This window comes from Asparagus officinalis, chromosome 10 (genome assembly GCF_001876935.1).
Source record: "Asparagus officinalis chromosome 10, Aspof.V1, whole genome shotgun sequence".
Lineage (NCBI taxonomy): Eukaryota > Viridiplantae > Streptophyta > Magnoliopsida > Asparagales > Asparagaceae > Asparagus > Asparagus officinalis.
In genome coordinates, this window is record NC_033803.1 from 16,621,520 (window position 1) to 16,693,608 (window position 72,089).

The window sequence follows — 72,089 nt, forward strand, 5'->3', positions numbered from 1 at the left end:
TGTATAGATTGTATAAAACCATAGCAGAATAATCATTTTCATGCTAAAATTGTTGGAATCTTTATTTATTTGGTAAATAATAAAATTTTGTAATGATAAGTCAATTCTCTTCAGAGTTAGATTTGATCTTGGTGGTTACTATTCTAATTAATGGAAAAAACATTTGAAGAGCCTATCATGTAATGTAGCTAATGAATGATTAAATTTTTAAAAAATAAATAAAAATACGTTTTTTAACTATATATTTCTTCTTCTGTTTGTGAGATTGTAGATAAAGATTAGGTTCCAGAGATATATGTTTATAATACTTATGAATTTGCATCTATCTTTCATGCTTCAAGGCTCTGATTTTTATCCCGCCTTCTTAATTTGACTATTTTGAATATTTTCTCATTTTGAAAAAACTCCAGCAGGCTCCACCCTATTTCTAGCTGGAGATATAAATGACATTGATTCTTTAAGCTTTTAATTAATTCATAATTATCTTGCTTACCATTCCAACGAGAACTATCTATATAATCTATCATCTTGCAACAACTATTTTGTACTTTTTTTCCCCTCTTGATCTTCTTCTACTCATCAGAGGAAAATGCTTTTCAATAAGAAGTAAGCGCAAGCATGTAAATATTTCACTTATATTTTTCCTACAACGCTCATCTCTCCATCTTCTATTATTTACACGTATCCTTTAAAATTCAAATTCCTAATCATTTGTTCCCTTTTCTTATATGCAGTTTTTTTTGGCTTGCATATTTCATTATCAATAAGGGAGTTCCACCATCAAAAATTTCTCCATCATCCTCAAATACTTGTTGGGGAAAAAAAATCATTACATTCAAAGCTGGTGAGATCAATTACGAGATATGGGAGATGAATTATTTTTCCGAAAAATCCTTCTACCCAAATAGTCAACTTATGTTGAACATACAAAGTGACTTATTGATGAAACTCGAGCTAAGAGCTGTCTCATGTGTGGGATATTGATAAAAGGAATTATGAAGTACGGATTTGAGATTTCCACCTCCTTATCTTCATTATGTACGATGGAATATTCATGTCACTGTGAGGGGCAATCACTTCGTAAAATTCGATGGCTAGAAATTGAGATGCCTTTTTTTTATCATAAAAAGAGTCGGACCACATTGAAATGTTATGTTACACTTGAGATACTAATTTGCGAGTTGTGTTTATAAACAAAATATTAGAATCAGGTTCACATTTATGATTCTGGTAATTGTAATTTTGAATTTTACGTCTGATGTCAATTACGTGGGCCTATGTGGATTGAAATTAATGTTTTGTTTTTTTTTCTTCTTCTCGATATTAATTCCTTAAAATTTTCATACTTTGAGATTAGTATTTCAAATCATGAAATTTCTATTAGGTTGTTCTATTCTTAAGTAATTCTAAAATTAGCTTCTCAAATATAGAAATTGCTATTACATTCCCCAACCCTCATAAGTTTTTCAAATTAATCCCTTTAACTGACTCCCACTCTTGAATGAAGAGACTAATATAAGAATCGGATAACCTAATAGCAATTCAATAATTTATGGGACTTATTTCTAAAACATGAAAGATTCACGGGAGTAGTATCAAGGAGATCCGGTGGAGACGGTTCATGCCACTAAATGTGTACTCAAAAGGCCAACCGTTGGATCTGCGCATGAGTCTCAAAATCTAATGATCGAACGGTTAAAATTATTTATGTGCACACTTAACGGTATAGAGCCAAAAGCACTTGATAATTTTTCCTCGAAGAAATTTTCAAAACCGACCCAAATCATGTTTTTATTTTCAAAACCGACCCATTTTTTTTATTTATCAAAATCGACTCATTTTTTGTCACGTCAGCTTAATCTCATTTCCTAATTAGTCAGGGTTGCCAACCCCGACTATTTAGGACAGCAAAAATCGGGTTTAAGGCTTCTAATTGGGATTTAACAATCTCCTAAACAGTCGGGTTGCCAACCCCGACTGTTTAAGAATGTGATTAAGCTGACGTGCCAAAAAGTGGGTCGATTTTGATAAAAAAAATGGGTCGGTTTTGAAAATAAAAACATGGTTTGGATCGGTTTTGAAAATTTCTTCTTTTCCCTCAAATAAAGGGATTTTACACTGTCGTAATGCTATAGACCATGGACGCGTTCCACGGGATAGTTCCACGTGAGATCACACGACTCAGTTTTCGCGGTCCAGAAATCTAAAAACTCCCGCCAAAACCTGCGGCGGCAAAATTCTGTTTCCGATACGGAACAAATAGAAACCCGACCAAAATTTCATCAGATGTCCCAAAGTTCTAAGGAAATGGATGAGCCCGACTTCCCTGATCTCGATTACAAGGTACTAGCGACCCTCTTCCTCCTCATTAAATGTGTTCATACCAAAAAAAAAAAAAAATTCAATGCTTGATGTTTGTTCTCAAACACTAAAGATTCATCTCTTGTTCTTGCCCATTTCCAGATTCGTGCTGATTGCTCGTTTCCTCTCTCGCTTCCTTCTCGTTCGTATCAAATACCCAAGTTCTTTGTTTTTGAGTAATTCTTGAAACCGCTCTGTTTTATTTCGATTTCTATTCGCTGTGAGTTTATTTTCAGAGCCTCCGGACATCCGGGACTGGTTCTCGAGCTACCAGTACGAATCTCCCGACCCCTCCCATCCTTCTCACGATCTCGACGAAACCCAGGATCCATTGGGAGGTTTTGAGATTCAGCAGCAAGAAGGTCCTCCTAAATTTAATAAGGTAGCATCTAGCTACTTTCCTTTTCTTCTTCCTTGTCTAGATTCTTGGATAATGTTTTTGTAATTTTGCACTTGTGAGAGTACAGGACGAACCTCGTGTTAAAGATGATCGCGTTTTATCGGAAGACGGCCAAGATTTAGTAGCGACAACCAAGAGGAGTGACGATGAAGAGAACGGAAGTGCTCAGGAGGAGATTTTGAAAGTGCCCGTGGCAGGGTTGAAGCGGAAACAAGCGGTAAGGCGTGTGCTCGGAGAGACGTGCACGAATGACGATGGCCTCACCGCGAACGAAAACAGCAACAAATTGAAGGTTGGGGAGGGCACGTTGCAGAGAGAGCAATCGCCGAAGAGATGTCGTAGCGGAGAACTCGCTGCAAGTGCCTCAAAGGACGGTTTTATTTCCACAAAGAGAAGGGAAAGAAGTCGTCCGCCGACGGCCGTCTCCGTAAAAAATCAAGAGAATGTGGAAGCCACGAGCGGGGTGAAACGGGGAGGGAAATGTGAGCGTTTGATGAGAGAGGAACTGAAAGAGAAGAATGGGATTCTGGCAGATAAAACCAACGTTCAGGTTGAGGTTGAACAAGGGAATGCAGGAAAATGGCAGTGCCCGAGGAAGAGAAAGCCGTATGATGCGCCGCCACTGAAGCAGCTCAGGCTTGAACAATGGGTCCGTCGAGTGAATTAGCGCGAGCTATCTCTAGCCCCCACTGTTCGTCCACTTGGAAAATCATCAGAATTTTGTTACAAGTTTTCTCACTACTTGTATTAATATCAAAATTTTTCATTGTTTACATTTGACGCACTGGATAACAGTTTTTTTTTAACCGTATATCGACATTACTCACTAGAATTGGTATCTTTTCTGAGCTATCCTGTATGCAATTGTTACAGTTTCTTTTCTTTTCTTTTCATTCTGGTGATACAAAACATCAGTAGTTATCTCATAGTACTCATTGGTTATAGTAAGGCTGTAACAATTGCATACTGGCAAGATATATTATCATTATGGGCGCAGAATGAATGTACTCATGTTATACATTTATAACGTTAACAACAATACCAGCAATAAGCGGGTAGAAAAAGCATTTGATAAAAATGCTGAGTGCAAGAAAACAGATAAAGAGACATTAATAAGTGCCCTCGAGCTGATTGTTGCTACTATATATTAGTCCATCAACAACACCTGCAGACATGACACAGGACGTAATAATACAAGTAAGTGAACGAAGTGAAAGCTGGTAAACTACAGCCAATACGTTGATATCAGCATAGCATGGATTACTGCTGGATGATCAGCAAAGCAGGGATTACTGCTGGCTGACTACACAATACTCAAAAGGAGATGGACTTCACATTTGTTATTTCTTTACATTTTCCGAGGATGAATAAGTTGTCAACAAGCACTTAAAGTTACGAAAGGGCGACACAAGATAACGATTTTGAGATACAGCACTGAAGCAGGAAGGGAGAAGGATGGACGTGCATCAACTGTACAAAATTTCTATTCAATTAAATTCATCTATGCTGCAGAAAAGTCTGTCACTTTTGTACAGAAGCAAGTAGAGAAAAAGAAGAGAAACCTTTATCCCAATATTTGGGTGAGAAAAAGTTTGAATTTCATCATATGCACAAAAAGTTGGGAAAGATCAGAATTAGTTATGACTTCGGCTTGAAACTCTCAAGACTGAGCAGATGGGACTTCAGCATTGCATGTTCATGCCTCATTCTCTCCAGTTGAGTTTCTACCATGAACATTTCTTCCTTGAGATAGTCTACACGTTTCTCCATCCACTCTATGTTCTCTGCTCTGTATCCACTAATACCGCTAATTTGATTCCCGTGATTAATTACATGAACTTCAGGCACTCTCGTCAGTAGAATGATGATGCTCATCTGCGAGCAATGCAAAAGGAATATGAACTGTCAGAGACCATATCTGCAAAATGTGATATAAGTTTACTATAAAATGAAATGTATGAAAGAATGCGTGATATCCTTCTGGTTATACAATTTAAAGCTCATCAGAGCAAGAAGCAGCGGCACCTATTAAATTTTCTTAGTATAATGGGTAGGGGTGGGAGTTTATCTAACTATCAAACAGTTTAATTATTATTCGTCCAAATTCAATTATAGATATCACTTAAGAGAAATCAAATAATTTTAGTATTCGAATATTAAACAAATTAAATATGAACACTTGCATGTTCGATTTTATTCATAAAATTTGATCTCTTACAACTTGCACAATTTACATGATTTATGTTTTTTAATCTCCCATACGTTTTTAGTTTGAATTCTATACTAATTTTGAGATGACTAAACAGCCCGAAATTAGTTTTTACCCAAATATTCAAATTACAGATTTTTACATCATAGTTACAAAGAATCATTTTCAATTTTGGTTTTATGTTATTTAAAAAAATTCAAATTCTTTGAAAATTAAAGCATCTCTCTAACACAGAAATAAATATTTCTTTTAATTAAATAGTTCAGTATGCAAAAACTATAAAATGGTAATCAAATACATGTATTAAAGTATTCGTGTCCAAATTTCTATTCAGAGAAAGATATTTGAATGCAGATTCAAATTCGAAATATTTATTCAATTCATTTTCAGCCCTACTAACAGGAATAGAAGATAAGATGGTAAGTTTTCTATAGTGAATTATCTTCAACTATTATTTTAAGGAATTTCAGATAAACAGTAATTACTAACCAATCTTACTATCAGGAAAAAGACATATGAGGTGGAAAAAATAATCTTGAGCTTAATGTGACAGACCAAAAGTTAAAATTGCTCGTGAGAACTTTTCACTCATTCAACATGATATTTAAGCGAAGGTTTGCATGCATAAATAGTTTTTCTATATTAACGAAAAATAGAAGGAATAGAAAATCTCACGAGCTTTTCACTCATTCAACATGATATTTAAGCGAAGGTTTGCATGCATAAATAGTTTTTCTATATTAACGAAAAATAGAAGGAATAGAAAATCTAAGAGAACTTTCCTGCATTAGGATAAGAATGGCAACAACTGCCACTGCTAGATAAAGCGGAAACTGACTTCGAATTCTAGTATTTGACAGCAAAGTAGCCCATGATCCTTTAAAAAAGGAAACCACTGATGTAATTATCGAGTACTCTTGCACAGGACAGTTAATCCTTGAGCCACTATTCCCCAGAAGCACTGTCTGGGGGGCCACTGAAGGATTCACAGTTGGACGCAAGTTTTCTGCTGATCCTTCGTGTCCTGAAGAACTTCCAGCTCCTTCATTCTGATCCTGAATCATATCTGCATTCCGATCAGCAATCCCTGTATTATACATAATATTAGGAGCAACATTCACAATTTGTTACAATATATAATGTTAACAAAGATCCAACTTTAAGAGTCAAACCTTTCTGCTTCACCTCATTCTTTTGCTTCAATAGTTCATGGGCCTACACCAATTAATACTACACCATCAACTTTCACTTATGGGTAATTGAGAATATCAACACGAAAAGGGAAATAAAAATAAAAATGCAAATAAGAAAAGTTGATACATTGTTGATCCAAATTGCATGAACTTCCCGCAGCTCATCTTTTGTTGATTGCTCTATTTTACCTGTAAAAGTAGCAATACGCAACGCTCAAACCTGTGCATGAATAAAATAGTTGCATGCCACAAAATCAGAGGTTAAAAGTAGAACTTAAAATTCGTGCAGCTCAAGTTAGTTTACTGAAAACAGTAGTAATTAGAGCTTAAGATTAGTGCAGCTCCAGTTAGTTTACTGAAAAAGTAGTTAATTAGCCATTGACGAGTAAACACACACATTTCATAACACGCTTAATATGTTAGTATGTAATGAAATCAGAGGATTGGGTTCACTCGACAAACTTTGTAGCTGGACTTTTAACTTCCGTGTTTGGACTCAAAATCCTGAAGAACTTGAGCTGGATGGATAAGGCATAGACTAATTTTGGTAGCAGCTTCCAAAACCAAGCCCTTTAAGATCAGAAATTCAGAAAATTTACCAATCACGGTCGTTAGCACCCCCTCTACCAAACAGCATAAAAGCTGTGAGTTCCAAATTTTCTTTCTGGATTTTAACTCACACAATAACAAACAAGCACATATGTGAGAGACACGATTGCTCGAGTTATCCATAACAGAGGCAGTAGACTCAAAAAAAAAAAACCTGAAATTGATTTGTATGCTTCTGATAATTGCTGAAAATATGTCAAGATTTCAGAAGGCAAAAGTGCAACAATTCTAGGAGTGTCATGTTATGTAGTCTTTTATAGATTAAGCCAAAAGAATGTTAATGTCACTATATTTGTTGATAGTCCAGCATATGTAACAATAAGGACATCTGGCACTGATACTTTGAAACTTGATATATACCTGCATTAGATGCACATCAGTATTTGGATACATGTGATATCTTGAGGTATAAATTTGTACCCATACACTAGGACATTGACATGTGCAGTAGAAGTGCAAAATATTAAATTTTTGCCAAATTAATTCTCCATTAGACATACTAATAGTTCCATAACGATTTAATTATGTAATGTTATTATAGAGTTCGATGTAGAAAATGCATCCCAAACTGTCATTTAGCAATTAAATCAACAAAAATTCTTAACACAAATTTGTTGAAAAGTTTCCTTATTAAGGGTAATATAATAGGAGCAAGTGACTAAAAATATGGGGAGTATTCCAATTTAATTATGTGATTTTAATCTAATTGTGAGTTCAAATCATATTCTCATGTCATGAGTTTAGAATGTTCTCAAGATAAGGAATAAAAACATAAAGAGAAAAAAAATCTTTTCCAAAATTACAATTTTACCCCCACAATTACTATAGGAAGGAGGACGTCCCCCATTCATCAAAATTTTCACTACCGTCACTAAGTTTATTATATATTAGTATAGAATTATAGATATTCGAGATGAACCTGAGAATGAGAACTAAAAAAACAAATGTCTAAGCAATGAATTCACAATTCTGTTTGATTTGTTGATCCATTAAAGCTTGTAAAAAGGAATCTAATTTTTCACATAACTTTGGTATATATAAAGAAATATTTCATGACATCTGAAATAATTGCCCTTATAATTGTTCTAGCCTTACAAATCATGCTACGAGATAATGAAGGTTACAACACATTTGCACTCCATAACCACATTGTAACCGTATCTTGAACTTTTTCTGGAATCATTGCGTCTACAGAGTCAAGCATGTTGCTTTGTACCCTGTATCTGTCTCACACATCATAAGTAGCAGATTTTAATGATCATTAAAACTTATATAGATCACTATGTTTTTTGATAAGTTTCTCTTATGCGTTGCCCCTGGACAGAATATGAAGTTACAACGAGTTATCCTACCTTTTTCTTTTTCCACTTTTTTGTTTTATAAATCCCTTTCTTCTTTTTAATGTTTTCCCTTCTCTCTCAAAAGTTTCTTAACATTTTACCAATACATCCAAACTCTGAAAGGAACTAAGGTAAGTTTCCCTTGTTTTTAGTCACGCATCATGTCAGACCCTCGTATATATGACAACTGGCCAGGAAAATTAGGGCTGCAATCTTCATAAATCATAACCTTAAGCACTTAAGACTAAGAAAATCACGAAGTCCTTGTACCAACACTGCTTGTCAAGCATGAACCTCAGAGTGTTTTTTTTGTCACATATTAATGATAGCATACATTGTGTGTGCTTCCAAATAGGAAATTGACTATCTATGAAATGTAAATGAACTTACACATGATTTATTTTTTAAACATCATTGCAAATGAGTGGAAACATTATTAAATGGATAAGAAATTAACTAACATAAAAAGGGAACAATATAAATAAGGGTGCAGCCTATGAAGCACGGACACAGACACGGTGACACGGACACGACACGGACACGGCAAAACCCAAAAAAATCGGACACGGCGACACGGTTAGATTTTTTTAATATTATTATTATATATAGATCAATATTGAATTAAATTCCTATTACATTTTCATATCTTTTTGTTATGTAAAGTGGAGATTATAAATAAGAAACTAAAGGAAAATGTGTGTTGCAGGTGTGAATTAAGACGTCGGAATGACAATGATCTCTTGGAGAATTGAAGACAATAATGTTAAAGAAGACAAGAAAGAGAAGATGAATATATAGAAAAATAGATCAAAATTTTTATGCTATATTATTATGTAACATTGGCAAGGTTATCGATAGCGGATAGCATCGCGTAGCGGTGAGACATCGCTAAGGCTATTTCGGGCTATTACGGCAAAATAGTGGTAAAAAGCACAAAATCAAATAGCGGTCTAATTTAGATATGTATAAATATTAAATACTAAAAAAGAAAAATTTAAAAAAAATCTAAGAAATCTAAAAGTACATATTGGATAATTTAAAGAAATCCTAAACATGAAATAGACATGTAACCATCACGTAATACCGAAGAGGACTGGAGGAGTCAAAAAGTCGTTTTCGAGAAGAAGAGCTTAGCGGTGACAAGACTGCCCTAAGAGGAACTCACGGTGAAGGAGATAAGAGGAAGTATCAAGGTAGGTGTTAGAGGCTACGAGAGGTGGCGGGAGTATGCTGAAAATCACAGGAGACGATAAAATGCAATGGTCAAGGGTTGAGTTTAATTTTAAAAATTTAAGCCTCAAACCGCTTTTAAATAGCAGTCAAAAAGCAAAATTCGAATGCAATAGTTCACTATTTACCGTTATGACACACTATTGACCACTTTTGTGAACAGACATATTCTGTAATATGTCATTGCTATTGCGTGATAGCGTAACGGGCGATAGCGTCGCGGGAAGGGACCACTAACGCTATTAGCGCCGTTATTATAGGGCTATTTACCGCTATTTATAACAGTGAACATTGGCTTGTATAATCAATGACACATGTAAATTATGTAACTGATTTGAAGATAATACCAAATTTTAATTTTTATTACTTTCATCTTGAGCATATCAAAATACAAGAGAATAAAGTTCAATTTACAACTAGTTCCATGGCTACAAAATACTAAGTTACTAACATTGCAAAAATTATAACCAAAAGTGTATCTTAAAAATAAAGTTCTCAAATTAAAACATCAAAAGATCATTCTATGGTTTTAACTCCTTCATCCTCCTCAAACACAACGGTCTCCATCGTGGGCTCGTCAAGAGAAAGGGTGGCAACATCTAAAATACCGACCCTTGAAATGAGTCAAAGGCATCTCCACCAACATTTCACATTCTTGATTTCCTTTCCATATACTCTTCCGAACTTCGAGAAAGTAAGTGAAGGTTGGTGTGAACATAAACAAGATCCTCCGCACGTGCCGATGTTAGCTTGTTCCTCTTTAAGGAGTGAATGAAACCATACGTACTCCAATTCCGTTCACAACAAGAAGAGGAATAAGGTTAGCCTAGAAGTTTTATGGCCAATGATTGCAAATTTGGAATACTTGCACCATAAAGAAACCACTATGACTTAGGATCCATATGTGCTCTATCGGAAAGAGAATCCGGATCACTAAAAGCCTCCAAAGCCCCCACAAACTTAGCATATTCCAAGTTCACCGCCCATCGTTCATTGGGATTTGGATAGTATATTCTTAAGCACTTTGCTCTTTTTGTAGAGATCTCAAGATCTTGATTTGGAGCTTGCCGATTGACGTTCTCATTGAGCCATGTGGAATGATAGTACCTATGATCGTTAATAACATGAATTAGCCCACAAGGTATTAAGTAATAGAAATATTCGCTTAAAGAGTAAAATGTGAAATATTACCTTGGAACTAAAGAGTGTGCTAAGCACTAAAACGGGGTGTTGCTATTGTTCCATCGATCCACCAAGATCTTGTGAATCACCTCATAAAAAAGAGATTCCTCGTTATCCCTTTTACCCTCATGCCTATAAATAGCTTGCTTCACCTTCTCAATCATTGTATCTCACATATCATACACCAAATGAAGACATGGTGTATCGGTGTCGGTGATCCATCATTTCATAGATTGGGCCAGTGAAGTCAAGAATAAAATCTATCTTGTCCTATCACAAATCATCGAGGACTTTCTCTTTCACAAATTGAGCTTTTCCGACATCATCTTTTCTATACAAGCTCCATCGATCACTAAGGACCATATCTTGGAGACCTCTCTTGACGACTTTAAAAATCTTCAACATAATAACCCACGAGGCAAATCTTGTGTCGGCAATCGATAGGAGCTTCATCTTGGAATAATCATTAAACATGGAAAGCAAATCTTGTGTCGGCAATCGATAGGAGCTTCATCTTGGAATAATCATTAAACATGGAAAGCCGCATAGAGTGATTCATGATAAAATTCTTAATAATCATTAAACATGGAAAGCCGCATAGAGTGATTCATGATAAAATTCTTCATAAATAATGCATCATCAGAGATCTCTGTAATCTAATGTAATTGTGCATAAGCTATGGCATTTGCTTCCGTGTTCTTAGCCGCAAAAATATTCTTGATAGAAAGATTTAAGTGTATGGATTACACAAGGAGTCCAAAATATGTGAGGTCGGGTGCCCTCCACAAGCCCTCTCGCGGCCTTGCATGTCGAAGCATTATCGGTTATGATTTGGATGACATTTTTCGGTCTCATCTCTGTGATGCACTTTTCTAGTTGTGCTTGGATAAAATACTTATTCTTGACTTCTCCCTCGCTCACATACCGTTATAAAATTGATGATGGGTCTTCTTTGTGCATCCGCCTACCCATCACTACAAATGAAGACCCCATTCTGTTGCCATGTGTCCTTGATGGGATCCATCAACCTCTCTACGTGAGTTTTCTCACGTTGTAAGATAGTGGTCCTTATGAAATTATAACCGGGAGGCTTGTAGCTAGAGATTGGATTGCTTGCGGCATATGCAAAAGCCTTGGCATAATATAGATTCCTTGTCAAGTTGAAGGATAATTCCCCGGTGTAGAACATCCTACCAATCAATGCATTTAATTCCTCTCTTGCTCTCATATTAAATGCTTGTTCCACGCTATTAGGCCACCTCCTCCTCTTAGATTCACCTGCACCAATCGGCATGCTTGCACTTGCACCTATACCGGTCGTACTTGCAGTCGAAGATATAGGCAAAACTGGCATCTTAGGCTTAGAAGCCCTCAACCTCGCCTCCGCTTGATCCCACGTCCTTTGAAACTCCCTTAGGTTTTCGGAAATTGACTTAGAACACATCTTAATTCCAGTCCCGCTTATCCTCAAGAGGTGATTTTTAACTCTTGAGTGTGAACCGGTAAAATCCTCTCTGCAATAATTACATCTCCATCTCTAATTTTCTCCTGTCGTTCCCCTATTTTTCTCCAATTTGGTAATATATTTTCAAAGCGGACATTTGTCATCTTGTACTCCACTACCACTAGAACTCCCGTCTTGTTCTATTTCTGTAAAATACAATAGCAATAACAATAAATTAAAAAATTAATAATAGTAACACAGTAACTAAAATCATAATTAACAGTAAATTAAAAAATAAAACCCTAATTAATTAACTAATTAATTAACAGTAACAGTAACGGTATGAATCCTAGTTCTAATTTATATATTATTCTAACATTTTTATGTCATTCTCATATTTTTATACAGTAAAAACGCAAATAATAACAGAGAATTAAAATTAAAAACAATAACAGTAAAGAGAGAGAGAGAGAACCGGATCGGATCGAGAGCTAAAAGAGAGAATGAGAGAATGAGAGAGAGAATCAAAGAGAACAATAAGAGAGAGAGAGAGAGAGAGAATCAGAGAGAACGATAAAAGAGAGAGATCGATCGGAGAGAGAGAGAGAGAGAGAGCGATCGGGGAGAGAGAGCGCGATCGGGAGAGAGAGAGCAATCTGAGAGAGAGAGAGCGGAGAGACTGACCGTGTCTTGGAGATGATCGACGACGACAAATCGTTGACGGGGATGATCGACGACGACGAGACTGAGAGCTTGCGGCTGTTCACTTCTTTGCAAGAGCCCTTTCGACGAGAATTTGGGTAAGTTCTGACGACTAGGGTTAGGGTTTAGGTTTCTTCAAGTTTGAAATTGGGTTTTCGGGTTTGGGTTTCGTCGTGTCGCCCTCAACCTCGCCTTGTCCGGCCCGTGTCTGCGCGAGTCAATGGAGTTGACCGTGTCGGCGTCGTTGACGATGTGTCCGACACGTGTCGAACGCGTGTCCGTCTCCGACAAGCATCGGACACGGACTCGGGGATATTTGCAAGAGTCGATGCTTCATAGGGTGCAGCTAGTCAGGAGATGCCTTAATCCTTATAGAGCCTAGGAAGGTCAGATGACTCCTGCCTTACCACCACCATCATTTTATGGAGATGATGGCTCAAACAAATGAAATTTAACACCATTGTCTTTTTACACGGGTTATAAATAACGTCTGTGATAGCGACTTGTATTGTATATATGTGAATTAGTAAGATAAGCTGAATACTATGTTGCCTTGGTACGGGTACGGGTACTGGTACGGGTGCGGGTACGGGACACGGCAAATTTGTAAAAAGTAAGGTACGGGGACACGGCTGTATATATATAAAATAATTCACTTTAGATCAATATTGAATTAAATATCTATTAAATTTGTAAATATACCCTAAAATATGACAAGCATCACTCAAAATATTACAAGTATATTGTTTGAAGTTGCAAATATCCCTCCAAAAATTAGTTCTATATCCCAAAAAACCCAAACCCAAACCCCTCCCCATTTCAAAAGAAAAAAAAACAAACAAACAGGTGATTGAAAAAAACCCAACCCAAATCCGACCCCATTTCAACCAAAAAAAAAAGAAAAAAAGAAAACGGAGTTTGCCCAAACGGGTTATTGAAAAAAAAAACCCAAACCCAAACCCCTCCTCGTATAAAACCTCAGCCTCCGTCTTTAGGGTTCCGCTATTCGACGCCTCCTCTCATTTCTCCTCAAGCCTGGTTTCTGTCTTCGTCGCCTCCTCCCTTTCTTCTCGCCGCTATTCTCTAGGGTTTCCGCCTCCTCCCTTTCTTCTCGCCGCCATTCTTCGTCGCCTCCTCCTTTTCTTCTCGTCGCCTCCAGGAACGCAGATCTCGTTCGAGGGATCGTCAAGTTCTCCCGCTCGAGAATCCGCCCAAGTTTTACCTCGCTGACGACGTGAAGACTCCCACCCCCACCCGCCGCAAGCCCAAGCCCACCAAGCTCAGGTATGGATTCTAGGGCTCCTGGGTTTAGAATTTTGTGTTGATTTTTTTTCCTTCGTTAAATTGCCGTGTCCCTGCCGTTTGGGTGCGGATCCGTACCCAGTACGTACCCGACACGGGTACGGGACCAATTTCGCCGTGTCGGGGTAACATAAGCTGAATATGTAAAGTACATGTTCTTTTAGAAATGAAGAGTTCCAAACTAAAGTTAGTAAAGAGTTTTGATTACAATTAATATGGGAGTTTAGAAACCCAAAAGCCATAAAAAATCCCTATTTATATTAGAAGAGCTCTATCTCTCTCTCTGATTCTTACGCATAAAAGAAAAATGAAATGATATAGATGTTGGGATCAGAGAGGAGAAGTTGCAGCTAAAGATATGGCTTTTTCTTGATTTTCTAGTTTAAGTTTGATATAGTATAAAATAATAGTACTTTTCTGGTCACCGGCATCACTCCGGCGATGTTCGGTGACCTCCGGTTAAGTTGTGGTTAACGGTCTCGCTGGAGATGGTAACCCGGTCACCAAATCTTAATCAAACAATTTGGATTTTGGGGTAGACAAGAAACAGACTCAATGAAGAAGAAAAGCAATTTTTTTCCTAAGCCTTTGGAATTTTTTTGAATTAGTTTTAAGTCCAAAAACTATGAAGGAATATTTCTACATGAAATCTATTTAATGGAAAGATTTTCCTTTTGACCCACTAAACTAGAAAAGTTGTTGTTAGGTCCAAGGTCTGTAAAAAAATAGAAATATATTTCAGAACCCCCCTACAAACTAGAAATATTAGTTTTATACCCAAAATAGTTTAAGTATAGAATCTTTAGTTTTTATGCATCTTGTATGATTATAGGTTTGATCGACTAGGTTATTGGAGTATGAATCTCCAAATTGTTGCAAAATCTCTTGAGGTGAGGAGAATTCTTCTCATTGGTTATTTTCTATTATATATTATTTAAATGATAATTTTGTTTTCATATAGAGAAATGATGGATCAGACATGCTATTCTGTTCATTTATAGTAACTTTTAGCAAATGTGAATGTAATAGCTATTTATCTTTTACAAGATACATATTATTAGTATATGAGATTAATGAAAATATATCATTTCAAATTTACTATTCAAATGCATTTATGAAAGAGTTCTATTTGACAAAAATAAATTATCTATTCGTTTAGATTCATGAATATTCTATTTTCATGAAATTAATATTAGAAAAGTTTGCAAATGTATTTAAGCATTTATAATGCTTTTCGTATAAGTGAAAATTGTGAGCTACTTTGAGCAAAAAGAAAAGTGTTTTAAATGTTAAAAATCCTCAGAAGTCCACTATGGAGTGAAGTGATTTGTTTAAGCTTACCATATGGTATTGAATGTACCGACCAGTGTTAGAGTGGCTTTTTTGGCAAAAATGAAGTGACCTTCGGGTAACCTATGATAGTGCTAGGTAAATTCTGTCTCCGAGTTAACTTATAGTGATTTGATGTGCATTCCCATGCTACTGGGCTATAATTTTTGTAGCCTTAGTGTGATAACCGAGGAAGCATTGCAATTGTGAATTTATATCGATAATTACAGTTTTAAAAGTATTTAGTGTTCATTCGTATTGTTTCATAAATTGTGAAGTCTTTTATCATATATGACATCTATTCTTGAAAATTCCTCTTATTCGAAATATTATGTGTTTCTGAATCCTCTTTTTGATGATAGCTCATTTAAATTTTAGTATTGATTAATTCTTAAATTTGTCTAATCCGCTAATGATAAGTTTTCTGCTCATTGAGTGTAAACTCACCCCGTTGTTTTTTGATCTTTTTTAGATAAAAATTAGATAGCTTTATCAAACCTCAGAGCTTTGGAACCTAAGAAGAATCTTTTAGAGTGTTTGATATTGAAGTTATAGTTATTCTAGTTATGCTACTATGCAGATGTAATAAGAGTTTTTTGACTCATTAGAGTGAACTTGTGATAATGTAGTTTTGCTCTGAGACTTCTTTATTTGTCAATAAAACTTCTTTTAAAATAAAGTTTATTGTAATATGGAAGTGCACCGTAGGCTTAGCATGTGCTTTGTGCATGTGTTGCCATTGTCATGCATCTTAAAATCAGTTGCACATTTTGGGGGCGTGACAGAATATCTAGTACTTTTTTTGATACCATATAATATGGTAATTCTCAAGATTTTATTGATCAAAATTGTGATATTTAGTGCTGTTATTATTGATACCATGTGGGAATTCTCCAGATTTATTGTAATTGTGATATATAGTATCAGCACTATTGACTCATACAGGATTCTCAAGATGTTATCGATCATATGACCGTAAGTGAAAAATAATGACTTAGTGCATCATCAACAAACACGTGCTTCTTGGACATACTATGGATAGTACAGTTATGGATTTTGTTTGGTAGTTACAAGTGACATCAATATACATGTGGGCATTACCTACCCAGGTATTGGACGTCTCTTAAATGTTTACATAGAAATGCTTTTTGGCGTTGGCTACACATGAAGTCATATTGTCAAAATTGTTTCCTTATCTGCATAGTAATATATTAAAGCTTACACATGAATTCTTTTGCAACATTGGTTATAAACTGAAAATATTATTGAATTTAGCCGGCATAACAAAAGTACATTGTGGTGAATTTTTATATGAAATGAAGCCCCTTTAAAGTTGTGGTATCTCAAAATGTACTTAAGGAAGCGAATCATGTTAAAGTGAAACCTTTCACCTCCTTAATAAGGTTAAACTATAATGAGCAATGTTTCTCATATTACTTTATGTTACAAAATTTATATTAGAATATAAATGCAAAGATATCTATTCATGGACCTTGTAAATTCCTAAATAACACGAGGGGCTGATGCAGCCTTCATGGTCAATGTCTCTGAAATTGCATACAATGAAAATTGCCTGTACATAAACTCTCTTTATTAGTAACAATTATTGTATAACACACAATCACACACATGTAACATCGCCATGTCCTCATTTCCTCCTTTATTGAAGAATTGACATGCCCTGTATCCGTGCTATGCACGTGTTTTGAGTCTAGGGAATAGTACGAATGCATTGTAGCTATATTGGGGCTAGATATAAACAAAGTCGCCCGGACACTACCAATTTGACTTTTTTACGTATCAAATGGATACTTAAAAGCTTAAGGACATTTAGGGCACTAGAACAATGTATCAACAGATTCAGTCTTAGATAATACTGCCTCTCAATTTCAATCGTATAAAATATTCTAATAACAAGCAGATCAAGTAAAGGTCACAATCAAGCTCGGGACGGGTGAACTATATTGATTTTCTAGAGGATGCACACACTTGCATGTACACCTATACACTATATCTGTGTCAAAATTTTTTGCAAGATATGTGTGCAGTCTATAAATTTAAACTGAACATAGTAAAAAAAAGAATTGAAAGTAATAATCTTCTGAACATATGCAAGCATGAAAAAGGTCAAATATTCTACTGACCATGGTGCATTCCCTACAAAGCAACTAAAGCCGAAGTAAGATATATCTTTTAGCAAGAGCCTAAATAATAAAAATATTCAAAATATTCAACCAACCTAACAAACCCATCTGAGCTATAGTTAACTAAATGATTGCAACTCTAGTTCTAACAAAAGAGGCCATCTGCATTCATATTCACAAAAAAGCAATCCTTAGTATCCCCAACAACATATGCTTATATCAAATTAATGTCTTCCAGGGATTCAGATCAAAACTTAACTATAGTGGACATTCTTGATAAGCTACGCTGCTACAGTGCTCAGCGACGACATATTACAATCTCTGGAAGATGGAGATATTCACAATTAGAAAGTATATAGTCTCCTTTGCCATGTCACGTTCCCCAGCATATTAAAAAATAACAACGATTGAATCTCCAAATAAGACAGGTCTGAAATATTGCCAATACCATTTGGGGAAAATCTTTGTCAGATTTCCCCAGTTCAGTAGCATCATTCAGCTACCCCACATCATCACCTCTGCCGTATATCATTGCAACAACTTATCTACAGTAATACCTCTTAACATTGGCTTTCATCCACCAATTCGCACCCAGCATTATCTAACATACCCCATCACCCAATTTATGCTACTGGTACTCATGTTTCCATCTGCATTTAACAAGAAGGTTTCTGAATGTTATACGGTGAAGACTCTTTCCACTATTACCATCGTCATTGTTGCCAATGAAATTATGACTATCAATCTTTAATACCCTTATCTCCAATATCAAACACTCGCAGAGATGCTGAGAGAGATATACAAAATCCAGGTCTAACTACAAGGTTGGTAGCAATGTGATACAAGTATCCAGCAAAACAAATGGCTTTGGTGATGAGTATAAAGATCGAATTCAAAGTAAGAAGCAGACCATTTAATATGAAGGAATATAAGCACTTGAAAACAAGCAATGTGGCCTTGACACATCATATAACAAATATTAGAGTAAAAAAAAATCAGAAAGTGGAAGCGGATTGTTGATAACAGAAGAATAGAAAGATCTTGGGACCTACCCTTAAACATTGTCTTCTTTGAAAATGCCACATTGAAGTACACACGCATAATGCAACTATTCTCTTCTTCAGCAATCTTCTCAACATCCCATATCCTCTACACATTGAAACAAACAGAACAAGAATATATTTGTGAACATTATTTGCTTTCAGAACATTCAATTCAAATTAAATTTAGAACCTTATATAAGAAGATAGTATGTTACAGGTATGAGGGGGGTTATTCATTGGGGTAAATTTGGGGATATTGGGATAATTTTTGGGACAACACCTTTCGGTGTTTCTTTAGACCCCACCCTCAAATTTGGCCCAAACTGCTTGCTAGAACAAGATGGGATATTTATGTCCCAGATCCCATCGCGTTCTCCTGCGGTCCTCGTGATCTCCTCAACCTTTTTCCTTCTCCATCTTGTCTCACCGTCCTCCAACCTTACTCTTGTTCTTCCTCTATCTCTTTTCAACTCCCCTTCTCGAGCTTCAATTTCAACGAGCACTGTCTGCAACAGTCTCGGCCTCCTCTTTCAAATCCATCCCTACAGCCACCCTAGCAACCTCCGACTCCTCACTGCAGCCACATCTTGCTGGAATCTTTCATCGTCGAGGTATGCTTGATTAAATTTTGGGAGACTTGATTTTCTTTTTGTGGCTCTGATTTCTTATTATTTTGTGATTTTTTGGGTAATATTGGGTTTCTAGTTCTTTTTTATGTCTATTGAATTTGCCTCTAATTAATGTGGTAGCCCTATGTGTTAGGCTTTGAACTTGTTTAAGTATGGATTAGCCTTATTATCTGGGTCTGTTTTAGTTCCATTTTTTTAACATTTTCAAAAATACAAGTTGGGCTTTTGCTTGTGTGTGACATATGATAGAAGAAAAAATATGCATAGAAGAGATATTACATGTTAGGCATTGCTTACGGTAATTTAAGTATGGATTAGATATAAATATGTATAAAAGAAATAATAACTGTTAGCCATTGTTTATGTGTAACATATGATTTCATGAGGTACTGCAGATACTGCTAAATGTTTGAAAACATTGTTTGATATTGCTTGGTTTCTAATTGAATCGGTTTCCTATGATGTAACCAACTATGAAGTTTGGATAGATTGAAGAACTTGTAAAATTGTTGAGTATTGAGGTATGTAGCAGATCATTTGAGATATCTTATCATTATTGATATTTGTGTTGTACTATAAATATTGGTTCTGAAACTCAAAATATAAAAGAGTACTCCCAACAGTGGATCACTATTTATCAAAATCTTTTTTTGCATCCTTTGTAACCGAATGGGTTGATTTTCAGAAGGGTATTTCGGTTACTTTACATTTTGAAACGGCATTAGTGGGGTTTAGTGATGTAAGTGTGAAAGATTAGGGGAGTCTTGTGAGACCCCCTAGTTGAGGGGGGCTTTCTCTAGTTTTCAAAGTTGAGTGAGGTTATTTATAACATTGTTTTAAATATCCCCAACATGACCAGATATATCACCTGATATATGCTTTTACAAGACTTGCTACAACCGATATGGTCTCTAAATATTATTTACCATTTTCTTGCTATTTTGGGTGATATATCCGTGATATGGATGATATAACCCCGATATGGTTGATATATTAGCTGATATGTTGGCCGATATATTTTTTATATGGCTTATTGCAAACAAAATACCACGTTTGTCAATTTTGGGGTGAGATATCATGATTTTCCCATTATATCAAATGAAATTTTGGCCTTAAAAATTAGATGAAATGTTACAACGTTGATTTGTACTTTTGTTTCTTTTACAAGGTTGATTAGTGATCCTAAACATCTATTATGACATTCTGATATTTACCACATATCTCCGATATTCACAATCTGATATGAATTTTAGCCATCCGATATTTTCTCGATTTACGATATTCAAAACATTGATTTATAAAATTCTAAACTTATTCAAATACAAAATAGAATTCTCAGATGCATCATATTATAGTTGCATTAGTCAAAAATTGACTGGTCCTATAATTAACTTGAGAAGAGCTACGTACCTTCAGAAAAACCATCCTCGGGATTCTTAGAGAGCGTAGACTCAGGAAATACATCTCCAGGCAACTGGTCATCAATCTGGGGAGAGCCATACATGAAGTAGAGCATAGGAGTGTCCACAAGCAAGCCTTCCTCGTCAAAATCATCAGTCGAGAAATCTGACACAAGAGAATATAAGTACGAAAAGAGGATAAAGAGACTACGACCAATAGAAATGAGTTACCTCTTATGGGTGCGTCAGCCTCTCTATTCCCAAGATCCACGTTTGCCTCCTGCAAATTATCTAAAAGAGCAAGAAGCATATAGATAATTAGGGAATGCACAAATTCCAAATCATTCAACTCCTTTGTGTATTGTTAATGATAGATGTACCTGGATTCATCGAACCGGGTCCTACATTGACGGTCTCCCTAATGTCACCAGCTTCTGCAGGCCTTTCTACCTGGTGCGGTGAGTCGGGCTCGCCAGAAGATGTAAAATCATGGAAAACAGGATCAGGACTCATCTCTCGCTCCCCATGCACTCCTATGTAGAGAATAGAAAAGCATGAGTCAAAGTTCTGAATGTTCAAGAGGTTGGTCTATAGGGTAGATGTTACCTATTTCTGAGACATTCACTATAGTTGAGGGGGTTTTTCTACAATTAACCTAACATGATACATGCAAAATTATACATGTGTTAAATTATACTTAACGTTGATGAATTAGTCTTCCTCTTAAAATACTACAAATGAATTGGTCAAATTTTTTGCTATTCATTGATTTGATATCCTATTGTTACTCATTTCTATAAAGAGGGGTTATTGGTTCGCCTATATCATTTTAAAATATTAATAGACCACAAAACACTATAAAAGACATGACATGCAAATATCTATAAAATTAAAAACTTTACTATTACAAAATATTCTTTGCAATCCGTAAAAAATAAACAAATCATTTGCACAAATTACCCGAAATATGACCTCAAATTCTCCCTGCTTTATATGATTTTTTTTCTAATAATTAGATTGAAATTCTAATGGCTTCTTAAGATTATTTTAGAAATAAATATGTGGATTCTTAAGATTATTTTATGAATATTTTAAAATCATATACACTTCTCTAATTAAGTTAAAATTCTAATGCAAGCATTACAAGATTGAGGTTTAAGCGCGAGATTATTTTAGATAATATCAATATGTGGAGGCCTTACATCTCATCTACCAGTAACATTTTATTTTATTGCTTCACGTTGTAGAGTTTAACCCAATTTACCTTGCAGTTCATACTACATCTAAAAAGCTTTTTTATAATTAAAAGTCAACATAAGATGACCTTACCGGCTAGCAAAATATCCATAGTTCCTACATCAACTAGATATTTCTGATGTTGCGACCATACAAGGAGCATCAAATTTCTTTATATATTTTTTACTTTTAAATATTATTCAAAAGGAGGGATATTACAATGGAGAGTTTGATGGTTAAACTATCTAATTTTGAATTTGAAATTTTAAAATAAAACCTATCTATGCGCTCATTCGGCAAGCCAACTTTTTTCTTTTCTCTTTTTATCTTAGAATATATAAATAAAGAGGTAAATAATAAAAGTAGGCTGGTGATTAAATTATCTGATTCTGACTTTTAATTTTTAAAATAAAAGTTATCTACCCCCTTATTATAAATTTATTATAGATTCAAAGTTCAAACTTTTTGACTAAAAAACTCTAGCTCAGATTCTCTAATTTTCAACAATCCATATGCTATAAGTTATTAGTATAAGTCATTTGTATGCTCATATCCACAAAAATTGAGGATATATAAAAAAGTAGAAAAGAAAGCAACAGCTCAAAAAAACTGTTAAACTCAATTTAGAAGCACACTCATATAACTAAAGAAAATAGAAAAGAAACAACATTTTGAAAAAAATTTTGTTCAGTTCAATTTAGAAGCGTATGCATATGATTAAAGAAAAAACTCATATAAATCAGATATAAAAAAAGACGCCCTAGCCTTCAAAGCTAATAATGCGGGTTCAGGTCCCACTACGTGCTCCATATTATTTATTCTATATGTAAGACTCACTCGTGCAAGCATGGCAAAAATACTTGTAAAGATAAGATTGATAGAGGTATAGCTCTAGGTCAAGTAAGCTCTGATCAAGCGCCAGGCTAGTTTCGAAAAGAGTTAAAAGAGAAAGATTGAAATAGTTGAATTATTATTAAAGAATAATTCCAGTTTGGTTGGGACCTAGTATCCCAAAGAATTACTTGTTCTGTTGAGGTGTGGGAAAATTTTAAGCAAGTTAGTTTATTAATTACCAATAAAACTTTTATGTAGATAATATATTGTTATGCTTGTTAATTACCAAAAATAGTAATATTAAATTCTATTTTTGTTTTTCGAGAGGCTCATCCTAACACGGCAAACTTTAAAGACAAATTGTTTAAAAACTTGGAAGATTTGCGCATGGTGGTGGGTAGCCACTTTGCAGCCGGGAGAGCTGCTGGAGGCTTGGGAGTTGAGGGTGTAAAGAATGCACCGTTACGTAATTCATTGGTGAGTGTATGATTGATAATGATATTGGCCTTGATGCTATGGGTGAAGAAGACCTCACCTAGCCACTTATAGATAAACAACCACATCCTCCTAGTAGCACTTCAAGCTTTGGCGCTCCCGTGGCTAGTCTATGCCATCGACATTTAGCATTAACAGAAATGTGCACCATCTTCTTGCACCAATGTCTCTATATAGTCTCAACCTATTGTGCAAGACATTGCACAAATGGGATTACAATCATAAACAAGGCTTTGCAAGAGTTAGTCGTAGAGGTCAAATTATGCAAGGCCGCAATTATCCGTTGGTTGAGGGAATGGCTTTGTTTCTGAGGTTTACCAATGAACAACGATTGACTGTCAGACAAAATGTTTCCCAAGATGTGAATATATCTTTATGAGGATGAATGATATTCAAATGCGAAAGTTCATGATTTGGAGGTTGAGTGGAGTATTTCCAAAAGAGGAAGAAGTTGACTATGCTTGATGACATCGCTTTGAGTATTACCCGTAGTTTGATGACTATGCTTTTGGAGTTGTATTTTGATCTCATAAATGCTTTTATCTATGTATTTTGAGCACAAGGATGATTTATGTTTCTTATTAGTTATGGGATGATTATGTACTTTTGAACTTGTATTTGAAAGGCATGGACGCTATGATGACTATATGACTTTAAATTACAATTAAGATTATGTGTTGTTTACCATGGTGTATGATACTTTTATGCTTGAATTCATTAGAAATGGTGATCATGATGCTCACATGACAACTTATTTACCGTCACATTTGGTTTTTGCACGCCATAATATTGACTTTTGAACTTGTTTCGCTTTTGTATGCTAGATCCTGTGACCCACTACAATTCTTTATTGTTCCCTTTTTATTAATCATGATTCTTGAGAGCTATTTGCAATGAGCTTGAATTTTTCTTGAATGTTGCCTATAATCATGAATAGCTTATCGCTTTCCTCAGACTCAATGTCAATCTCTTCAAATGTTAAGCATTGACTTTTCTAGTTGACTCTTTCTTAATCTACATCTTTATATGTTTAGCATTGGTTTAATTATGTTATTGCGACTTCTAACTAAGCATCTCTTTCATGCATATTATAGGATAGAAGATGATTTAAATATGTCTATCTTGCTATTTCACGATACCGCTGATTATCTCCTCACTCGCATAATCAACATGGGTGCATAGATAGGGGATTTAGTTGTACATATCTCACACAGTCACACCTCATATCAAACAGGAGTTAAATGTACGGATCTCACAACTTAGACATGGTATTATGGATCATGGACTTCAACTTGAAGTTCAAGATGGAGAGCAGTCCACGTGATCATTGTGATCCTTGTTGGATATATCATATATCCAAATTGTTTCATGAAGTTGTGTATGGCTTTGCGAGGCTGCAGACATTTACAAGATACACGTTACATCAGCCTCGAGGAAATGATTGTTATTTTTCTTCTCATTGTCATTCAAAATCAAAGGTATTGCAATATTACTTAGAGATTTGATTGATCACTATTTGCTGTCAGCATATGTTTCAATAAGGCACTCCAAGCCTTTGCCATTGGCCTCCTTGTATGATGGCTTCACCTCCTACCAATCCACCATAAAACGTCACATCGGACTTGTTTTTGACATTATTTCAAGATATGATAGTTTCAAATGCCTTATATTTATCTTTAGCCATTATTATTAAAAGTTTAAATTGATGGGGCATATATATTAATGGAATGTACATGACTATATTGGTGCAATTGATGGGACAACGTTCAATGTATGGTGTATGGCAAAGATCAAATCCCCTATATCGTAATAGGCATGGATATCTTCTTAAAATATCCTTGCGGGCGTGAACATTTGACATCAGGTTCATTTATGTTTTAGCTGGACGGGAGGGATTTGCTAATGATTCACGTGTCTTGAAGGATGCAATGAATAGAAGTGCATGCAAGTTTCCACAACCAGGTGGTAATAATTTTTTTCAAGCTGTTAGATTTTATTTTTTATGAATTTTGTCGATTATAATTACAATAATATGCTAGTGTAAGAAAATTTCATCTAGTTGAACGTGGTTATCCTAATAAGCTATAGTTTTTAGCTCCATATCAGGACATGAAGTACCACCTTAAAGAGCTCAGCCTAGCTAACAGATGTCAGCGGCCACGCAATGCGCATAGGTTGTTCAACCATTGACATGCATCTCTTCGAAATTGTGTCGAACATATCTTTGGTGTCTTCAAGTCGAGGTTCACTATGTTCAAGGCTCAACCTCCTGGTTTTTCATATGAGATACTTTTCCCATGTGAGACACAAAAAAATATGGTCTAAGCATGTATCGATTTGCACAACTTTCTGAAGTTGAAAAACTCAAACGATGACTTTGAAGTTTCTGATCTTTCTTTTAAGGCACTACGCAATATTGCCGCTTGATGGTGACTCTGATGAGGACGGTGATTTACAGACTCAACAAACACAACGAACGGCTGCACGACAATGGAGAGAGCAATTGCCGAAAATATGTAGCAAGATGAAACATTTGCATTCCAAGGATTCTAGGTCGATGTTGTTAGCCATTGGACTATATTTCTAATAACTAAGATCTTATTTGATGACTTCATTTGTAATAAGTATGACGGTATCTTGATCTAGGTTGCTCTCCTTAAAAAACTAATTTAATAACAAATCTATTTTAAATACGATAAATAAGTTAATTTTAGTTTATACTTAGTTATTTAAATAATATATTTTAAACATATACTATTAGTTATTTAAATAAAATATTTTAAACATATATTATTAATTAATATATATTAATTAAAATATAAGTTTAAATAAAAAATAAAAATAATTAACTAATATAGTTTAAGTGTATGTAAGAATAATTAGATAATTAGAATAATTACAAAACATTGCTAATATATCATTTTATATTAGCAAAATAAAGACCAAAAATTATCCAATATTTTAAAAATATTATTATTATTATTATTATTATATTTTAATCATGATGTGATGTACTAATAAGTTAATTTTGAACTTAATTGATTCATACATATCATAATTTAAAAGATGACATCATCAATTGTCTCATTCAAAGTTTCTCATTATCCCATATTACCACTTTATCCCCATTTATCCCACAATTTGTTCCAAGATGAAAGACAATTTTATCCCCATTAGCGCCAAAATTCACCAATGACCCCACCCCCTCCAGTCAAGGCAACACTAGAACCAGATAACTCAAATAATACGCATAAGAGGTGCATCCACCATGCTAAATCAAAGAGGGGAACAATAATCTTATTGTAAATGAAAAACATATTGACCATAGTATTGATTTCATGTTTCACATGATAAAGAGCTGGATTTCTGATAAAGTTATATCATGTGCTCAGAATTTTTCAAAAGACGTTGCATGGAGAGAAGAATATGTCATCAGTAAAGATCAACTTCCTCCGGTGACAAAGTTTTAGGAGGGAAGTCAATATTGTTTTATATTGCTCTACATAAATTTTAGGAATTGCTGGAAATTTCTTATCCGTATGACAATGAAATTTGAAAATTGAAGTAACTAGAAATTATGTTTGAGATCAACATTTAGGATTTCATGCTGTAAATCATCATACGTACTTTTCATGCATGTTTCTCTTCCCATCTTATGATGTCAAAGCAAAACAACACTTCCAAATCTAATTAATTAATTCCCATCACATAGCATAGGGATTATTGAAAACTATGAAACTCCTGCTGCTGCGTATATAAAGAATAATTACTGTATATGGAACATCTATGCCCACTACAGATGAGATTATATAGTCCACAGCCTCACAATTTCACTTGCCTATCTCGATTGGAAATTGAAACTCAACTATTTATCCATATCATAATTAAAGTAGCATTTTCCAAACGCTATGCCATCCAATTCTGATGGCGCAAAATTTTTTCTGGCTATAATTTTTTGCCATTACAAGGTTCAGCATAATGTGTCTCTTGATCTTTCAGGTCTTAAGATAGGACAAATGTAATGGATGACTTTGTCATTAAACCACAAATATAGTTCATTTTGACTCAAAAAGAAAGACACCTAGATTCTCACCCAATAGCCGAAGAAAATATCTTCGCTAAAATGACAGTCAGCTAAAATATGAGAGGAGGTACAATGACTGTTATTTAGGAATCAAGACATACATAAGGAATGGGCATTGCTATCTTTCTAATAGATACGCTACAGCATCACAAAATTACTAATCGTGATATGCTTCTACTCTAAACATTTTACTATTGCTGTATGTCACTCCAAAATAAAGAGCATCACTTGGAAAAACCAGCAGAAATAGATTCTGGTGGCAGGGATCCTAACATTCAGTAACCCTATAGGAAATGTCAAGCATCATAATGGAAGCAATTCAAGAATGCTTAGACTTGTTATTAGGATAAGAAGGTTAAATGAGGGTAGTTGACACGCACAAACATCTAATTAGAAGTAGAGGATTCATTTTGAAGCGTTCATGTTATGCAGGATAAAAAGTAGCTGTTTCAGAGCATTACACAAAAATATCTCGAAGTCAATAGTGATAGTAGATGAATACTATATGAAGTTTGAACCTTGCTAATCCAAATTCTCTACTAAAAGACACTATTACTTTTTTGGAAAACAGGTAGGTCATTAGGGGGTTTCAGATAAATTACGGCATGTTTCATCTATAGTTCTTGTTTCAGTATATAATCTAATAAATCTAGAGTATCTGAGGCCCTTGTCCCTTTTTTTAACTTTGTACCTCTAAAATAGCAACACACACTCCGGTTCCCACCCTGACACATGTGGCCACTTTTTTTAAGCCTTTCCAAGTTGCCATTGCTTTGTAATTCCTTTTCTCCAAATTAAAACTGGTGAGTGATGCCAGTAGAGCCTGTTTTGAATTGAAGTATTTGAAGGATGCTCCTGGCAAGAGACTCTTTCATCATCAGATCATCTTGACGTTGTTGCTTATTTTAATATTGTTGGCTACTGTATATTTTTGGCCTGGCAACTTGGAGAATTAAAAAAGCAGATTGTCGTTGTGTGATCCAGTGCTGAGGCTGAATACCAAGCTTTGCTCACACTGCTTGTGGGATGATATACTGTCAGTTTCTATTTTCAGAGAAGGGTGTGCTTTTTTATCTATCAAAAGTGATGCACTGTGATAACAAGAAATTATCTAGATTGCCAAGAAGCATATTGAAGTTATTGTCACTTTATTCTTCATATGGTGCAAAACAAAATTTTTTGTCACATGCTATGTTTGTTTAGGTGTTAGCTGAACAATATTTTCACCAAGGCTTTAGCTAGAAGAGTTTTTCACTTTTATGTACAAGCTGGGCATGATAGATGTCTAAGCTCTGCCTGAAAAATGTATATCATGAGTAGTTTAGAGTAGTATTAGTTCAGTCCCACATTGTTAATTAATGTAATGACTTCTCTTTGCCTTACTATAAGTCGACTGTATCTCTCTAGGATCAAGTCACTTTTTCTGAATACAACACATATATCAGTAAATTGTGCATCTAAATTCCAGGCAAAGTTGACAAATAATGAGATCCAAATCTTCAGAGCCTTCTTAACTTCTGCATCAACTGTATGTGTTTTGTTTCTAAGATCAAAAAGTTGTCAATTGTCACCCTTCTTATTCCGTAAGATTATGACGGCTTATTCCCTAAGATTATGACGGCAGCTTGTGCTCTGGAATAAGCTTTAGGGTTTCTATATAACATAAGAACTCATTATCTTATAAATGCAGGACCATAATTTCAGAGATGTCTGATGGACCTAACCTAGATCTTGCACCCCAAGCAGAATTCAAAATAATATCTCCGGATACACTCCAAGCAAAATAGCATTACACTTCCTAAGGATTCAAAAGCTTTAATAAATTGGCAGCTGTTTCGCAAACTTCAGGGTACAACCTGCATGAACTACCAGTGGCAGATCCAGAAAAACGTGGGGGCGGATGACGAATATATATTACCAAACATTAAAATATAATATGATAAAACAATATCCTTGACGTATAGGCTAAAAATCCAACCTAAATGGATTAAAATTCAAATGGGTGCAAATAGTTTTAAATTCTTGTGGCAAAATTGTAACTTATAAGGTTAAATAAAGAAGTTTTGCGTATTGTTAGGGGTGCAATTGCATGTGGATCCGCCCCTGTGAACTACCAAGGGTCATCTCGCTATGGACAGAATATTTGCAGACTTGGTTTCGAACATTAAAAAACAAGCAGCAAATGCTTAAAAGTTAAAAGGAAATACTAGATTGCAAAAGAATAAATGCATGATTGAAGATCATACCTTGACATGAAAGTAATCCGCAAAAGGCACATCACTGACTTGTTGAGATGTCTCAATCACTAAATGGCTGGACAATGAAAACGTATCAATTCCACAGAAAATGTTCGTCAAACAGGTATTTGTTAAAGGAATAATAAGCATAAGATATGGAACAGTATAAAAGAAAGCCAAACTACATTTGCATGCATAGAAAACGTTTGTCATCCATATGCACAGTCTCAAAGGATTACACAGTGGAATGCACACAAGCCACTTATACAGACAGGAAAAGAAATAAAGGAAAACTCTTAACAATTGCCAAAACAAATGGTCAAACTCAAACTTCATATGTAAAAATCAGTTCCATTCTTTTTAGAAGGTAAGATATATTGTTTAAACTTTTAAACTTTAGAATCACATACTGATATAAAGCTGAAGGCTTATAGACTCTCTTTTCTCACACAAGTGGCAAGCTACACATTCTCTTTGGCGCAATCTAGTGATTACTTATAACTGCAGTCTCAACAACTTCGCAGAGGCAACATAAATAAAGTTTGGGGACACGTCAAATCAGAAGATCACATTCATGCGATGACATGGAGGCATAGAAATAGATACAATTCCTTCAGAAAATCTTCTCATCCTTTTCAATGCAGGAAGACCTTGAATTCTCCTTGACAACTACGTAGCTTTACTTCTTAATTGTCTGATCAATGAGATGGTCTTCCCTATCTCATATCACTGAGGGCTAATCTGGTTTTGCTAGAGCTTATGATAGTGCTTATACAGGCAGCTTATAAAAGCAACTTATATAAGCTGCTGAAAATAGTCGTTTGGTAGTCATATATCATAAGTTGCTTCCAAAAGCAGGTGTTTGGTAAAACCGTTTTTAAAGATCAATATAAGTCAAAATGACCAAAATAGACATAATTTTAGCTATGAAAATAGTATTGTCAAAAGCTAAATGGCATATATGGTATAAAAACTACAAAAATTTTGCTTCTAAAAGTGCCCCCCTTTAAAAGAAAAAGCAGTTTCAATAAGCATGCAAAAAAAATTCTACCAAACACCATTGCTTCTTAGGCAAATAAGCACAAGCAGCAATACCAAACTGGCCCTTAAGACTTTTCGTTTTCCTTCATGTTGTAGACACTCAGCAACGCTCCAGAACATAATAATTAAATGGATGCCATCTATGCCCCATGGAATGAGATTAAAGAAAATTTAACCTTTTGATGGAAAGCAGTAATTAGTGTGAACACATTTATCTCAAATAGTGATTTGTGACAAGCTGCAGGACGTCTATCATTTCAGCATTTTAAGGCCATAGAATTGCCTTTTACATGGCAGTGTATTAAAAGATGTTCCGGACAACAGTAAAGAAGCTGAGCTGCTGAGGGATCACCTGTTCTTAAAAACACGATATTTCTGGACCTCCTGACAACGACCAAACTTTGCACCTTGAACAAAATTAAGAGCTATCAATATAAAAGATATAAGAATATGGAAACAAGGCAAAATGCACAAGCCTCATTTGGAACTTCAGCACTACAAATTCAATCTATTAGGTAGTGAAGATCTAAGTGTACCAATATATACGTTGACTGGGTGAAGAAAGGATAAATCACGTGCATGCCCAAATTTTTCGTGTGGACGCCATGGAGTAGACAGAAAATCTAGAAGATAGAGAAAAATAATTTTAGTTAAATGAAAAAAAAATCCTGAAGGAGGAACATTATGCACCAAAAAGATTGAAAAAGTAAAATTTGTGTGCCAAGCCTCCATGCAAGTTTACCTTTGTCCCCACACCTTTGGTGAACATTTTCCAGGAAGTTAGAAGCATTATCAGAGATGAAAAGAGTGAAGAACTCCTCTACGGTGACCTATAAACCATAATATTTGAATAAGAAAAGATTCATTAAGCAATAATGACAATAAGAGTTTTAACAAGGGTCCATATGGCTAATGTAACTACAAATCCAGATGGAGTAGGTGGGTATGAGAGAAATCATTTTTCTTTGATTCTTTTGCACTCGTGAATTTTCAATTGTAGTCATAATTCTAATTCAAAATTTTCTTCTGAATTGTATTTCAGTTACAAAAGGTCTGACTAACAGTTCCAGGATTTCTCACAGAAGTAGCATGTTATTACATGGTTCAAGAACAGCAAAATTAAGATTCCAAACAGGTTCCAACCAAACAGAAATAATTGGAACTCAATCACTAAGAGCAACCACATATAAAGACTGGGTTTGCAATGCCATGATTATTGAAAATAACTAAAAGTAATCAAGAGAAACATAGATGCAGAGTCTGAATTACCGGAAACTTAGCCTCTATAACCAATGTAAAATTCTCGGGTACTGCAAAATAGAAAAATCAAATATCAATGAGGAAAGCTGTTACTGAGGCAACGAATATAAGAAGTCACAAGAACAGAGACAATTATATATATAGTAACCCAAAAGTTAAAGTACATATATGGATTAAAAAAGCCACATATAACTAACTTTCAGGAGCATCAAGTTCCTCGCAAATAGAAGGCTCGCTAGAAGGTGGATTATCAGAATTTGCATGCTTTCCGTTCTCCTGGTTTTCTTGAAAATTTTCTGATGCTTTGCTTTCACTGTTACCATTTAATAAAAGTTTGCATTTTTCTGAAGCATTAGCATCCTTTGTCCTGGATGAAATACGGTTCAGATTAATATTAGTGATAATATTAGCCACTTCCCAGTAAATTTTTCTCTAGGAAATACCTCTCTGCAGATGACGAAGCATCTATGAACTCTGTTGATCCTGTTACTCTTTCCACAACAACAATGTCATTGTCTTGGTTGTTTTCTGATTTCGACTCCTGAAGTATAAAGCAAGTCAACATAACTGCTTGCAATAGTTAATGATTTTAACAGTTAATACCGTAGAATATAGTTACTAACTAGCAATGCAAACAAAGTAGATACTGGCATCTGAGAGAGCAAAGATCCTTCTACAGGCTTGCTAAGCACATAGAAAACATATGCCTAGAATATCACATACTAAAAAGTCTTTCTGAAAGATATAAAAGTTAAAAGGTAAAGATGACAGCTTTCAGCAATAGGCGGTATAGATATGATCAGTTCAGATCATAGCCCTTGTGTATTTCGAAGCCCATTAAACTGGACATAGAAAACCTGAGGATATTCTTATAGAAGGCAAGCAAATAGAAAAGATTTGTGATCCCATTTCTATTGAGGGAGAATTTTTTTTCTATTAGTAATATCACATAATAAATCTCCCTAGCCCAAAAAAAATCATGAAATTATCTAAAATAAAAAACATTTGTGCATAAAGGGACTCATTTATGGCTTGGTAACTATGAGATTATAGGACTTGGCGTCAACGGTTGTTGTAGAAAGACAAAAAATATTTATCCATTAACAATTTAAAAGTATTTATGTAAGGACAATTTAATATTATGACTCCACATCTATGGCATGTAGAAAGAGATGTAGGTTATGCCCTTCAACCTACTACTGCACCAAATTGGCAACCATTAGGAAATAGTTCTGATAAACTATTTATAATTGGTATTCAAAATATAAACCACAAAATACCATTTTTATATGATAAGCAGTAAAAATTTTTAGCTCAACTAAAGAGGTTGCTCACCTGATGATCCAAAAGGGCCCTGGAATCATCATTATGTTGTGCCCAACCATCCACAATGAGTCTGTAGGCTTCATCACGAGACAAGAAGGAACCAAAGAAGTGCTACCAATAAAAAAAGATGCAAAACCAGTACAGAAACATGAAGCTGTGGTTAGTTGCTTCAGAAGAGAATATATACAGCTTAAAGCCTAAAACAAAAGTCTAGAACACAAAGGGAAAAAAAAGAAAGAAAGAAAGAAAGAAAAGATCAGGTACCTTTTTATCCCCAGTAATAATCTCAATGGCATTAGGGAAAATTGCAGCAGTCTTTGCTTTTCGGACATAAGTAACCTCATGAAAAGCAATTGTTTTCTGCATTTTGAGTTGCTAAATCATTAGATATACATACAAACTACTCATAAGTAAGCTAACTTGCCAAATAGAAATATAAGAGATAAGTAACAATAAGTAATAAGCATCATACTACTTTTTAAAAAATTAAATCGAACAAGACCGCCTATGAAAATCTTCTGAAATCAACCAATAATTTTCAAACCATAGTAAAATTTGTCGAAAGACAAGTAGAATAGCATGTAAAGAAGAAATATGATCCAAAGATTACTATGCCATTATGAGTTGAACTCATAATGCAGAATCCAGCTAATGTTTGCTCTGAAGGATGATTGTCCAAGTTAACCAACTATTCAAGGAATTCTTAAATACTGAAGTAAAAAAATTCAAACTTCATTTATATTTCTATTATTCTATGCATAAGGTAAAAGTCCTGTATGCTGGACTAGCAATGGGATCATGTCCTTCTACAACAGAAACAGTCAAAATAATTACAAAGACCAATCATCACAACTTCTTTGACCTTATGGTACTAGGCAGTCATTAGCCCTCTGATCGTTGCTTCCAAATAGTCCAGCCAGTGGGCATCTCTTGTAATTCATCTACACGAGAAGAAGAACTGCCATGTTTCTTGCTTCGAACCCTGTTTCATATGATTTGCTTCTTGCAATCAAGTGAAAAAGTGATCTTCCAATAGAATCAGTCGTTTCACTCATTTCATTGAGTGGTCATGCTATAGTCAAAAGCAGTTATCAAACTGCAGATGATATCCTCCCATACGCGCCATCCTTAAGGAAATTTTTGCGTATAAATCCATTCTCCATACATAATGCTTAATACCTGTCCACATGTATCCTGGGATCTGATCCTTGTCGGGTTCACCTAATCTACCACAGACATCCATACACGGTATTTCACCATCCAGTTCACCCAACTATTGGAAAGTTTATAATTATCTTACTGCTGACTTTTCCATATTCACAAGAGTTCTGATGTCTTCTTGTAACCAGAGTACATATTGATGAAAATTCCTTCAAAAGCAAAAGAAAAAAAGTTTCAAGCACATGAAATTGCATGCACATCCAATATATAAATTTGTGATAATATGTCATCAAAGAACAACTACTGGACTAACATCCTTATGAGAAACATATAAGCCTTATGCCCCTCGAACTTTAATTGTAAAAAAAAATTCTCCCTAACATAACATATATGCACTCTTCCCCCCAGTGACAAACATTGTCTTTCAATGCGCCCAAAGAAATGATCCAAGTGTACTACTGTTTATGTAACACTACGGAGCAAGTTCTTTCCATGCAAATCAAACTTCTACTGTGATTTGGCATAATACATTTACTGACTATTTAGGTTTTATTTATCATTTTTTGCATGCACAATCACATGTTTAATATTTGAGAATGATTAGGTAACACCAAAAGTTCAGGATCCAGGAGAAATTAAGAGAATTCTGGAAAGATATAAAAATCATTTGAAAACTAATGAAAGCCTGAAAATACATAATAATAATAATAATGAAAACAACAATTTTTAGTCCATTCAAATTCAAATTGTTTTATACAACTATTATGAAATAACCACAGGACTTACCAACAATATATACTTGTAACACATCTACAAGTACCTTGAATAATTCATCCTACATATACATTAGTAATTCCATTATTTTTCATATATGCAGAAGTCAAATTCATCATATGGGTATAAAAAGCGTCCATAATCTAGTACAGATAGTATAAAAACCTTACAGAAAATCTCTCATTTTCACAATCACTGAACTTCATTAAATGCATGAGTTATGTACTTCTAAAACTCAAAATGTCATGGTTATTAATTCAAAATAATAAGCACAAAAACCGATTAACTTATCAAGATATATTAGAAGATATTAAAATTTAACAAAAAGAAAAACAACTACAACTACCATTTAGCATTAAGAGAAAAAAAAATATCATGCAGATCTGTGCTATTGGTTTGATTGCATTAGACGAAATATAAAGCTGCACAAAACATTCAAATACCTTTGTCTCGAATCCAAAAATATTTGAATAGAAACAGATATGATGAATAAACAAATACATGTGACCCTGCAAAAAAGACAGATATAGGAAAATAATATTAATACAGCAAGAAATAGATAAACATCATACTGAATAGGACATGAACTTTCTTCTATTAAAGTACACAAGAATTCATCACAGTATTTCCCATTTAATATTTATTTCCAAAAGTAATAGACCTGTAACGGAGGTTAGAAAAAATCAGGCTATGTGTTGTTATAGATATTTTTAAAAAATTAAAACAAAGTTTAATGCCAACCCATTCCTTGCAGTAGTGTCAAATACATACAAGTACCTGAAGGAGAATATTCTCTTGGAAAGCACAGTTGAAATCCTGAACAAGGACCTATTTAGAAGATAAATTTGATCAGTGAATTTGAATATACATAAATAAATTGGAGGGAAAAAAGTTGTAAACTTGTAATCGTGTCACTAAAGGATAACAAAACAGCACCTTATAATAATAAAGAGTCCTACACCACAACCTATTTTAATCATCAATTTTCGCTCACAGCTGATTGACTGTGAAGTGTGAACCATCAATGGAAGAGTCCTGTATGTTAACCAGAAGCAGAAAGGAGGAGGAGAAAGGAGAAAGGGTGGGGGAAGGGGGGGGGGGGGATAAGCGAGCGTGAAGGTGCTTTCTCACAATGAAAGGTGGACTTAAGGAGTTTATAAGATTTAATTATGAACTTTACATGAAATACGAATAAGTTTATGTTTGCTGAAGCATTATAAAAAGGGAATTCTCCTTGACATAGCAATCTCTGAGATATGATAAATCTGTCCCTCTTTTTTTTTACCACTTTATCCTGTCAACAATCATTCATGCAAAACTACTGTCAAAAGAATGTGACATTTCCGCCATTATGAAAGGAGGAACTTAACCAAAGTGGCTGATGCAAATAAAACAGATCATACACAGCACGCTTTAGTCTTCAATATGATCTCCAAAATTTCAAAGAAAATGATGCATGTTTTCAGCACTTCTATTGAAGATATGCATATGATATGTAATTGTATACATATGAATATTGTGTATGTGTGAATGTGTGAACATATAGACTAAACTATTGCTCCTTCTAAGATGACATTCTTCACTCTTCTCCAACATTTTTACCACCGGATCTGATATCGTCCCAACAAATGGTGATTCCATCCCAATTTTTATCAGTGATAAATCCATTGCACGTTCACCATCCACACATGCAGAAGTGTGCCTTACATATGTATTTATGCACAAAGACATGCGAATGGAGGTGTGGTACTTCACTTTACTCCATACTTAAGACATATATGCTTAAGAAGTTCTTTTTTGAAGATATCTCACACATGAATCTAATATCGCCATAGAAATAAATGGTTTTCTAAGAAGACCATTTGATGCACAGGTTTAGAGGCTTTCAAACACATCATCTTCCACATATTTTTTTTTAATGTGCATATCAAAGTAAGCAGTATAAATTACCCCTAGGTATGGTTCATCATAAGTAGGAAGCTACCTGTGTTCCTTGTCAAAAGAAAAATAAAATGCTATCAGACATCTTTTAATGTTTTTCATCTAAAACATGGATTTCTTACACTACAATGGTCAAACATACACTATATTGAATTTTTACCATGTGCATTTTCAACTAATGTGGATAAGTTATTTAGAAAGGTTGTAATTTCTTATTAAGAAAATGAGAAAATAACATAAATGAATTTACAAATTAAGTTGGATCTGAATCCAATCAATCCTACGTTGTGATTTAGAATTCTATATTTTTTCACACAGGCAGTCCAATAACGGCACTTAAATACCATAATGTTTCCCTGCTTTCATGCTTATATACCATGAGGTGTTTTTTGTGGCAAATAAATACGATAAGTCATTTAAAATTGGCATGTTAGTACCCTCAATCATGCAAACGTGAAAATTTTCATCCTAGTGTTTCTCTATGATATTTACATACTAATTTTAGAGCTTTTTAACTATTAATATTTGTTAAATTTAATATTGAATACCATTTTTTTTAAACTTATCTTAATTCAACTTTAAAATAAAGTTGAGATATGTTCAAATTAAAAATCATTAAAATTAGCATGTAAGTATCATACAAAAACATTTGGGGGGAATTTTTTTGCATTTGCATGATGGAGGGTACTGATGTGCCAATTATAATGTATGGTACTTAGTTGCCAAAAAAACAACTCATGGTATATAAGTGCCAAACGCGGACACTTTGTAATTAATATTTTGTGCCAGATAATCATTATAGTCAGTAAAACTGTATATTTGATACTTCTAACATGAGGAAGTGCTATGTGATGTATTCTGCGCCAGATAATCATTCATTCATGCAAGTTTCGAATCACGCATGCATTACAAAATTACAAAATTACAACAGGAAAAAAAAAAGAAAAAAAAAACACCTTTACAATACAAATTGAAGTCTGATCCTCAAATAGAAAGTTTCCAAAATCTAAAACTGAAACTCAATCAAAAACTCATCTCACCTCATCCTTCGGGAGCCGGAAGAGCAACCGATACTCCTCGCTCCTCGACATTAAAACCTCCGTCTGTATCAGAAATTAACAATCAATCACGAAACCCCAAACTAGCACAAAATGAATTCAAAAAAATTACCATGATATCGGCATCCCTAAGACCGGAGGTATCGCCGGAGTGGACGGAGGAGGTCTCGAAGGCAGATTCTGACTCCTCCTTCGGCGATGATCCAAGCACTACGGCCATGGAATCGGATCGAATCGAATCGAATCGAATCGAGTCAATTAGGGTTTTGAGTAAACGGGTAAAGAGAGAAAGAGTGAGGGGTCGGTTTCTTGGTCGTTGTCAGGATTTTAATAAGAGACGGTGAGCGTTTTAGGGAGAAGAGGAACTGGGAAACGTAGATGGACGGGGAAGAGGGAAGATTTTTATATTTATATTTTTATATTTTTAGTTTGATTTTATCTACTCCTATCTGCTCCTAAATCTATGAGTATCTAACGTTCACTGTTTCACACCACAGTAAATGTTATAAATGTTATAGTATATACCGTCGCATAAACAGGTTAACGTAGCGTTATAAAAATTACTATAGCATTTACAAAAGTTGCTGTAGCATCAGGAAAAAAAGAATTATTATAACGAAACAAAAAAAGGTTGTGTTTTGCACGGGTCGCCCACTAGTCTATTCCTTTATACAAAAGGGAGAACCAGAGAGTCACTGTTCATGATACAGTAAATGCTACAGTAGATTTACTGTAGCATTATAGCAAATAATTAATAAAAATGTTACTGTAGCTCATGGGTATACTGTAGCATTTTAAAATGGTACTGTAGTAGGCGGGATACTGTAGCATTCCCAGAAAATTCAAATCAGGGCGCGTTAAAGAAGAGGGATTACTGTAGCAAAAAAACCCGTGTTTTGCACGGACAGCAAACTAGTATATATTTATAAGAGGATCCAAAGATACACTATTCATGTTACAATAAATTAATATAGCAATATTACTATAGAATAAAAACACTAGTATATTTTGTGAAAGGATATTTTGATGGGTCCGGAAAAAGGCACTTACTGCGCGTTGGCTACTAGGAAAACAAACTCGAAAAATACATGTTTATTGGGAGAATGTATCATGTCGACTTCAGTATATCAAATAGTATGCGCACTATGATATTAAATTCTAAAGAATATCAATTTCGTATTAGTGCACCAGTCAGGAAGTTTAGTGATCTAACAATATGGATTCTTCATCAAGAAAACAAATCTCTAGCTTTGTATATATGTATTGGAATTTCTAACTTGGGGACTATTTGGTTCACGGGTTAGTTTTGATGCATGTCACGGATCTAAAAAGATTCTTATTCATAATCATTTTTGCTTGCATGCACATTGAAGCTGATTTGATGAATGACAAATCTAAGCAAAAAGTTCTTATTTGGTTGAACATGATTTTTTTGATAATAATATAATATCACTCATTTTTCCTTTTTAGATAAGCTTTGGTAAGGAGTTGTTTGTTTCCTCAAATATTGCAACTTTGCATTAAAAAAAAATAGGACCTACAAGTAATCTTGAGCTTTAACTAAATACATTGTTTTGTCAATATTTCTTTATCATAAAATTAGAGTTACCGCATAGGATTAATACATCAATTCTAATTCCCTAAAAATATGTTGATTTCACTCTGATTTTTACTGATACTTATCTTAAAAGGAAAAGAAGTTATAATATACCATATTATCCTCAACAAATTCATGTTAAACCAAACAAGAATTTTTGCTTAGATTTTTCATTCATCAAATCCTCTTCAATATGCATGCAAACAAATAAGATTATAAATATGGATTTTTTTAGATTCATGACACACATCAAAACTAATCTAAAAACCAAACAACCCCTAAAAATCAGAGCGAAAATGAGTATATTTTTAGGGAATCAGAATTGAGGCATTAATCCTACGTGGCAGCTCTAATTTTATGATAAAAAATGCTAACCAAATAGTGTATTGAGTTAAAATTTAAGATTTTGATCTTGTGGGTCCCATTTTTTCAATGCAAAGTCGTAAAATACAAGGAAATAAACAGCCCCTGGTGTTTGGTTCAATGATATTCTAGGAAAGCAATTTCTAGAATTTGTAATCTCTAGTCTTTGGTTCAAACTCAAGAATTAGGATATCAAAATTGTAGAAATAAATTATAGAAATATTTATATATATACTAAAGTTTTTGGATCCACAACTGTAGAAAGTCTTTTCAAAGCTACAGTAAATTGTTTAATATATATATAATAATACAGATAATCCATCATAAACGTTAAGTAGCTTAGTTAGTACAGTTTTTCTCTATGAATTCACTAGCTCCTAAGCTGGATTCCCCGAACTCGTCTCATTTAGTTTTTTTTCATCTTTACTTCAAAAACTCTTTTTAATATGAGTCCTTTACATCTTTCACATTCTGAAATTAAATCCTCAAATCATGAAAATTGTTATTAAATCTTACCATTATTAAGTTGATTAGAAATTAATCTAGGTCCAAGGTTGGATTCCCTCAAAACTTTCCCGTTTATTTTCTTACCTTTACTTAAAAAATTATTTTCAATAAGAGTCCTTTAAATCTTTCATATTTTGAAACTAATCCCTCAAATCATGAAAATTGTTATTAAGCCTTACAATTCTTAAGTTAATTAGAAATTAATCCCTTAAATCATTAAAATTGCTATTAGGTTCCTTAATTCTTAAAAAAATATTTTGAAATTTTTCTATTCAATAAAAAGTAGATGCAACAATTAAAGAGATTAACTTACAAAAATTATGATATTTAGAGGACGTAATAGCATCTCTATTAATTTTATTAGTCATTTACATCTTTCATGATAATTGTTATTAAGTTATGCAATTCTTAAGTTAATTAGAAATTGATCTCGCAAATCATTAAAATTGATATTAGGTTCCTTAATTCTTAAAAAGTTATTTTGAAATTACTCCTTTTAATAAAAAGTAGAAGCAACAACTAGAGAGATTAATTTAAAAAAGATTGTGAGAATTAGAGTACCTAATAACATTTCTTTTAACTTGAGGGACTAATTTTAAAATAATTTTGGAATGCAAGAACACAATAGCAATTTCAATGATTTTGGAGCCTATCTACTTAAAAATTAATTTTTTTATTTTAACTAATAGACTCAAAGTTTATCTCATTTATTTTGGAAAAAAAAATCCCTCAATTCATGAAAAGAGCTATCATGTCTTGTCGATTCTTAACTCATTTACAACTTGACCGCTCAAATAATTAAAAGTGCTATTAGATCCTTCAGTTCTTAAATATTTTGAAATGAGTCCCTCTAATAAAGAGTATAAGTAATAACTGGAGTTATTAATTTTAAAAAGATTACAAAAATTGTGAGACCTAATAACAAATTCAACGAGTTAAGGGATTTATTTGAAAATAAGTAATTTATGTATATTATAACTCTCAAAAAAATATTTATAGACAAATTAAAAAAGAAGTATCTAAGAAAAATCTTAACCATTATTTTTTGGCTTCTTCACACAAATGTCACGGCAATGCACATGTCAATTTTTCTTGTTTATTGCCTATCAGAAATTGAGTGGGATCTAAGATGGATGGGGTTTAGATAGATATCCACCCGTATCCTCTCCAAAAGGTGGGGTTTGAATATCCTAAAAAATTAGTTGCTTTTTGGCTTTTGAAGAAACCTTATCTTTTTGTTTTTTTGAAACAATCAAAGGATATTGAATCTCATTATGCCAAAAGTATCATTGTTTACCCTATAATTCCTTTTCCACCCATAAATTTTAGTGAATCAAATCATACTCCATTTAAAAGCACGGGTTCGAGAAAATCTTTCGGTAGACAAAAACACCCTTGAAATTAAAATATCATACTCGCTTTAAAAGTATGAGTTCGGAAAAATCTTTTCATGATCAATATTACCCTTCAATATTTTATTAATATCTTAATCTATCCTAATTATAATTATATTATATCCTAATCCAACGTGAACTAATTATAGCTCAACAATTTAAAAAAAAATATTAATAAAATATATAAAACAGCTTTACAGTATTAGTTTGTTAAGATAAAAAAATTATACATAGCTAATATACTATCTAATACATGAAATGTTACAAAAAAAATCTAGAAAGTTTTAAAATTGCATAAAATACCCTAAAAAGTTTAAAATTATAAAAAATATTCTGACGTTTCAAAACTTAAAACAACAAACATTAATCAAGAAATTAACAACTACTATGAAGAATTTAAAATTTGCAGTTAACACTTGAATGTCTCAAAAATTATATAAACACTCTCAAAAGTTTAAATTACAAATAAGCATCCTAAAATTCTAAAATTTTAAAACTTTCAAACAACATAAATGAATTTAAGGGATTACCATGATGCATCTAAATTTTTTTTAACATTTCAAACTTAGAACAACAAACATAAAATTAAGAAATTAATAGCAACCTCTGAAGAATTAAAAATTTTCAATTAATACCCTCAATGTCTCAAAAATTATAGAAACACACTTAAAAGTTCAAATTATAAAAAACCACCATAAAATTCTAAATTTTTAAAATTTACAAACAACAAAAGAAAATTCAAGAGATTACCTTCATGCACCTAAAAATTTAAAATTTATCAAAATTAACCTTAAAGTTACAAAAATTACAACAAAAAACTTCTTTAAAATTTAAAAATCGCAAAAAAACTCTAAAAGTTTAAATTTTATAACAAGTACACATTAAATATAGAAATTATTGGTAGATCAATGATATTCAAGTTTTTCAAAAATTAATCTATAATTTTGGGGTTTACTATCTCTTTTCAGGATCTAAAAGTAATCTAAGTTGATGCTGGTAAACAAAAGTAAGAATTGATTAAAAATAATTGGTGAAGGAATAAAGTTTTAAAAAATATATATGATAGGTTTAAAATTATTGTCACTATATAAATCAAAGTAACTGTATGTAATTTTGCTAATAAATGGAGTAGCAAAAATACATTAGTAACATTAATTGATAGATATTTAAATCTATAAAAATAATAAAAGACTTATAATATAATAGCTTAGCATCGATTGATTATAATTTAGAAGCATTAATCTCCAACGTTAGTAATATTTATAGGGTATAATATTACAAGGAATTACATATGGGAAAATTATCAGAATATTCAGAGATATCATTCAAAAGAATTAAGGTATTTCCATTGCAAATGAGAAAGTGACAGAAATAAATAAATAAAGCACCAACTGAGTTTCATTAAAGAATAATTTAACAACTTTATCTCAATCAAAGAAGAATCCTCTATGGAAGATACAAGAAAAATTAGTAAGTATTCATAAATTTCATACTTTGTTCTTCAAATACTAAAGAAATTAAATATTAATACTATAATCTAAGGCAAATTGGTAATGAAAAATGCATGATTTAGTTTAGATCTTTGTGAAAAATGACAGGGATAGAGCAAATGTAACATTATTGATATAATAAAAACTTTTATTAGATGCACATTAGAAGAATTCATTGTAGAGAAAAAAGAGGTAGCTCATAATCTTATTTAAGTAATAATTTAGGAACACAAATAATTATATGCATATATATGAAATTAAAATTTATTCTCATTGAAATAGGAAAAAATCAAAGTCTGTATGTCAAGAAGTTTGTGTTAAACATTAGAAATACATTAGACTTCGTTGTAAAGTTAAACGAGAGATAAAAGAATAACGAGCCTAGGAAAGATAATAGTGCAAAGAATACAACTCTAGCCTGATGTCACAATCAATGTAGATGATGAAGACACTATTCTAGAATTGTCCAAGAAAAAGATAAAGGTGCAAAATGATTGATCTTAGCTCAATAAAAAAAATAGAATGAATAAAAGATAATATTTTCTGAATGTTTTATAGAATAGTTTAATTGTTTTGAATGAAATTAGGAATCTTTAAAAGGGAGCTTAAACTTTTTTCAGTACTTTTATATGCTTATGTTGATACTTTTATCATATAAAAATATACTAGAGTTAGTATTAATATTTAGTTTATAATTTTTATGAAGTCTATTAATGGTTAAGAACAAATTTTATATTCTCTTTTCTATCATTTTAGTATACTTTTAATCAATTATCTTGCCTAATTGGTTTTTAAATATTCACATTCCTTGTATAACACTATTTCAATATTTTTCACTTTTGAAATACTATACTTTCTCAAGTAAACCTTGGGTTTATTTCAGTCCAAATAATATAAAAATTTAAATTAGCTTTAGATTATATTTTTTTCTATCAATTCAAATATCAACATGAAATTTTAGATTAACTAGCCTATTTAAACAAATATATCAAAGAAAATAAATAATCGCAATGTTAAAGTTTAGAGACAAAAGTAAGCACAAATTATTAAAGTGAAACCGAGGAACAAATTTTAGTTAGGAAATAAGCCAAAAATAATTAATCATAGTATCAAACTACGTGCATTGCACGTGCAAAAAACCTAATAGCGCTTTAATGTCACGGGTTATTTCCACGTGATACTTTCTTGTTTATTGAGATCCACTCAATTAAGGGAAAATTTGTATTAGAGCCCCTTTGATGACTCCAATCAAACTGATTTAATGAAATAAAATCAATTTAATATTGGTTCTTGTTTGGAAAATAACTTAATTAGAGCTTAAAACTAACATTGAGCTAGAAGTCACATCAACATTTTCCACTCAATGAAAAAAAGTTAAGAACACAAAGTAAATATGTCCACGTGCAAAGCACGTACGATATACTAGTTCGCTTAAGTTTATACGAGCATTATCCCTCCTTTATATACAATGACGGATTAGTGTTTCTCTTAAAAATACCAAACATTGCCTACCTAAGCGTATAAAACAATGACATGTATTATATGTTATGTTAACATTAAATTAGAAGTCTTACACGATGGGTACTTTCTATCTATAATTAAAATCCTCAGCAAATTAAATCTATCTAAAAATAGAAAGTTCTAAACATAATTAAATATTTGGCAATCTTAATCAAATCATAATTATGCACAACTAAAAAATATCAAAAACTCATATTTTTTATTCCCTTTAATTATCCATAATAAAAAAAATTCTAATAATCACATTTTTATTCTCTATTCTTTTATACATAAAGGAAGGATTAATGGTCTATCATTAGCTTTACATTATAAAAACATTAGCTTTACATTATAAAAATTTATCACACAAATTGCCTTAATTTTTTAAGAGATAAATTTTACAAAACATTCAATTAGCTTATAAATTTTCTAAAACATCCGATAAGTTTTAGAATTTTAGAAAAACGCAACATTTTAATTTTTGAATTTAAACCATAAGGGTATTGCCATATAATTTTACATTAACGAACATTATCCCTCAAGGCTAATATATACTTCCCAAATCATTTCTATTTGCGGATTAACCCATAAAATTATAAATAACTACTAAAAATATAAAAATTACAAATAGCCTTTTGATAAATATGAAACTATAAACAACCACTTGAAAAATCTTAAAAGCAAAAAATCCCTATAAATTCTAAAAAATATAGAGATCCCTCTAAAAAGATCTAAAACATTTCAAACTATCCCCTTAAAATTATAAAAATATATATAACCCCCTTAGAACTACAAAAATTACAAACACTTTTCTTAGAAATATAAAACCTACAAACTGCCCTCGGAAAATATAAAACTTCTACAATGCCTTTGAAAAATCTAAAAAAATGTTAGGAGAGCCTAAAAATTCAAAAAAAAAAAAAAAGACAAAAACAAAAAAACTACTAGAAAACTTTGAATATACAAATGGTTCCTCCCCAAAAAAATTACAAGCAGCCCCTTTTAAAATCTAAAAAAATAGAAAAACCTTCTAAAAATCTAAAAATTACATAGAACTATAAAAATAATAAACAACCATTATTAGGGGTTTTCTACAAAAAGTTATTGGGTGTTAATTGAGAAAATAAAAAATATAGCATATCCTAATTTTATATTTCCGTTATAAGGAAAAAATAAAAGCTCTGACTGAGCTTATTTACTTTTCAAGAAGGAGCAACAACTAAAAGATAAAAAATTTGATCCAATTTAAATTTTTTTGATGGATGCAATTTCAATCTTTTTTTGAAGAAAAACAATAACCAAATAAAAAAATTCATAGAGAACAAATAAATTAGCTATACAAAAAAATCAAACCAACCATGCGAGCGCTAGTAGAACACTTGTTTTAATAAATAAAATTGTTTTAGAAAAAAAAAATCTAAGTTGAATATAATTGATGGATTTTGAAATATAAATAGAAAATTAGTTTTTGTTATATTAGACCCTCGAATTCATTAATTTGTCTTAATTAAGATTCACGGATCTATAAAATTAGTTTAAATAAGGCCCTTATTTTGAACAAATATGAAAAATTTGATGACGTAATTCATAAAATAAAGATTTGAAGGTCTAATGTAACAAAATTCCATAAATAAATTGATCTTTTTATTTTCAAAACAATAATAAAATATTAAATTTAGTCCTAAACTCAACATAACTTACTATAGTCCACAACTTGTTGAAGCTGATTTGATTTATGATGCAAGTTTTCACGGCTTAATTATATCTTAGCGGTTAACAAAATCAGTATTTTGTCAATAGTCAAAAACAATCTAGCAACTCAAAAGGACCCTGGGGAGCAAATGTAGTGAAAAACAATTAATGTATGATATGGGTCATCCCCTTATGAAATACAACATAAAAAATGTGTAACTAAATATTGTTATAGGTTGCCTCAAATACTCAAATCCATATTATTTTGGGAGTTTTTTTAGCTTGATTTGTTTTGATCAAGAGTCCTATTTACATTAGACTTTGCACAACCAATCATATTAGAGGTTTATTTCTACTTGGACTCTTATTGGGTTTCAGAACATGTGGACTTCTATTCCTATTAGAACTCTTATTTCTTAGACAACAAGGAGTTGTGATCTTCAAGGCTATATAAGAACAGTCTTTCAAGCCAATAATCATCATGAATCTTTAGAGCACCAATCAAGAAGAGAGAGTTCTTTTGTGAAGCCTATTTGATATTCTTCTCTTTTGTTCCTTTAGTTAAGAGTTGTATTAGGCTTTTAGCGTGTTATTTATGATTGAGAGATTCCACTTTGTATTCCTCACAATTTAGTAACATTTTATCCTCCTTCGCCCGTAGACATAGGCTACAAGCCGAACCATGTATATCTTTTTGTTCAAGTGTTTTTGATATTTTTCGTGCTCTCGTGTGATTGATATTAGCTTATCCTGGGGAATTTGTCATAACAAATTAGTATCAGAGCCCTAACTATCGATTGGACGAGAAGATGATGATAACTACTACGAAGTGGGATATCGAGAAGTTTGACGGCAATATCAGTTTTTGCCTTTGGCTAGTTAGGATGATCTTGTGTTGATACTGAGTGGATTGAAGAAGGATTTGTTCGGAAAGTCGAAGAAACCAACTACTATGACGGTAGAAGATTAGAACGAGTTGGATGATAGAGCTCTCATAGTGATCCAGTTATGTTTGACAAACGAAGTTTTGTAAGAAGTTCTCACGGAGAAAACAACTGCTGATTTGTGGTCTAAATTGGAGGATTTGTATTTGACCGTAGGGTGTAAAAATTGACTTCCCGACGAGGGGTCGTTTGTGTTTATAAGAGTGTCTTATTACAAACTAATAATCAATGTTTTACAACAGAGGAAAAGGGAAGGCCCTTTTTGTTTAACGTGGGTTCTTCGGTAGCAATAGGACGCCCCCTCGATACTTGTGTCGAGTTTGCTTCCCTTGGATGATACGATCGACGTCGCAGTTAGAGCTTCAGTACACAGTAGAAGGTCCGATGTGGTTGGGTTCGAGTCTATCCAAGGCTAAACACATGCTTGTGCTTGTCGGCTGACTACTTGAAGAGAGCTACTATGCAAGAGCTTTGCAAAGCGCCTAAGAGCCTCAAGTCTGAGAGTTCAGACGAGTCTGTAAAGAGCTATGAGCCTCAAATCTGAGAGTTTAGGTCGAGTCTACTAAGAGCTATGAGCCTCAAATCTGAGAGTTTAGGTCGAGTCTACTAAGAGCTATGAGCCTCAAATATGAGAGTTCAGATCGAGTCTACTTCAAAAGGGAGCCTTTAGCAAATGAGCCAAAGTTTAACTTTCAGAAGTGGGATGATTAGCCAACTAAAACCAAGCAGCCAATCAACCCCTTAAACCTTGGTCCAATGTAGCTTTAAATATGCAAGGAATGGTATGTGTCATCCCTTAATTTGTGGGATTTGACCACTAGTAGGGGTGAGGAGCACCAGCCGTCCTAGCTGCGGGATGTGGCCGCTTAGGTGGTCATGTCAGCCGTCTATTCTTGTAGCCATCAATAGCCATGCCTAGGTGAGGAGCGCTATGTTCTCCCCCTTGATTTTTGGGATATGACCACTGATGTGACCGTTCCCATACCCCAAGTGGGCAATGTGCTAGTGAGCTTAGGGCTATCAGGCGAGCTTTGCCTTTAGGCGAGCTCACGTCTAAGGCGAGCTTTAGCTCAAGCGGACGAGCTCAACAATCAGGTGAGGTCAGACTCATGCTAGTGAGTCGTCCTCAGTCGAGTCATCTTCAATCGAGTCGTGTTGGCGAGTCGGCCAAACAGGTAGGCTCAATTCGTGTGGACGATTCAAGCAAATAGGCGAGTGCAAGCTCATAAAACATATAATTCCGACTCATGGTGGTGAGTTGACTACGGGAGGGAGACTGACACCGCCCTTCGAGTCGACATGAAGGGGTGTCGTCCCGAGGTCTCATGGCAAGTTGACTTTGAGTGGGAGACTGACACCACCCTTCGAGTCGATACGAAGGGGTGTCATCCAGAGGTCTTGGCTAGTGGACTTCGAATGGGAGATTGATAGCGCTCTTCGAGTCGACAAGAGGGTCTTGACTGTTAGGTCCTTTTATTTTGATGATGATTAACAAATAATTTACAACTAATATTGTTTGTCTAGTGTTTGTATTTTATATTTATTCTAGACAAACAATATGTTAGAGGATGGATGAAATTAAACATTCACGATCATATCCAATGGAGGTTGGCGGAATAGTGGAGTGAAGCAATGCAAGTTAAGTTTAAGATCTAAGTTCAAGCTTCATCTGCAAAGCTTACCAAGTTGAGCTACAATGAAGATCTATCAAGCTTGGGTAATTTAGTTTTAGGTTTATACTTGTGTGTAGATACTTTAAGCTCATATTAATCACACACACATATTTGTTGATTTTATTAAAATATAGGTGTTTTTGTGAAAATATTGTTTTATTAGTTTATAGACTTCAATATCAGTTTATACATATTTTATTAAGTCTATAAAATCAGTTTACAAGTTTTAAAAGTTTGTTTAAATCAATATGTCAAAAACATGTATGTTTAGTTTCATGTTTTTGGATATTTTTGAAAATAAAGAGATTTCTCATTTGGGAGGTGTTTTTTGAAAATCAGTTTTTGTAACATGTATATTATCATGTCTACAATCATTTCCTAAAGTTTTATATTTTTCTGATTTTATTTGCTATTTTTACAAGAGGTTTGAAAATCAAATTTTTTGTTTCAATCAGGCTGATACAATATTATCAGTCGACTGATGAAAATGTCTGGATTAACAAAAAGTTTCTGTTTTGTTTTGATCGACTAACCAGTCGACTGAGGAGGTCATCAGTCGACTGCTAAGGTCATCAGTCGACTGATAAGGTCATCAGTCGATTGATGAGCTGGTAAATGCCTACAACAGTCAGCTCATCAGTCGACTGACAGCATCATAACGGCTAGTTTTCTAGAATTTTTAGTTTCGGTTATTTTATCTTTTTGTGATATTTTCTCTTGGTTTTTAGGGTTGTTTCATGAGACTATATATACCCCTTGACCTCTAACACTCTGAAGGAATCAAGAAAGTTTTTAAACAAGTTTAAAGGGTGTTTAAGTTTGTTTAGTGATTGTTTCAAGAGTTTGTTTGTGAAAAAAATTTCACAAGAGCTAGAAGAGATCATCATTTGGTGTTTGAGCTTCAAATCATCTCTCTCACTATTGTTATTTATTGGAGAAGTTTTCTAAACTCAACCTAGCTTTACATCTTATATTGTTTGATTATCATTTTATTAAGCTAGTGTTTATATTGAGTTTAGTTGATTTTATTTATCTCTTTGTTCACACACAACCATTGAGCTTATTATATTTACATTCATAGTATAATTTAGGGTTGTGGGTTTGTGATATTGAGAGTGAGCTTACATTGTGTTCTCATCCATTATAGAGAATAATTTATTTGTATTGAGAGCTAAATTGTGAGGTTCACATTGTTAATACACTAGTACACCAAGAGGAGTGTGTGGTGAGAGACATGATCATCCCAAGAGGATTGGGGTAGGTGGTAATGCCTAGAGAGAGGTTGTAATTCCTAATACTTGAGGGAGACACGGGCTAGAGACCAATACTTGAGATGGTATTTAGTGTGTTTACATTGTGAGTGATTGTAAAGTTTTCGGTGAACTAGAAAACCGAGTGTGAGGTGTAAACATTATTCGGGTGAGCGTAGAAAATCCGGTTGTAATAGTGGAGATCTCCTCGAGGTGAGGAGCAGAGACGTAGGTCATGGGGACCAAACTCCATGATCATATCTCGTGTTTGAGTTTGGCTTAGCGTTCCTTTATATTCGTGCTTGATCATTTATATCGCCTTTGTCAATTGTTTGTTGTTTATATTGCCCTATCACTTTAGTAGTTTGTTTACCCTTGTGTTACTTTTATATCCTTTCACATATATTTATAATATATCATTCTTGCAAGGATATATTTGTTAATTAGTTTTTAATTGGTACAAATCAAATTAGATTAGCATAAACCCTATTCACCCCCTCTAGGGTTCTTTCCTAGTGGTATTAGGGTGCTTTCATCGACCACTTGGTCTTCGAAGTGCTGACTGACACCACCCTCCAGGTCGATAAGGGGGTCTCAGCCACTTGGTCTCCGAAGTGCTGACAGGCACCGCCCCTCAAGTCGATGAGGGGGCCTTGGCCACTTGGTCTTCGACGTGTGGACTGATACCACCCTCCGAGTCAACGAGGGGGTCTACGCTACTTCGAGTCGAAGAGGAGGTTTCCTCCACTTCGAGTCAATGAGGGGGTCTCTGCCACTTCGAGTCGTGAGGGGGTCTCAGTCACTTGGTCTTCGTGGGGCAGACTGACACCGCCCTTCAAGTCGACGAGGGGGTCTCCGCCACTTCGAGTCGATGAGGAGGTCTCCGCCACTTGGTCTTCAAGGGGCGGAGTGACACCGCCCTTTGAGTGGACGAGGGGGTCTCCGCCACTTTGAGTCGACGAGGGGGTCTTGGTCATTTGGTCTTCGAGGGGCGGATTGACACCACCCTTCGAGTCGATGAGGGGGGTCTCAACCACTTTGAGTGGACGAGGGGGTCTCGGCCCTTCGAGTGGATGAGGGTTAGACTCTTCAGGGAGTCGGCCATTCGAGTCGTCTGGGGGCTAGACTCTTCGAGGAGTCGGCCTGAGTCGGGTGGAATCTCGGAGAGTCAGCCTGCCTTTCCAGAGATGGACCCTTAAGCTCTTTTGCTTGTTCCAAGTTGTTGTGCAAGGATAAAGGCAATTTTTATTACCCACAAGACTCCCTCCAAAGTTTTCAGACCTGAATCAGGTCGCATGGGGTCTGGAATACTTTGGATATGAAGACCCACAAAATGATCACCGTTCAGACAGAGCGAGGTGCCTTCCAATCGAACTCGGCGAGATTGAATTATTCAGTCGCTGCTAAAGATCACCAATTAGGATTTTTAGCAAACTCTCAGCTATTAACGGATTTGATTTGCATTTATCGATTACCGTTTAAATCGGGCTAGCCATACTATTCCCCTCAATATGATGAGTTATTAAAAAGTTTCTCTTAGGATTAACGCTAAGATTTCTCCTCTTCCCTTAGCCGTTCGAGGCGTCAGGTAGGGTTAACTACAACCATTAGGTCGTAATTTAGTTAGGTCGTGTCGTTAAGTATAACAACTTAGTCCAACGTGAATGGTCATCGTGTGCGACCAAGATAAGATCCGAATAAAAACTCGCCATTTGGCGGGTTGCTGTTTGGAATAGGGGGTTGATATGGCACATTTCTTGGTAGGCCGATATCGACGAACAACGTCATTTGCGGGAATGATGGTGTTGGGGGAATCAAATCGTTCAGGGACGTAGGAGTGTGACGATTGATTGTTGTAGGAGTCATCGTATGGTAGGTTGCTACCTATCGATTGTTCTAAGGATATTAAAATGCTCAGAATGGTTCAGGCCACTCAGGGACGTATGAATGTGACAATTGATCGATATACTAGCCATCGCATGGTAGGCTACTACCCTTTGATTGTTCTAAGGACATTAGAATGCTTAGAATGGATCAAATCGTTTAGGGACGTATGAATATGACGATTGATTGGACAACATCATTTGTGAAAATGATGATGTCGGCTATCAGAGGTAATCATTAACGTGATAGGAATTGTCGCGATCGAAGCGACTTTGTGGACTTACCGCTCAATTGAAGAGAGTAGGTAAGTAGATTTTGGTCAAAGGTGTGGTGTTAACATGGTGGGGATTGTCGCGATCGGAGCGACTTTGAGTACCTACCATCCTCTTGAAGAGGATTGGTAAGTTGATTTTAGTTAGAGGTGTGGTGTTAACATGACAGGGATTGTCGCGATCGGAGCGACTTTGAGAACCTATCATCCTATTGAAGAGAATTGGTAAGTTGATTTTGATCAGAGGTGATTGTTAACATGACAGTGGGAGTGGTCCCATCATCCTACTAGAGGGGATCGACGAGGAAGATTTGAAGAGACTATCAGAGATAATAGTTAACTTGATAGATTTACAAGATCCATCGTCCAGTTGAATGTGACTGATGGAGAAATGACTATCAGAGGTGGTAGTTAACTTGATAGTTTTGGGTCCACCATCTTATTAGAAAGGATTGGCGAGGGAACTTAGCTTTGGTCCTAACTGTAGGAATATTTGACCAGGTGGGAGATTTGGCATGACACTAACTGTTCAAAGTTTTAATCGTCCATTTTAAAAGTGGACCTCTCATTCTTAGAAGGAATAGAGAGGGGATTTTGGCTCTGGTCCTAACTGTAGGAAGGTTTGACTAAGTGGGAGATGTAAGGAGCATTTTAACCTCATGCACCAGTTGGAGGGTTTTAATCATTCTAGATATGATTAAACAGCCACAACGAGAGGTTCTTAATCATTTTTATCATGATTAAGAGTGGATTACCCGGATGGTTGGTTTTCATCTAAAATAATCAGCTTATTCCTAGTTATCCTTAAGAATATCATGTGTAGTATTCTTCAGGAACTTTTCGTCAAAGGTGGGGAACAACTTAGCCTTGTATACTAGTTAGAGGTAAGTAGCAGTTTATACTCGTATACTTATTAGAGTATAGGAGCATTTTAGCCTCATGCACCAGTGGGAGGGTAGAAGCAGTTTATACTCGTATACTTGTCGGAGTACAAGAGCAGTTTAGCCTCATGCACCAGTGTGAGGGTAGAAGCAGTTTATACTCGTATACTTGTCGGAGTACAGGAGCAGTTTAGCCTCATACACTAGCGGGAGGGTAGAAGTAGTTTATACTCGTATACTTGTTGGAGTATAGGAGCAGTTTAGCCTCATGCACCAGTGGGAGGGTTTTAATCATTCTAGACATGATTACACAGCAACAGCGGGAGGTTCTTAATTATTTTTATCATGATTAAGAGTGGATTACTCGGATGGTTGGTTTTCATCTAGAATAATCAGCTTATTCCAGGTTATTCTTAAGAATATCATGTGTAGTATTCTCTAGGAACTTCTAGTCAAAGGTAAGGAACAATTTAGCCTCGTATACCAGTTGGAGGCTGCCGGGTTATCGTGAAGAATATTATGTGTAACATTCTCTAGGAACTTCCCATCAAAGATAGAGAATAGTTTAGCCTCGTATACCAGTTAGAGGTTGGGGAAACAATTTATACTCGTATACCCGTTGGAGTATAGGAGGAGCAGTTTATACTTATATACTTATCGGAGTAAAAGGAGCAGTTTAGCCTCATGCCAGAGGATAGCAAGTCGTTCATTGACTCAGAAATGAGTATAATGACGTTGATTAGAATAATGACACATCGCATGGTAGGTCACCATTTTCGATCAGGGTGTTCATCGCATGGTAGAATAAAATTTGACTATGATAGTTCCTGTGGGCCCGTTGTCCTGATGAAGAGGATCAACGGGGGAATTTGGAGGAGATTAGTTATTAGAGGTGACTGTTAACATGATAACATTTTGTGTGGACCCGTCGTCCTATTAAAGAGGATCGACGGGTGAATTTAATTTGAATCATCATGACTCAATCAGAGAGAAGAATTAAGGTAGTACATGGTTTCGCAGAGAAACCGAGACCACCCCCACTCTGGCGAGAATCATGATTGAAGGGTAAAGACGCCTTAGTTGACCTCGCGGGAGTTGAAGGATGAAATCCTTTGCTAACACATTTCCTATTCGAGTAGACCGTCTCTACTACGAATGGGTATGAAGTTGCCGTCGGATGTAGGTCTTCTGGCGATTAACGCATACAAGCGTCACTAATCATCTTTGGCGGATAATAGCCAAGTCTCCATGGTCGGTCCTATAGTTTAGGTCTGAGTTGGCGAACTCATCAGATGCCATCGTGGGATTCTTGTGGTTTGAAGCATTGCCCCTCTATTTTGAAGAGGGTTTGGATGAGGAAGTAGTTTCCACTACCAAAGTGAAATTGCTTTGGTCATCACCACCTTCAAATCCACATGGTTCTTTAGTATCCATACGCTTGAGCATGCTCTCGACTTGTTCTCCTAGGCGGAATAAGGCTTTCTATGAGCGAGCTATGACAACGTCCATGTTAGACAGAATGTTGATGGAGAGATTGTTCCGGCACATCTTAATAAGAGTGGCCTCGGAAATCTGATCATGTGTATGCAGCGATCGGTTCCTGAACCTCTTGACAAAGCTTCTTACAAACTCTGTCTTCTTCTGCTTTATAGCTAGCAGAGTGGCCACATATACTTCTTTGTCATCGTCAAAGAATCTGGCCATGAAGAGCCTTTCCATGTCCTTCCATCAAATGATGGATCCAGGTTCCAAGCTGTAGAACCATTCAAAAGCGACTCCCTTGAAGGTACCAATGAATAGTCGAGTCATAATGGGATCACTTTCCATTATGTGTCCAGTTTGTGCCTAGAAGTAGTAAATGTGCTGAGTAGGAGAACCATTGCCATCGAACTGCAGGAGGTCCAGTGGCTGAAACTTCACCGAGTAGGAAACTGTATCCCATTTGATCGGATACGGTCTAACAACCCCCAGATGGTTCATGTGCTTCTGGAGCTTCAAGGTGTTGAGTTGACTTTAGAACTCGTTGAGCCTTTTGTCCCTTGGATTATGACCCGAAAATGACGTTCCTCCAGATGACTCGGATGAGGAGTGAGAAGGAGTAGGCACCCACTCTTTGTGCTTTAAGGATTTATGCAAAGCCCGCGAAGTCCTCTCTTTCTTCTTCTTCTTCTTATTCAGAAGCTGCTCCAGTATCTCTTTTATAGAGTTGATGGTTGCTTGTTTCTTGTCGAGTCTCCTAGATATCTCGCCAAAGATTTTGGTCATGTGCACATTTGTGTGCTCACCCCGAACTGAGCTTGAGGCTTGTGACGTCACCACTGCTAAGCAATCATAGTCGTCGTTGTCAGAGACGGGCGCTAAGCATGTGTAGTCAAACGGAATGGCCACCCCTATTTGGGCGCAAGTGTGTTGGTTGATACGCTCAATGGCCTTAGACTTCCTCGTCACATTGATAGTTGCGGCGGGGAGCTCCACATCATCAGAAGGTCATCTCTTCTGACAATTGCGTCTCTGGTGGAGAGGCCTCGCCTTAGGGGGCTGTTGAGAAAGCCTCCTGAACGCTGATGGCTTTGGCGCCTCAAAACATCGGCAATCAACAAGTACCGCCTGGATGAGTCCCGCAATGGCACGAGGCAAGGCAATCAACAAGTACCGCCTGGATGAGTCCCGCAATGGCACTGAGGGCTTGCCTCGTGAATAGTGCACTTGCGAATTAGATGATCCCTGAGATCCCCTGTCGGTTGGTGGTGGTGACCCCCAGCGTCGGAAAGACCAGTCAAAAAGTTAGGTGAAGGAGGCTCAAAAGAGCCGACATGAGGACACCTGAGAAATTCCCCAAGTGTCGGATCTAGCCGACCTCACCGAAGCAGGTGCGGTCTGGAATGTGGGCAAGCTCCAGTCGACTGCAGGCAAGCTCGAGCATTTGGGTGACCTTCAGCCGACTGCTGGTGAGGTTTAGAATTTAGGTGAGCCTCAGTCGACTGCTGGCGAGCTCGAGCCGTCTGTTTGTTCAGGCAAGGTACGTCCATTGTGTGAAGTTTGCCTGCTCGAGGGCGTCGTTCGCCTGAGTCTTGGAACTCACCTATTTTAGGCGGCTCGCTTGACTTGGCCAGGTGTCTTGAAGAACGGAGTCTGGCTGATATGAGAGGAGGCCTGCCTGAAGTGTTGGTCTCGCCCGAGACATCAAGTCTGCTAGTTTTAGGGACTCGTCCAATTGAGTGAAGCCCACTTGAACGGGTGGACTGACCTGAATTGCCGAGTCCACCCGATTAGGGGACTTGGGCCTTTTAGCTTGACAGGCGAGCTTGGTCCCATTGGCAAAGTTCATCATGGTGAGGCTTCCCTGTTAGGTGAGCTTGAATGTGCTGGCAAGCTCGCATGTGTTAGCGAGTTTTAGCCCGGCAAGGCTCGCCTGTTGGGCGACCTTGGTGCAGTGCACTAGTCTAACGAGTTGCTGCTTCACCTTTCTGGTGAAGGTCGGTTTGCGGACGAAGCTGGGCCATCAGGCGAGATTGGTGAAGGGTTCACCAAAATTAGGAACCTTGCTCACAAAGTGCATGTTTGTGGGAAATTTGTAAGAAGACAATTGAGAATATGACTTATTGTATTATCTCTCTAACTAGATTAAACAAAGAATGAAGACAATTCTCTTAATACAATTCCTCTCTAACTAACTTAGAAAAAGAAATTACAATCTTCTTGTATCGGAATCCCGATTTACAAAAGAGAAGAAGATCAATGGAGATCCTCCCCTTTGTTTAACACTGGGTTCTTCACGGTAGCGATGAGATGCCTCCCTCAACATTCGTATCGAGTTTTCTTCTCGTTGATTATTCGATGTCTTATTTCACTGGAATGATTAATGTAAACTTGTGTGGCAAGTGTGTAAAAAACTCTTAAGAGTTTATGAACTCAGAACGAGTTTAAACTCTGTGAAAAGAGTTATTATTTAAACTAAAAATTTGGTTAATGAATTAAGTTATCTCTTGCTGAAAAGATACCTCAAACCTCCTTCCGAATCAGTCCAAAATCAGATCTCTTTTGCCAAAAATCAGCCGATCTCCAAAGATCTGATCCTTCCCCTAAAAAATCTAATCCTTTTACTCTGTTGAGTTGATTGGATATTTATAGAAGGATAAGGGGGGTGTAATTGACCCCGTAATCCACTCCTAAGTGGGCGATAATCTCTTAATACGTGGGGAAAATGGTTTTCAACCCGTTCAGCTCGTGTTTGAACGAGTCAAATGCCTTAAGCTGGCGTTCTAGAACTGAACTCTGCGTCTCAGACTTGGGACGCAGAGTTAGGCATCCGCCTAATGCTAAAACGCAATGTCCGCATTGCATTTTGAAGCTGAAACATAGAGGTCACTCTGTGTTTTGAAGCTGAAACGCAAAGGTAGCTTTCGTGTTTTTTGAAGAGATTGTAGGTTTGTAACCTCCCCTGTTAAAGCGTTGCAAAGACCATTGTTCTGTAATCTTTGCTTTAGCTATTTTTTAAGATGAGAGTTGTCAGATTATAACTCTCGTTGTTGATTGTGAAGCCTTTTGAATCAGAGCTTTTCATCGATTGTTGTGTAGGTCGTTGAATTATAACATTTCTCGATCTACGTAAAAATTCTCCAATTGTAGCTTTCGTTTATTAACGTAAAGTCGTATGATTATAACTTTCATTATCGAGATGTAGATATAGAAGTCATCAAATTATAACTTCTATTATTAAAGTTTGGTAGGGATTAACTATCTGTTGTGATTTTTAGACAGCCTACAGAACCCCCTCCAAAGTTTTTGAAAGTTCGCAATTGATTGGGACGAATTTTTGGAATGCTTTGGATCCTATATTTTGTTGAATGATTGTTCACTCCATCTATTTTGAGGGCATTGTGAATTTGGTTGTCAGAATTTGTTGTACGTCGCAATTCTGCTTCCTGTATTAGCAATTCATTGTAATCTCTTTTGGTAACGGTTAATCTCATACTCCCGATGAACGTGTAGAAGTAGTTAAGGTAATTTTGATCACCTTAAACCAAATAAGATAACTTTTGTGTCTTGATGATAATGAACTTAGTCAAACAAGCTGAAGTCCAACTCATCATCGTTAGATCCATTAGTAGGATTAACTTTTTCCTCTTCTTCGGCAGCAGAGCCGATGCAACAAAAGCGAAAGTAATAGCGAATTTGCTTGGATCTTTGAGATACTCCTTCAACTCATATAAAGGTGTATTCATTGTTAACAACACCAGTAAAAACAATTCTTGTAGGTATTGATGAACACCTACGTGCAGCTGTAGGCGTTAAGAAAAAGAGAGCCGATGATAGCGAAGCTACCATAGAAACACCAGCTACAAACTTGTCAACGAGGTCTTCTTCAGTGAGATTGAGCACATTTGGGCTTTGTTAATCTTGGTTGGAATGTTAAGCTATTAGGAAGGATGAGTTGCGCGACGGATCGAGCTCGATAGTATCAACATTATTAATTATAACCTGTCTGTACTCATCCAAGAGGCTGCATAGCTTCTTGTCATAGTCTAGTTTCTCCTCGGCTTTCGTCACCTTGATGGCCATTGTTAGTTTCTTTCGAATTATTTGAAGTTGTACGACAACCCTAGTCATCGAAATGTTTGTATTGTGGCGTTGAAACGCACAAGTGAATCCTGTGCTTGAGATTTGGGACGCAGATGTGAACTTTGTGTCAGAAGTTCAACCAACTCCAATGCGGATGCAGAGGTCACGTTTAGGCGGGATTCTTATCTAGATTCTCATTCCGATTTGAAAGCTCACAGCTATCTATAAATAGACCGCTGTGGTCAAATCAAGAGTCATTCGACTCTTCTCCATTCTTCCCCAAACCGTTTAACGAACAACTCTTCGTTTTAACCTTTGGTGAATGATGGGGCATAAATATGTACTAAAAGTTACAAGTGCACAACTAATCAAGTTATAGTATAAAATGTTATCGATCCTACGAGGAAGGTGTTTGTAAGAAATTATTAGAATCAGTTCTTATGTTGTGTGCATGATAATTAGAATTGATGATAAATGTGATTGTGGAGAGATATGAGGAGTGAGAGTGATTATGTATAAATAAGCATAAAAGGTGATTGAGAGTGGATGTGATAAATAATAAATGAAATCATAAGGAAAGAAAAAATAAAGGAAATAAAAATCAAGAAACAAATAAGAGAAAATCAAGAACTAAGGAAATATCAAGAAAGAAAAGATGGATGATTCAATTAAAGATATGTGGAATCTAGAATTGAATCCACTAGCTAATCTCAATTACAAAATACGAACTATTCTCTTTTTATCATATCTCACTTTAGATTTATTAAGCATAGACTATCAAACTATTTAAGAAAAGTATAACCTATCAAATTATCATCTAAGCAAAATTAATATTCATGATAAGAACAACAACTAGATAATAATTCTAGAATTCATAAGCATAATCTATCAAATTACTCAAGATAAGCATAGATTATCAAATTCTACTTGGCTTGATTTTGCGCTTGGGCTTTTTTGGCTCTTGCTTGTGTTCTTCATTTAATTCATGGGGTTTTTTTTATTGAGAGAAGAGATCTTGGGTTTTATTTTTTGATTAACCTACAATTAAAGATAAAAATAATTATTAGTGGTATATTTATTCATGTAAAATAGATAATAAGGGTATAAAATTTTAATAAAAATATGATTATCAAATACCCCCACACCTAAATTTTTGCTAGTCCTCTAGTAAAGGAAAAAAAAATCCTAACTCATTTTTGTAGGAATCACGGTTGTATTTAGTGCATACAACAAGCCTTTAAACCCCTAGGTTACCCTAGTGGACGACTTGTAGTCTGTGAGGGTTTGCAGTGAATATACCCACAAAATTCGATCAACTTGCTAAATTAAAGAAGTTAGTAAATAACTAAATTTTTACTTGATAACTTCAGACAATCTAATTGAAGCTAGTTATTACCCAAGAAAACGTTTTTATATATAACTCTAAGGTAAATTTCCTAGAAAATCTTCTCATTATAGCAATACAAAACCAAGCCAAACTTAAAAATTTAATTTAAAAGTTTTGAAAAGAATATGCTAACTCTTTGTTTTAAATATTTTTCAAGTTGCTTGATCTAAAATATTTTTCAAGGACATATATACAAATATAACTATATATATGCAGGTGTCTAAAAATGCCTATATGTGTCCACACACAACTCGAGACAAAGAGAAGGTGATGAATATTATTATCTAAGTCGAGAGGATTACCCGAGTCAAAGAGGATCATCTGACACCGACCAACCACCGGAACGGCTAACGCCAAATGGCTAGTACGCTCATCGGCCACTAGAATGGCAAACCAAGTGGCCCGTGCACTCACCGACTTGCTCTATGTGGCTCGTACGTTCACCGGCCACTAAAACAGCAAATCAAGTGACCCGTGCGCTCACCGGCCACCTTCAAGTGGCCCGCGCACTTGTCAGCCAGCTCCAAGTGGCCCACGTGCTCACTGACCACCGCCAAATGGCCCATACGCTCATCGGCCATCAAAATGGCGAACTAAGTGGCCTGCACGCTCATTGGCCACCTCCATGTTACCGAAACGTACAAAACGAATTGGTGAAGCGTACAAGTCAACGAAACGTTGAAATACGCGTAATGACGAAACAAGTAAAAACCTAGAAGACTGAAATAGCCACTAGCGGTCGAGTTGCATCGAAACGACTCGGCCAAGAACCAGTGGCTCCGCCATGGGCCGAGCCACCAAATGGTGGCTCAGCCAGGTTTGAGCCTAAAATGTGTTTTTGGGTTTTTGACGGGTTTTCATGGGATTTCTTCTGTTCCAGAGATTCCTAACCGCCTAGATGTCATCTCTAAACGTGGTTATATGGTTATTAACTAAAGATAATACTAAATCCATTGTTCTTATCCAAAAAACCCCCCAATTGAAGCCTATAAATACAGGCTTGGGGGCTCATTTCAGAGGGGAGAAAAACTAATCAAGAGGAGGAGGTATAAATACAGGCTTGGGGGCTCATTTCAGAGGGGAGAAAAACTAATCAAGAGGAGGAGGTGCTGCTAGTTTTGTGAGGGCATAGCCAGGACTTTCAGAGAGGGTTAGCTAGATTTTGGCGATTTCCTGTGCATAAAGAGTGAATTTCAAGAGATCTGAGACCCTTACCCCCTTTCCTCCGGATCAAGCTTGGTCTTGATCTCGAGAAGAGTCATAATCTCGCTTGGTCGGGATTATCACTTTTGCGATTACTTCCTTCGTGAAGTAGGAGCTTTGATCAACTTTTTCTGTTAACCGGATCTGATCCGTGACGGTCCACAGACTAATGCATCCCCGGTACAGGTGAAGTTCCCACACAAACAACAGAAGATAAACTGCTGTTGTGTGTAGTTTGACAAGAGTTGTAATCTTTTATTTTCATTATATAAGGAGATCTTATAAAAAGATCGACTTTTCTCTTTTATTCAAACTTGTATTCAATAAACTGTTGTAATGAGTTCGTTGGCAATGAAATCAACTTTTGACACAAACATGCTGATGATCATAGTGGGAGCCGACAGCCTTTCTGCGAAGGGTGATATGTCGCAGCCTCGTATCTGCATCCCGGTTGACGAAGAGGTCGAGTACGAGTTTGACCAACTGAAGTTCGAGGAGTATCTGTCGTCTTCCTCCTCCAGATCCTCTGCCCCTCGCAAGCGCAGGAAGATCAAGGCCCTCGTTGCTACTGCAATCTCGCCTTGCAACGTCCCTCTGGCCTCTAATGAGGCCGGATCTACAGATATGGACTCCTCCTCAATTAAGGAGATAGCTGTTGGAGGCGCAACCACTTTATCAAAGAGAGCTCGCCAAAGGCAGCACTAACGCCTCGCATGCCAATTCGCTAAGGCTTTGGAGCCGATATATGGGATCCGTCATAAGGCGAATCTAAAATTCAAGGAGCGTCGAGCGCCTCAATAGCAAACAAATAGCTCTCCTCCAAGCCAACAACGAACGAATGGGTCCGCGTCAAGAGGACGCGTTCAACCTTCAAAGAACGGATCCAAAAACGCTGTGTGTTACTTGCACATGCACGGATTCTCATGCAAGAAGCGTAGAAGCTGAAGCAAAAAGAGGTGGTCAAGAAGCCACTAAAACTATACCAAATTTGGAAGCCAAAGTCTGAAATGACGCCCAGAATTGTCGAAAAACGAAAACCACCGTCTGCTGGCTCAGCCAAAACCAAGCCACCAAATGGTGGCTCGCTGGCTCGGCCAAGGCCGAGCCACCAAATGGTGGTTTGCGCTTGACCCAAATTGGTTCTGTTCACCTTGCATTCGATTCACCTCCTGTGTCCCCTTTTGAGTCTTCGATAGTCCCTGTTCATGTACTGATGAATCACGCACCTCCAGTGGAGCCCCACGGTAGCGTGAACTTGTCCCGTTTCAAGATGAGGATGGTGGATCGCTTAGGCCATTTACATGAAGATCAAGGAAAATTTCCGATCAAAGAATGCTTTGGCCCAGTGAATAAACCCCGAGCGACTCATTGAGATGGGGGTCGCACACGCCCTCGCAACAAGTTAGAACCTTCCTATAATGAGAAAACTCCTGTAACTAACCGCCTCAGACTGTGAGTCATTATCCAAGATCCCATTGAGATCCTACGCTCACAAAAGCATGGCTCCAAACGTGTGACTCTTGAGAACACCAACAAGGCAGCAAGCCCTCAGAAGGAAATGTGTTCGTCAGACGACGATGTTATACCTGAGAAATTATGTCAACGCGCGATAGATTGCTCCAGTCATCATGCTGATAAGTTGTACTATCAGGCTGGGGGTATGATCAGATCTCAAAAGAGAAATACCCGAGCGATGGACTTTCAATGTCCATGCACCAAAATTATCAGGGTAGTATTATCAGCGTGTAGCTGCCCCAAGAATACTCCACAGAGGGTCTCGGTATCCCAAAGGTTTTCTTCTGAAGCATCGAATACTAAGCCAAGACATTCCCACAAGAAATGATCAGCCGTTCAAGATGATAAACTTCCAGAAGTCATATTAACATGGCTGATAGAGGAAAGTTAACTCGACCTTCTAGTTCTGACCCGCTCATATCGCATCGTCTAACCCGGTTGCGATCAGGAACCATTAGACCCGCTCATATCGCATCGTCTAACCCGGTTGCGATCAGGAACCATTAGACAAAGGGATTATCAGAGAATGCAGAGGGGATTACGATCAGGAACCATTAGACAAAGGGATTATCAGAGAATGCAGAGGGGATTATCCTCGGATGATGAAGCATTAGATGCTAACTCTGTAATCGTTTCTGAAAATACGGTATCCAGCCCAGGACAATCCCACGACGCACTTATGATTAACACCGAGCAAATGGCCAAAATCATCGAGGATGCTTTGGCTAAGCAAAAAGAGAACTTCAAGTTCAAATTGGAAATGGCCATGATGCGGATGAAGGAAGAGCATGACTAACAGATTCGGGCTCTGTCCAACTAACTTGGTGAATCCAGTCGTCACAACAATGTTAGCCAAGCAGCTAGCGATTCAGATGTGGACGAACACCTTAATGCTGATAACCCTCCTGTGGACCAAAACGTTAGGGGTGGCCCCACTAAAAATAACAACGCTAGGGGTGGTCCCACCAAAGATGACAATGTCGGGGGTGACCGCTTGGTTCCTCTCAGAAATTGTCCAATGCATGATACAGATGAGGATGAAAAGATGAAAGACCTCGAGAGAAAAATCAACGCTCTGATGTCTACTCGAGAAGTGAAGAAGACTAGTATTCTGTGTCCTTACCCAAGAGAGTGGGAGTCGATCCCGTACCCAGCGAGGTTCAACCTGATCAACTTCACGCCATTCGACGGAAAGGGCTTACCCACTCAACATATGATCTACTTCAAGTCCTACTTGGGCATGATTTCCGACAATGAAGCCTTGATGGTTTGGTCATTCATGAGCACCCTTCGTGGGGCTGTCTTCGATTGGTATCATCGTCTCAAGCCTGGAAGCGTCAACAGCTGGGATGACATGGAAAGCTCATTCCTCGGTAACTTCTTTGATGATGACACCAAGGTACCAATCAAGACACACTTTGAGGAGAAACGGGAAGACGAAGAGACGGTCATCAACTTCATCAAGCGCTTCCAAAATAAGGCGATGAATTATCGAGTCCCAGTCACAGAGGACTTTATCCTCCAAACCTATCATAACAACCTATCCATTAATATTTTGGAAGTTATGAGAGTAGAAGCGTCCAACACTGGAAAGAGTTGAAGGTGCACGGAGAGCAGACTGAACACTTCCTCAGAAGGAAGAAGGCCGAGAGGAACCAACCGACGGCTAACCCTACGGACTCGAACCTCGCCTCCCGTGGTAAAGGGAAGACACCTGTAGTAGTTGTTGATGTTAATCAGACGTCGCAGCAGCAATCTCGGAGATAACAAAAGAATTCAGGTCCGAGACTCCAAAAAGAGTACTCCTTCAAAGATGAAGACGTTCCGGTCATTTTCGAATCCCTTCTTGAAAACAATAAGATCAAGCTGCTACCTATCATAAATCAAGAGGAAGCTGATAATACTTTGGATCCAAAGTCTTGTACGTACCACAAGAGGATCCTTCATTGCACTAAGGCGTGCTTTAGTCTCAAGAACAATATTCAAGCCTTGGTTGACGCCGACGTCATAATGGTAAAACAAGCCGAATGAGAACGGCGAACACTCCGAAGAGTACACGAGTATAAACTGCTTCTCAATACTCTAATAGGTATATGAGTCTAAACTATTTTCTTTCTTTCATGGGAAGTTTCTGGAGAGTGCCATGCCTGGTATTCTTAAGGATAACCCGGTCATCCAACTAAGTACAATGTTAGACCTAGTTTCGCAAAGGAAGCTGGGGGTGGATGATTCATGTAACAGGAAGTTCCCGGAAGAATGCTATATGGTGTACTCTTAGGGATAACCCGATCACTACAAAGAAGTGATAAATGAGAAACTCTCACTCAAACTCTGAATGTTCAAGGGTGAAACACATCTCATTGTCGGGATCAATTCCACCAACTTCCAAGCACTCTTTCTCATTGTCGGGATCAATTCCACCAACTTCCAAGCACTCTTTTGCTGAGACGAGATTTGATTACTTCGTTGGATCAATCTTCCCTAAAAAAACCAACTTCCAAGCACTCTTTTGCTGAGACGAGATTTGATTACTTCGTTGGATCAATCTTCCCTAAAAAAACTCTCACTGGTGTTGACGATTTATAATCTTCTACCACAAAATCCCTCACTGATCAAATTAATTGACGGTGGCTCCACTAAATTTTTTTCTGGTTTAATCCACTCAAACTCCTATTACGTCCGTGCACCCAACACTTCAATGGTTAGAGTCTGGACATAATGTTTGAAATTTTGATCTGTCAATCCTTGACGAATTGTCAAACCCCTTAGTGTTAAGTTCTTATCACTTGATACCAAGAACCCCTACTTAGTAATCGGTACAAGTCAACACTCTCACTGTGATTTGTACTCCCACTCCTACTGTCTAACTGGTCAAACCTTCTTACAGTTAGGACCACAATCAAAATCCCCTCTTAATTCTTTCCATGAACGAGAGGTCCACAAATTGAATAATCAAACCTTTAAACAGTTAGGATCGTAAACCCCTATTTAATCAAACCTTCCTACAGTTAGGGCCACAACCAAAATCTTCTCTCGATTCCTTCCATGAGTGAGAGGTCCACTTTTAAATCGAGTGATCAAACATTCCTACAGTTAGGATCTCCTCAAAATCCCACTTGGTCAAGCCTTCCTATAGTTAGGGCCAAAACCATAATTCACTCTCAATAAACAAGAAATCCACATTTAGTTCGATAATCAAACCTTCCGACAGTTAGGATTATTTGAATCTTTTTGATTCTCGGAGTGGAGATCCCACTCTTAGTTTCACCTTCCCAGATTCTTGAAATGGAGATCCCACTTTGAGTTTCCTTTGGCAACTGGAGATAGAATATAAAATTCTTCCTCTTCAGCTTTGGGAAATAGAATATAAAATTCTTCCTCTCCCGCATCGAGTTCGTCTTTGTCCCAAGAAAAGACACAATATTTCAACATTATAACTCACAAAATCCATGCTTCATAAGCATGGGGAATTTTATCCCGAAACCTAAGTAGGGATAAGTCAGTGCTTAACACGCGTTATCGGTTTAGTCTTTCACCGAGTAAAGAAGACACCAGAATCCAAATCTAGGGAATTTTGTCCCGAAACCTAAGTAGGGATAAGTCAGCGCCTAACATGTGTTGCCGATTAGTCATTGATCATAAAAAGGACAAAAGCCCGCATATTCGACATTATGGTAGGTTATTATTAATAACACCATAATCTGTACCTTACACGCACGGGGAACTTTATCCCAAAGCCTAAGTAGGGATAAGTCAACGCCTAACACGCGTTACCGGTTTAGTCTTTCATCGAGTGAAGAAGACACCAGAATCTAAATCTGGGGAATTTTATCCCGAAGTCTAAGTAGGGATAAGTCAGCGTCTAACACGCGTTGCCGGTTAGTCCTTGACCGTAAAAAGAACAAAAGCCCACATATTCGACATTGTGGCAGGCCGTTATTAATAACGTCAAAATCCGTGCCTTACACGCGCGAGAAACTTTATCTCGATTCCTAAATAGAGATAATCCTACGCCTAATACGCGTTGCCGGTTTAGTCTTTCGCCGAGTGAAAAAGACACCAGAATCCAAGTCTGAGGATTTTTATCCTGAATCCTAAGAAGGGTTAAGTCAGCGCCTAACACGCGTTGCCGGGTAGTCTATTCCCTTAAGAAAGATAAAGTCTACGTATTTAATATCGTAGTACTAAAAGGGTTAACTCTTTTAGCATAACGTTACATGCATAACGAACTTAAATAATCTACATGCTAGCCCGACTCAAACGGTAGTCGATAAAGGCTCATCAAACCCGTTGATGGTGGAGGGTTTGCCAAAAATCCTATAAATATGATAATCACTGACACACCTGTAAAACCCCGATAATTTTTGATATATTAATATGAGATTAATTATGATATATGGATATTTAGTATGATAAATATCAATTAATGGTATATAAGTATAACACTATGTGTTTTGAGTATGAACGAGTTCATACATGAGAGAGAAAAGAGTCGAAACATGCACAATGGCGAAACTCATGAAAAACTAAAAATGCCCAATCCGGGAGTTGGTTTCAGATTTCTAAATCCATATTCGTTTTCCCTAATATATATATATATATATATATGAGTTTTTCACTTTTTTCTCAGTTTTCCTAAGAACCCTAACAGTCACCAAACCCTCTAAACCCTAGTTTGATTTCTTAGAGAAGATTGGAGGCTTTCAAGCGGGATATTTTTCTTGGTTTTTGGCTTTTGGAGTGGAGATCTCTTTCAACCTTACTTCTAAAACGTTTTTTGACAATCTCAAGCGAGTATCATCTCTGCTAATCCCCCTCCTAGTTTTCAAAACATTTTAAAGAGATTTAAACATGTTTTGTAGAGCCTAAATGACTAGATTATGAATAAAAGATAACTCGTTTGTATTATATGTATAAAGACTAGGTCTTTTCATGCTAAAAAGGTTGAGAACGAATTTTACAGATGTATTTAAGATCTGAAGATGATTTTAAAATGTGGTTAATCTAAAGAAAGAAGTTTGATTCATCGTTTTGAGCTTTTATGCATGTTTTAGGGTTTTGAATATAAATATAATGCATAAAATCATGGTTATATATGTTGATTTTGTTTTCAAATATTTCTATCTGCTGTAATATGTTTGTATGCAAGATTTATGAAGTTTTTACCATGTTTGAATCACAAAAACACGACGTGAATACGACACACAAAAAAATCTAGAAAAAACTAGATTTTGGGCTCACAATCGACCGCACGGTCGACCGCCACGGTCGACCGCCAGTCTGATGTTGGTCTGTGTATGGTTTTGGTTTGATTTCGGGTTGTCGAACGTTTCTCTTGACCTTGTGATGATTAACTACAATGTTAAAACTTATTAAACACATGGGATGATGGTGAACTTCAGATGTGGACTCGCACACCGAGATATGTGCACTTAGGCTTGGTTTGTGTTAAATTAACACACTTTTATCACAAGTTAAAATTATAAATACACATGACTAGTATTTGATCTTTCACGTATCCGGAAATAGGAAGATAAAACCTATTATCACAGAACGATTGAGTAAGAGTATTACAATAGTATTATTATTACATGTATCCGGAATAGGTAGATAATAGATCTTATTGCCGTAGAACGATTGAGTAAATGCATTACAAGAGTATCGCTATGGCCCAAGATGATGCACACATAGATATTTGATCAGTTGTAAGTTTTACTTTTATGATAGATTACCCGCGAATAGGGTATTTCTTTTGAGATTTTGGCACACCCGTTATGAACGACAGTTATATTCGAGTTAGTTTGGTTAGCATCCTCTTATATTAGAGCAGGCTACTCGGATGTAGTTCGAGATGAGATATTTATTCTTTATGTTGGAGATTGGAGTATGTTTCCTTGACTATTTGTTTTTCATTCATAGAGAGCTATATAAATGATTTTATATATGCATATACTGACTCTATTTTCTTATATACTCCTACCCCTTCCCCTGGGGAGAGGTAGTGATGATCTCGCTAGTACTTTTAATGCTCGTTGTTTCCCCTCTTTTAGGCAGCGAGTCCAACGGACGAAGAGTCGCAGGTTGATGGGACTTCCTAGTTGTCCATTTAGCTACTTATTATACTTTATAGTTATTGCAGAACTCCACATGTAGTTGATCATTTTCAGACTCTAGATTGGTATTTTAGTTTAGAGTTGGGAGCTTTTATGAGACTTTGTTTATTTGACTCATTGTATTTGAGATCCAGTTTATACTCAGAGATATTTCTATTCTATTTTAGTTGGGCTCATTATTGATATTTCTTATGCTTCTTCTGTGTATATCCAGTGTTGCCTATTTCTATTTTTCTGTCTGTACCTTCACCTATTTATTGTTTCTACTAGAGAGATAGTGATTGTGATGGTGAAACATGTCGTAGCATGGTGGTTGGTGCTTGGTAGGTTTGACAATCCGGGTTTCATCTGGGACTGCAGCCTTGTGTGAACCTTGGGGCGTCATAGCACCAGCTTCATTAGTTGGTCTCGTAACTTGAGCATCTAACAACTTCAGGATAAAATCTATACATACAGATAAATCAGCTTTAACAGTTGGTCCTACAGCCCTAACATTTGGGACCGCTACGCTCCAACACCTTAAGAGCTTAAACTGTGTAAACTCTAGCAAACATACGAGTATAAACTATGTTAATGTCGGTCAACATGTTACAGCAAAGATTAACGTCGGTCAACGCATTACAGTAAAGGTCGAGGCTGGTCAACGCATCGATGATTTCACCAAAATAAGGCTAAGGAAAAATTCTGGATTAAAGGATGATTCCAAGGAGTTCAATTACGATTTAGATATGAATTCCTGATGAAGACGGTCAGTTTAACATCAACTCAATGACAAGAGCTAAATTTAGAAACTTACGCATCAACTTCAGTTCAAGATTTCGACAACGGTCAGACGATAAACAAAGCATCGGAAGAACTTTATCTATTCAACAAAACACTTAATAGGCTGAAGGCTAAAGAAGTTAAGAATTGAAACAATCCATAAGTCCTTCTACGCAATCTCCTCGACAAAATACTGAAGAGGTTGAAAACATGGCCTATCTTATCCAAAGCATTCCAGACTCCTCTATAAAAGAATGAGTCTGAAATACTTTGGAGGGGATATCTGTAGGCGTCTAAAAATGCCAAAAGGTGTCCGCACACAGCTCAAGACAAAGAGAAGGCGATGAACGTCATTATCCAAGTCGAAGAGGATTATCCGAGTCAAAGAGGATCATCTGACACCGACAAGCGCATGAAGTGAATCAGCGATCCATTGATGACGTGGTGATGAACCACCGGAACGGTCAAAGCCAAATGGCCAGTACGCTCATTGGTCACCAGAATGGCAAACCAAGTGGTCTGTGTGTTTACCGGCCACCTCTATGTGGTCCGCGCGCTCACCGGCCAGCTCCAAGTGGCCCACACGCTCATCGACCACTAAAACAGCAAATCAAGTGACTCGTGCGCTCATCGTCCACCTCCAAGTAGCCCACGCACTTGTCAGCCAGCTCCAAGTGGCCCGCGTGCTTACCGGCCACCGCCAAATGGCACATACGCTCATCGACCACTAAAACAGCAAACCAAGTGGCCTGCACCGGCCACCGCCAAATGGCACATACGCTCATCGACCACTAAAACAGCAAACCAAGTGGCCTGCATCCTCATCGGCCACCTCTATGTTACCAAAACGCACGAAATGAATCGGTGCTGCGTACAAGTCAACGAAATGATGAAATACGCATAACGATGAAACAAGTCAAAACCTGGAAGACTGAAATAGTCACTGGTAGCTGAGTCGCATCAAAACGACTCGGCCAAGAACTAGTGGCTCGGCCAAGGCCGAGCCAGCAATTGGTGGTTCGGCCAGGTTTGAGCCAAAAACGTGTTTTTGAATTTTTGATGAGTTTTCACCAGATTTCTTCTATTCTAGAGGTTCCTAACTGCCTAGATGTCATCTCTAAACGTTGTTATATGGTTATTAACTGAAGATAATGCTGAATCCATTGTTTTTATCCAAACCCCCCAACTAAAGCCTATAAATACAGGTCTGAGGGCTCATTTCAGAGGGGCGAAAAAATAATCAAGAGGAGGAGGTGCTGTTGGTTTTGTGAGGGCATCACCACAACTTTTAGAGAGGGTTAGCTAGATCTCGGCGATCTCCTGTGCATAAAGAGTAGATTTCAAGAGATCTGAGACCCTTACCCCCTTTCCTCCGAATCAAGCTTGGTCTTGATCTCGAGAAGTGTCGTAATCTCACTTGGTCAGGATTACCATTTCTACGATTACTTTCTTCATGAAGTAGGAGCTTTGATCAACTTTTTTTGTTAACCGGATCTGATCTGCGGCGGTCCACGGACTAACGCATCCCTGACACAGGCGAAGTTACTATGTAAACAATAGGAGATAAACTGCTGTTGTGTGTAGTTTAACAAGAGCTGTAATCTTTTATTTTATTGTATAAGGAGATCTTATAAAAAGATCGACTTTTCTCTTTTTTTTGAACTTATAATCAATAAACAGTTGTAATGAGTTCGTTGGCAATGAAATCAACTTTTGACCCAAACAATATATAAAACATTTGTTAGTATTTTTATTTTTAACTCTTTTTTCCTTGGTGATTTTTTTTACTTTAACGGGTTTTCTAAGTGACCATTTAACGAGTTTTGGGCTAATGGATCCCAACCCAATTGGCCTTAGGTCATTAAGTATGGAAATACTCATTGGTCTGAAAAATATGTAAATCAAGATATTTTGAAAAATTATTTTTAACTCTAAGCTAAGCATGCAAAAATTTCATTATTTTAAATAAAAGTCATTTGGTAAGTGATAATAATTTTTTAACTACTTTAAAATTTCATTATTTTTAACTACTTTAAAAATCATTTCCTAAGAAATTTATTTAGAGTTATCATAAAATGTGAACTTGAGTAAATAACAAACTAGAGATTAGAGAATTTAAAATTTATCAAATAAATTA

At 36.0% G+C, this 72,089-nt stretch overlaps 2 protein-coding genes across 4 annotated transcripts; one reads left to right on the forward strand and one right to left on the reverse strand.

The window, feature by feature from the left end:
• On the forward strand, positions 2,273–3,601 carry LOC109825340. The gene is made up of 4 exons (XM_020392185.1): positions 2,273–2,343; positions 2,464–2,503; positions 2,598–2,743; positions 2,829–3,601. The coding sequence occupies exons 1-4, from the start codon at positions 2,287–2,289 to the stop codon at positions 3,426–3,428; spliced, it is 843 nt and encodes a 280-aa protein (XP_020247774.1). The 5' UTR covers positions 2,273–2,286; the 3' UTR covers positions 3,429–3,601.
• Positions 4,001–38,392, reverse strand: LOC109825014 (protein VASCULAR ASSOCIATED DEATH 1, chloroplastic). Of its 3 annotated transcripts, none has more exons than XM_020391680.1 (18): positions 38,077–38,390; positions 37,947–38,009; positions 35,743–35,793; positions 35,409–35,474; positions 33,295–33,390; positions 33,040–33,141; positions 32,148–32,245; positions 31,902–32,071; positions 31,714–31,754; positions 31,187–31,274; positions 30,981–31,067; positions 30,797–30,851; positions 29,413–29,479; positions 18,498–18,594; positions 6,291–6,352; positions 6,143–6,185; positions 5,753–6,057; positions 4,001–4,636 (listed from the first exon to the last, which is right to left on the reverse strand). In XM_020391680.1, the coding sequence occupies exons 1-18, from the start codon at positions 38,182–38,184 to the stop codon at positions 4,400–4,402; spliced, it is 1,836 nt and encodes a 611-aa protein (XP_020247269.1). In that variant the 5' UTR covers positions 38,185–38,390; the 3' UTR covers positions 4,001–4,399. The 3 variants fall into 3 exon arrangements, with proteins under 3 accessions (XP_020247269.1, XP_020247271.1, XP_020247272.1); XM_020391682.1 differs by having other exon boundaries at positions 4,496–5,640; positions 5,739–6,057; positions 38,077–38,392; XM_020391683.1 differs by lacking the exons at positions 4,001–4,636; positions 5,753–6,057; positions 6,143–6,185 and having other exon boundaries at positions 6,327–6,383; positions 38,077–38,392.

Coding starts and splice junctions, on each gene's coding strand:
- LOC109825340 (XM_020392185.1), top strand. CDS start 2,287: ATGTCCCAAAGTTCTAAGGAAATGGATGAGCCCGACTTCCCTGATCTC. Junction 2,344..2,463: donor TCCCTGATCTCGATTACAAG/GTACTAGCGACC, acceptor GCCCATTTCCAG/ATTCGTGCTGATTGCTCGTT. Junction 2,744..2,828: donor GTCCTCCTAAATTTAATAAG/GTAGCATCTAGC, acceptor GTGAGAGTACAG/GACGAACCTCGTGTTAAAGA.
- LOC109825014 (XM_020391680.1), bottom strand. CDS start 38,184: ATGGCCGTAGTGCTTGGATCATCGCCGAAGGAGGAGTCAGAATCTGCC. Junction 35,794..37,946: donor TCCGGCTCCCGAAGGATGAG/GTGAGATGAGTT, acceptor TCTTCTAAATAG/GTCCTTGTTCAGGATTTCAA. Junction 33,142..33,294: donor TTATTACTGGGGATAAAAAG/GTACCTGATCTT, acceptor TTTTATTGGTAG/CACTTCTTTGGTTCCTTCTT.